The 72089-nt window shown below is 38.4% G+C and overlaps 3 protein-coding genes and 1 pseudogene across 3 annotated transcripts; all 4 read left to right on the forward strand.

The window, feature by feature from the left end:
- The first annotated feature begins 13832 nt into the window (after positions 1 to 13832).
- Positions 13833 to 15672, forward strand: LOC122300242 (annotated as a pseudogene).
- Positions 15673 to 21576: 5904 nt separating this feature from the next.
- Positions 21577 to 25243, forward strand: LOC122301760. The gene is made up of 5 exons (XM_043113142.1): positions 21577 to 22038; positions 22166 to 22304; positions 22419 to 22489; positions 22535 to 23518; positions 23687 to 25243. Exons 1-5 carry the CDS (start codon positions 21577 to 21579, stop codon positions 25241 to 25243), a joined length of 3213 nt encoding a protein of 1070 aa, XP_042969076.1.
- An 8996-nt stretch (positions 25244 to 34239) lies between these two features.
- Positions 34240 to 44153, forward strand: LOC122300238 (selenium-binding protein 2-like). The gene is made up of 7 exons (XM_043110742.1): positions 34240 to 34474; positions 40598 to 40793; positions 41759 to 41986; positions 42293 to 42524; positions 42660 to 42767; positions 42890 to 43162; positions 43668 to 44153. The coding sequence occupies exons 1-7, from the start codon at positions 34318 to 34320 to the stop codon at positions 43947 to 43949; spliced, it is 1476 nt and encodes a 491-aa protein (XP_042966676.1). The 5' UTR covers positions 34240 to 34317; the 3' UTR covers positions 43950 to 44153.
- Positions 44154 to 44524: 371 nt separating this feature from the next.
- Positions 44525 to 45588, forward strand: LOC122301761 (xyloglucan endotransglucosylase/hydrolase 2-like). Its single transcript, XM_043113144.1, has 3 exons — positions 44525 to 44557; positions 44754 to 44944; positions 45069 to 45588. The coding sequence occupies exons 1-3, from the start codon at positions 44525 to 44527 to the stop codon at positions 45442 to 45444; spliced, it is 600 nt and encodes a 199-aa protein (XP_042969078.1). The 3' UTR covers positions 45445 to 45588.
- Positions 45589 to 72089: the final 26501 nt, after the last annotated feature.

The raw sequence follows: 72089 nt of genomic DNA on the forward strand, positions 1-72089 counted from the left end.
TTTGGAGCAGTAGATTTGAAGGACAAGACTGGGAACATTTTCAGAGTTAATGGTCAGAGATTGAAGCACTACTATGGAGAGCAAATGGAGAGGAACTATGCATTTATTCCTCTTGGAGATCCTAATTGATGATCATTGAAAAGTCTGGCTGTAGACTTTAAAACAAGCGCTTATGGGAGGCAACCCATATATCTATCTTTCTTTCTTTCATTTATTTTATTATCTTTATTTATTTAAGTTTTAATAAATTAATTTTTGATGCAGGTATTTAGCAAGAATAAAGAGCTGGAAAATTTTTAAACCTCGGAAGGTTCACCATGAAACCAGGGAAGTTCCTTTATTTCTTCAATCCTTTTTACTTTTGCATCACAATGAGGACATTGCTTAGTTTAAGTTTGGGGGTGTAAACTCCTATAATCATTTGATCCTCTTGTTTTCTAAGTCTTGGGTTGTTGATGGGTTGTTTGAGTCTCTTACCAAGCATGCATTGGAGTAAGATTGAATTCTCTATGACTCTGAAATTTGTGATTGAAGATGGTTTTGAGAAAAATTTTCAAAAATTTCTTTTATGTCAAGTGAAGTTTTGTGGGTACTTTGGTTTAAATCTTTGACCTTGAACACAATTGAGCACATAGTCGTTTTTCTCTTATTCCATTTTGCTTATGAAGAGAAGAAGTTGAATTAATTGAAAGAGGGAGGTTCGATTTTGCTTTACTCTAGAATCCGTTGATGGGTCCTTGAGGCGAAATCCTAGTCGAGACCAAATATTAGAGAAATGATCTAGGCATTTCTTTGGCATAACCAAAAAGCTTTCCCAGCCGTCCTAAATGTCATGCCATCATTACATGGTGTGTTTCCATAGTCAACCCCCTTGAGCCTTCATGAGCCTTTATTGATTCTTTAAACTACATAAACCATGCCCGCTCTAAGCCTGAAAAACAATGAATCTACCGTTGATAGTTTGAGAAAATACTTTGGTGGAGAGTTACATTTAAAAGAGAAAATTGGTTTCATGATGAAACGTATTATGTTTGCTCTATTTGATCAAAGAAAAAGAAGAAGAAGAAAGGAAGTGATTGAAAAAAAAAAAAAAAAAAAAAAAAAAAAAAGAAGAAGAAGAAAAAAGAGAAGAAGAGGAAAAAGAAAAAGAAAAGAAAAGAAAAAGAAGTCGCCAAGCGGAAAGTGAATTACCTCAAATTTTGTTAAGGGAAGTGTTGGTATTACATCAGTGATTACAGCAATTTTAATGCCACAAGTATGAGCATATTGCCAAGAAAGAGCTATGATTTGAATCATGTGAGTTTCTCTTTTAATGTTCTTTTCACTAAGTATTTTCCCAGTTTGATTTAATTTCCCATATCCAGTTCTTTCTTAACCCTCACCCTGTGGCCTATCATTACAACCTTAATAAAGACCTTTTGATCTTTGATTTTGGTGTTGACTACATTAGTGGAGAGGATTTCTGAAAATTGGACTTATGGGGTTAAGTTTTAAGAGAATTCTTCTGATTTTGGTTGTTCTACTTTTATCTGAGTTTGCAGGTGGTTTGAGGTTAAATTGACTATATCACACACACACTCAAGGTCTTAGCTTTAGGTTGAAGTAAACACCTAACTCTTGCTTGACAAATTGCAAAATTTTTGATTGATTTTCTTGCTATCTTTGATGTTAAAAGAGTAAGATACTAGAGATGAAATCTAAATTCATAAAAGCTTGGTGAGTGATGATACTTCTCTTTGAGGTCGAGTTGATATTGCCTAAACTATCATTTGTTTTTCTTTTTGTTTGAGGACAAACAAAGTTGTAAGTTTGGGGGTATTTGATGGCTTGCAAAATTTCATATTGCAGATTTTACAAGTTCGCTCGAGCGGAGGCTTTTGGCCGCTCGAGCGAATTCAGGCAGATTCAAACGCTCGACTGCCGCTCGACAGGGAGCTCGAGCAGGTTGCTGAAAAATGAATATCGCTCGAGCGGAGACATTGGACGCTCGAGCGAAATCAGGCAGAGTCGAACGCTCGACGCGCGCTCGACACCCCGCTCGAGCGAACATCGTATTTTGACAGAATTTAGGTTTTCCGCCGTGGGACCATATAAAAGGCCATTCTTCACTCTAGAGCCGCGGGTTTTGACTGGAGAACACTTCTTGGGAGAGAAAAACACAGCTAGAGGGATTCAATTCATTTGTTTTGGAGACGGAATTCCAATCTATTGCACGTACGTTGGATTCATACACGAGCACGGACGGGAGAAAGGCGTTGAATCGTTCCCTTGAGCTTTTGACGACCAGTTGAGGCTGCAAGGAGGATTTTTCAGTGTTTATTTTCTTCTTCCCATCTTCTCAGAACAATTATGGTGAATTCGTTTATGTTGAATTCCAATTCTAGCATGAGCTAAATTTTCTTCTTTCTAGGAAAACGATGTAACCTAATTCCGAACTATGCTTGTTTGTCCATGCTAATTTAATGCAAATTCTCTCTTTGTTTATCTGATTTATTCTGAGTTTAATGCTTCTAATTAACTGGCCATTGATTAGATGATTATTAATCTTGTGATTTGCTATCGAAAGAGGGAATCATAGGGTAGATCTTGGATATTTCAGCATAGGTAAGTATAGAGCTCGAAAGACTTGTATGAACCTGTGTAGTAATTAAATCATTGGTCTTATTGCGTTCTTGATTATTTAATTTGCATACTCTTGTGTGAATTGATAAACTAGAATCACTTCCAATTGACTATCGAAAGAGGCTTTTGGATGAATTAGAGATTTGCTAATAGACAAAAGAGGTTTAAGTTAAATTAGCTGGATGAGAAAAGCATAGTGAAGAATTATGGTGAAATCGATTTCCTAGAAGTTTTCTTCCCTATTGAATTTGATCTTCAAACATCAGTTTTACTTTCTTTGCTTATTTCTCTTGAGTTGACCTAGTTTTATTTGCTACTACAAAAACCTTAGCGATTCCTCTAGATAAAATTGAGATTAGCATAATTTTGGTATTTGGCAAGAGTAAGGTACCAATCCCTGAGGACGATACTCTTCTTATTACTTTACTATAAAACTACGATACTGTGCACTTGCAGTTTTGCACCGGTCAGGCGTGTATCGTAGTGATGTGTGTCATAGTGTAGATGGAAGAGAGTTCACATGAGTGTACTTTGTACTAGGTCGTGATACACCGAATGGCGTGTCACAAAGGGTTGGATGGCATAGCAGAAAAGTGTGGAGTGTATGGTGCAGCGTCGGGAAACTGTGTAACAGTGTCTCGAAGAAGTGGTGATGTGGCTGTAGTCCAAGGTGACGGATGTCGCCTTGAGGCTGACTTGTGGCTGAAAGTTAGTGTGAAGTGATGAAAAGTATCAGAGAGTGCAGTGGAAGCATGATGGGCATCATGCTGTACAAGAAATGGTCTCGAGCCGCATAATGTGATAGATGCGCATTTCTGGATGCAGTTCTCTTGTTAAGTGGCGGGAACTGTGTAGCAGTATTCCAAAGCAGTGGTGATATGGCCTGTAGTCTGGGGTGACAGGTGTCACCTTGTGGTTGACTTATGGCTAAGGGTATAAGGAAGTGATAGAAAAGTATCAGAGCATGCAGTGGAAGCATGATGGGTATCGTGACGTGACTTGGGATTAGTCTCAAATTGTGTGACGTGATAGAGGTGCATTTGTTGATGCAATCCTCTCCTATCAAGTGTTGGGATGAACTTGTACAAAGCTGAGAAGTAGGAAGAGTCCTATCAACCGGGTCTGAGCAAGTTGGTATTAGAGTATAAAGTTTGTTCATATAAGCAGACGTTCATTGGAATTATAAGTTGTTCATAGGTGATAAAAGGGGATGAGATACATGTGCCTCTGGCGAGACACGTGTACCGGATAGGTTTACCATATGTAATGGGTAATCTGTCCTGATCATGGTTACATGGTGTTTTAGCCCCAGAGTTGGCTTGAATTCATGTAGCCTAACTGGATGGGAATGAAGATTTCATATGGGCTGGGATACTTGAAGGTAGTGACGAGTATATAGTCTAAGATTGGGACGTATGACTCTGTCGGTCGGAATCATGCGTCGGATTGTGGAAATAGAAGAACGAGACGGAGGTTTTAGTGTCTTAACCTTAAGGTGAATCACGAGGGTTCACTTTAAGGAATAAGACCTAGAAGGTTTTAGTATAGTAAATGGCACATAAGAGCCTAGGGATGGACAGAGAGTGTTCCAAGTGAGGCATAGTTATATTTTTAGAATAGTTACTTATGCATTAAATAGATGATGATGTAAGGTTATGTGTATGCATGTAGGTTGCCATCTGACACGCACACGAATGGACTGTATGAAATGAGTATGGCATGAAGTCCAGGTAAGTATTATGTTCATACTCTTCTAGAGTTTTCTTTATAGAAATGAAGAAGAAGAGGACGAAAGTTTTTCTCAAAAAAGGAAAACGAAACCTTTTCTCCACGAATGCACGTTTTACAAAAGAAAAAGAATGAATTGTAAGTTTTTCAATTATAAGTACGTAGCAGCTTTCATTGGCAGCCCCTTTTTATGCACCCAAAGTATGTATGTGTATATATGTGAATGGATGCTGTAAGTAGTACGTATTGTATGTATGTTCACGAAAAGGAAACGAAATGAAACTTTAAAAGACGTAAGAACCATTAAGGAATGTAAGGACTGAAACTGAAATGAAAAAAAAGAAAAGAAAAGAAAGAAAACAAAATTTTAAAATAACTCTCTCCTAAAAATGATCATTTCTAAACAACTTTTCTTAAAATGAAAGAAAGAAAACCATTTTCTCTCTCTCTAAAAGAAGAGAAAACTTCTTTTAAAATGACTTTTACAAAATAAAGGAGAGAAAACCCTTTTTCTTAATTAAAACTTTTATGAACTGAAAGAAATGAAGAACCGTAAGAACTGTAAGAAATGTAAGAATTGTAAGGACTGAAATGAAAGAATGGACTGTAAAGAAAAGGAAAGGACTGTAAAGGAATGAACGGACTGAAATGAATTTATGATGTATGAAAATATGTAAGGGCCACATGGACTGAAATGGAAATGGTACCAAATGAATGGAATGAACGGGGCAGATTGCAATGTCGGGTAAGTAGTACTGGTAGTGCATCCAGTGCTACACCCTGACAGAATAGATTCCCAACCTGTAGCCATGGACGGAATCAGATCCAAAAGATCGCTAACCCCAGCACACGGAGCATAACAGTGTGCTACATGGCCAATGAAAATGAAAGGAAAGAATGGATGCATGTTAAGAAAGAATACATGTATGTATGGATGAACGGAATGCATGAATGTACGTAAGTAAGAAAAGATGAATGCATGAATGTATGTATTGAGAATATTAGGAGTGGTGAGAGTTTTGCATATATATATTCAATTACAGATTGTATATGGTAATTACAATAAAGAGTGATTACAAAATAAATGGAAAGAATGAACTAAACAAGCTCCTATAATTGAGGGTCAATGGTTATAAATGGAAAGCCAGTGATTAGGGTAAAGGATCCTCAACACTCCCCTGCAAGCTAAGCGTCGGATTGGAACAGACGTGTAGCTTGGATCTGAAAAATTGAAAGAGAGGCCGAGAGACACTCTTGGTGAAGATATCAGCAATCTGCAAGTGTGAGGGTACATACTGTGTCTGAAGTTTACCAGCAACAACAAGTTCGCGAAGAAAGTGGTAATCTAATTCAACATGCTTGGCCCGCTTATGAGAAACAGGATTGGAGCTCAAAAAAATGGCACTTTTGTTGTCGCATAGTAGAAGAGGCTGCTGTGGAAGAGAAACTTTGAGATCATGAAGGAGATGCGTGAGCCAAAGAAGTTTGGCGGCAGTGAGAGCAAGGGCACGATACTCAGACTCACAGCTGGAGCGAGAAACTGTAGGTTGCTTCTTGGCACTCCAGGAAACCAAGTTGCCACCAAGAAAAATGGAATAACCAGAGGTAGAGCGACGCGTGTCAGGACAGCCCGCCCAATCAGCATCAAAATAAGCAATCAAAGTACCAGGAGCAACAGATGGACGAAAGGAGAGGCCAAAATGTAGAGTACCCTTGACATAGTGAAGAATGCGCTTGACAGCAAGAAAGTGGTCATCAGTCGGAGAGTGTAGAAACTGACTGACGGAGTTGACAGCATGAGCAATATCAGGACGCGTGATGGTCAAATACTGAAGAGCACCAACAAGAGATCGGTAGAGAGTGGGATCTGAAAATAAAGAACCATCAGAAGACAGATGCTGAGAAACAACCATCGGCGTGTGAACAGGCTTGCTGTCAAGTAATTGAGCACGAGCGAGAATATCACGTGCATATTTCAGCTGACTGAGAAAAAGACCATCAGTGGTTGGTGTAGCTTCAAGACCAAGAAAGTAACTGAGAGAACCCAAATCCTTGGTAGCAAATTCAGAGTGAAGCTTACGAGTGAAGCTGTCAAGAAGAGAGGAGTTGTTGCCTGTAATAATAATGTCATCAACATAAAGAAGCAAATAAATAATGTCAGATTGCCTGTGAAAGATAAAGAGCGAGGTGTCAGCATGACTGCAATAAAAACCAAGGTGAATGAGAAAAGAGCTAAATCGCTGAAACCAGGCATGGGGTGCTTGTTTGAGGCCATAAAGAGCCTTCTTCAACTGACAAACATGATTAGGGAAGCGAGGATTGATGTACCCAGGAGGCTGTTCCATATAGACTTGTTCAGTAAGATGACCATTGAGAAAGGCATTTTTTACATCAAGTTGGCGAAGAGGCCATCGATTAGTCATAGCAAGAGAGAGGACAACACGGATAGTGGTAGCCTTGATGACAGGGCTAAAGGTATCCCTGTAGTCAAGACCAGGTACCTGTGTATATCCCTTAGCAACGAGGCGGGCTTTGAGGCGTTCGATAGATCCATCAGGCAAATATTTGGTTCGAAACACCCATTTGGAGCCCACAATGTTGGTATTGGCAGGGCGAGGGACCAAAATCCAGGTACGATTGTTTTGCAGAGCTTGTACTTCTTCATCCATGGCAGCAAGCCAAGCAGGATTCTTGGCAGCAGATTTGAACCCTTTGGGCTCAGTGAAAGCCAGAATAGCAGAAAGAAGACCAGAGGATCCCAAAAAGGCAAGATTCGCTGGGTGACGAGGTTTGAAAATACCAGCCTTGGCTCGTGTGAGCATAGGATGAGAACCCATCTGAGTGGCAGTAATAGGAGCAGCAGAGGGCAGCTCAGTGGGTGCAATAGAAGATGAGCCAGAATCTAAGAGCTGCAGAGATGGACCTGCAAGAGAATCATCGACCTGCAAAGACTCATCCACGAGATCAGTACAAAGAACACACGGATGGGATCCAGATTGAGCAATGTGCCGGGAATGGGGCGTAGGGGAAGATGGGGTTATGGAGGTGGAAGGAAGACTTGGCTCCAAAAAAATTTCTGGTGATGTATAGCCTAGAGGTAGTGGGATCAAGGCAACGAAACCCTTTATAAGATGAGTGGTATCCCATAAAAATGCAAGGAATACTACGAGGGGAAAATTTATTAGGCATATAATCACGTAAACATGGATAAACACGACAACCAAAAGGATGAAAATTTTCATAATTTGGAGGGGAACCATATAGAAGCTCAAAAGGGGACTTACCTCCGAGAAGTGGTGTGGGCAAGCGATTGATGATGTAAGCCGCAGTGCTAAAGGCGTCAACCCAGAAGTAAGGAGAAGTGTGAGAATGGAAAAGTTGAGCCAAACCAATTTCAGTCACATGACGGTGTTTTCGTTCAGCGCGACCGTTTTGGGCGGGAGTATATGGACAAGATAGTTGATGATGAATGCCAGAAGTACGAAGGTGATCTTTAAAGCAATTGCTAGTAAATTCTACACCACCGTCACTTTGAAAAATTTTGATACGAGCAGAATGTTGGTTTTCCATAAATTTTTGAAATTGAATAAAGATATCATAGAAATCAGATTTCAATTTCAATGGATAAAGCCAAGTGAAACGAGAATAATCATCGATAAACAAAACATAGTAAATAAAACCCAAATTGGATTTTACGGGTGAAGGACCCCATATGTCGCAGTGAATAAGATCTAACACATTAGACGACCTACTTTCATTACGAGAATAAGGCAAACGATGACTTTTCGCAAGTTGGCACGTATCACATAATTTAGGAGATGGCAATAAAGAGGTAAGATAAAGCTGTCCTTTTTTATTTAATAAAGAAATAACAGAATGGTTGACATGTCTCAAACGAGCATGCCATAAATCATACAAAGCATGAAGAGATTTATTTTTAAGGACAGAAATAAAAGCGAAATTGCCACACTCTAGCACATATAAGCCGCCATCACGTTTACCGGTTGCCACCACCTTTCCCGTTTGGCGATTCTGAACAGTGAAAAAATCATTAGTAAACGTAACGGATAAAGGAAAATCATTCGTTAATTTACTAATGGACAAAAGATTTTTGGTGAGATGGGGAACAACCAAAACATCTAGCAATTGAAGGTCGGGGGAAGGGGAAATTTTACTGGTGTGGGTAATAGGTAGGGACACACCATTCCCTACAATTACACAATCCTTACCCGTGTAGGTGGAAGACTGATCCAAAGTGGAGTGGGCTGGAGTCATGTGGGCCGAAGCCCCTATGTCCAAGAACCAATCGGAAGCCTCTTGGTCAGATATGGTGCACGAAGAGGTCAAAGCCTCTGCAAGTTGTGCCGTGGGTTCAGACCGAGCATACCGTTGCCTACACCGATATGCATAATGGCCTTCCTGCCGGCAAATCTGGCAGCGTGGTGGACGGCGTCCATGATTAGTGTTGGCACGGCCCTGTTCGTGACTGGAATCACTGCGGTGGCCATTTCCACGGCCATGTTGTTGGCGAGAAGGAGCACCTCCACGATGAGAAGAGCTCCAGTTAGCAGTAAACGCAGCAGCTGAGGACGCCGGAGGCTCTAGAGATTTTTGAAAAATTTCAAAACTCTCTGCTTTAGACACAAGATTAGAAAAACAGGGGAGGAGGGGTTGTGCCATCTGGGCAGTGGAGAAACTAGAGAAATCGGGATCGAGACCACGAAGGAACCAGTGGACTTTGTCAGTTCCATCAACCGGACGACCGATTGCTTGAAGTTGATCACACAAGGTCTTGAACGCACGGGCATAGGCAGTGACCGAATGAGTGCCTCGTTTCATCAATTGGAGGTCATCTTTGAGCCGAAGTTCACGGGCTTTGGAGCGGTGGCTGAAGGTGTTTTCGAGGGCAATCCAGACTTCACGAGATGTAGAGAGGCCGAGGCGTCAGCCATTGCTTCCTCGGTAAGGGAGGAGAGGAGAAGGCTAAGGAGACGTTGGTCGGTTGCCTTCCACGCCAGGTGTTTGCTGTTTGGTGTCTGAGAGGTGGGGGGATCGAACAGAGGTGGCGGCACAAGTGAGCCATCCACGTGACCCAGCAAACCTTGGCTTTCAAGGAGAGGAAGGAGTTGACTCTTCCATAGGAGATAGTTGGAGGAGGAGAGCTTGATAGTAACCATGTGAATCATGGTGTTGAAGGGGAGGAGGGTGGGAGAAGAATCGGAAGAGGAATCAGCCATTGAGGATCGTGGGATGCTAATCCGGGTAGGCTCTTGATACCATGAGAATATTAGGAAAACTAGCACACTTTGAGTGGTGAGAGTTTTGCATATATATATATTCAATTACAGATTGTATACGGTAATTACAATAAAGAGTGATTACAAAATAAATGGAAAGAATGAACTAAACAAGCTCCTATAATTGAGGGTCAATGGTTATAAATGGAAAGCCAGTGATTAGGGTAAAGGATCCTCAACATGTATATATGCATAAATGTATGTAAAAGGTAAATGCATGAAAAGATTCTTTAAGAAATGAAGGCAGCGATGCGTGTGGAACTTTTTTAAAAAAGAAAGCATGTTTTCAAAAAAAAAAAAAAACTCCACCTCGCAACGTTTTTAAAAAGAAAAGAAAGACGTATGCATGCTATGTAAGATATGTATGTATGGAATGATAAGTTCATGACTGAAAATCTATGTTATTATATTTTAACTGCATGAAGTAATACTTACGAGTCATCAACTCATTTTAGTTTTTATGTGTACCCTCCTAGATACAAGATGAGCATGACAGGTCAGGACATGCGCAACCCAAGGGGAAGAGCACAGAGGCCTAGGCAAGATCTTTTATACGAGAAACTTTAATTATGAAAGTTTAATATTTTTTGCAATAATCTTTAATTAAGAAAATGAATTTTATTTATAGCATGGAGTCTTCCTGGCATGAATGGAAAAGAAATTGAAAAGGAGTCGTAATCCTCGTCGATTTTTTTCAAAATCATTATGAAAAGGATCCACCATAAGGATGGGTGTTACATAAAGGTAGAGTAACAACACACATAAGGGTTGAAAATAAAAACTGATAAACTATTAAACTAGCTCAAACCAAGCCAAACTGGTGTATTCAGTCCAGTGCTAAACCAATTTGGTCTGCTACAGGTTTCTTTTCTTTTTTTCTTTTTTTTTTTTTTTTCTAAATTGGTCTGATTTTGGTTTTAGTTTTTTCAGATCGGATCAGTTCATATATATCATATATAAATAATTTGTTATATGATTTTTTATATTATATATATTATATGCTAAATTTCTTAGTAATATAATATAAAATCTTAAAATTCATGTACAATAATCTAATAACACAAAATAAAAATTAATCTTATAAATCTTATTATAACATTTGATATTATATATAAATTTTAATTTTATAACATAAAATCATTTAATTTTAATTATATGTAACCATCATATTATCACTAACATATATGATAATATGATTCTTATAAATAATGTTCATAGATTATAACAATTTTACTATAATTCTTATTTTTGTTGCATATCATTTTTATATTTAAACAATTGTTTTAATTTATCAGTTGTTATTCTAAACTCAACTTTCCAAGTGCCTGACCTTACTAGTTGATCGAGAAAATGGGTAAAATCGGATCGAACTAGACCAAAATTGGTAAATCAAAAATATCAGCTTTAGAGGTGAATCAGTCATGTATCGTATCTTCAATTATAAAAACCGGTATATATTGATTTGGATTAAATACGTCCAAAATCAGACCAACCCAAAGCAGTTACACCCGTAGCACTCATGACTATATTTATAACTTTTAAGTGACCAAGAAATTAGCAGAGATTCTATGGATAATCATATAAGGGACGTAATATAATAACAAGCGATAGATTTTAAACTTGATATGTTTAACAAGAAAGCATTTGAACACTTGTTTCATTCGAACAAGATTAAATAAATTGATGTCGTTCAAATTAAATTACCAACCCATCCAAACAGTTAACCGATTGTTTGAACCGATTATATTCAATTTGAACAACTTTTTGGGACGAAACAGTTGCATGCCCAAAAAATTTTAGTGCAAACGGCTTCGAATGGGTCGGCCACATTTCATCCATAAAAGTATTTGTTTGGGATGAAAAAGAAAATTCTTCTTCAAAAACTTTTGAGACAACTTTGGGAGATGGAATTTCGTCTCTAATAGTCCTTTAGGACAAAAATTGTGTGTCTTTTTTTTCTTTTTTTTTTCCTTTTTTTTATCTCTCAAAAAATGCAATCTACGAATGTCAAGGATACTTTTCCAAATCCCAGATTCGCAATATTTTTTTTGTCGAGTTTGGATGAGGTATATGTAGTACTTAATGGAGATATTTTTTTGACTAACAGTAGTAGTTATTATTGGTGGTATGACCTACTGAGTTTTGAAATGAAGGCACTTGTGATTGGTCGACTCAAAAAAAAATTCTAGAGGGAGAACCTCCAACTTCTCTCTAAAAACACCAAACCGAAACTAGTTTGAGGGGGAGGGAGCTTTGGCCCCTCTTCCCTCCCCCAAACATCCAACCTCTTTTTTTTTTTTTTGTTTTCTCTTTTTTAAGCCTGTGTTTTGCTCTTTCTTTTGTGTGTTTTTTCTCCAGCCAAATAAAGCACTGAACTAGAAAATTTTGAAGTTCCAAGTCTAACCCACAACCATCCATGGTAGAGATGAGTAGATTGGTGCTCGTAGTGGTGAACCAACTCTCCAAGCCCAACCCGCAACTCTCCAAGACCGACCTGCAACCATCCACTGTGAATGCACGCCATATGGACTGAGTGGACAGTCATGTAGTGGTGCGGCAATAAATGAAAATGGCAGGTGTTGGTGCGTACGGAGGGGGCCAAGAGGCATGGTTGCTTTGGTAGGTAGAGGACGATTTGGACGTCGTAGAGGTTGGCGAGAGGAAGTGGAGAAGTTCATACGCTGGATGAGTGAGCCGCTTGCCAGTGGTGGCGGCGAATGCACCAGGTGATTGGGCTCATGGAGAGGTGGCCTCTATTTTCGGCAGGCTGGTGCTCGTGCGGGTGAGGGACGGTGGTGCTTTGGTTAGCTGGTGTTCGTGCTCGAGGGACATCGGCGTAGGCTCGCTGGCTTGTGCTTGGGCGGCAAAGGTTGGCTAGTTCGTGCTGAAGAGATCACGGGCAGCTAAGGGAGAAGTAGGAGGAAAAAGGAAGAAAGAAAAAGAAAAAAAGAAAAGAAAGAAGAACAAGGTGGGAGGGAGGGAGGCGGCGTGAAGTTTAAAGATGAAACCCTTGGGCTAGGCACATGTGTTCCATTCAGTCCATGTGGCCTTTTTATTTATTGTATTTTTATTGTGCTCTTTTAGTTTTTTTCAATATATTATGTAGTCCATAGTAGTAGTGTCTCATAAAATATACAAAGCATCATTTTTAGGATTTAAAGTCCGTAGAATTTGTACTCCACTCCATAGGAGGGGGAGTTTTGTGGATTGTCTTAGATAGTGGTTTAAGATAGAATTTTGTCTCTCTGACGGTTAGTCTAGAGGCCTATCTCTCAGACAATTAGTCTGAAAGCTTTTGACAAGACCCTGTCAACCGCAAAGAAATTTGTGAATTAGAGAGCAAGAAAAAGTTAGAATTTGGCTTCTATTTTTCAGGTCAGAAGTTGTAAGTATCTATTCTATAAATAAATGAAACAATATTTCACTATAAAAAGAAAAAAGAAAAAAGAAAAAAGAAATTAAGGCACCTGTGGAGCTAGAAACACACATAGGGCCCCTTAATTTTGGTCTAAAGTTTTGCCTATGGTCCTACCAAAGTTTTCTAAAAATTTGATACAGATCTAACCACAAAGAAGCTCTAAATGCATTCGAAAGAATTTCATTTTCCTCCAATAGCATAAAGAGGCAAACTCTAATTTTTTTTTTTTTTTTTTAAAAAAACAGAAAAAAGAGGAAAGGAAAAATTAATCCACCTAAGATATATTAGAAACATCTAGCCTTTTAGCTACTAATTTCCTAATCTTGAGTATGGTTGATGTTTTTCTAAGACATAGTTATAAATCCTCCCATCTTTTACGTATGTAATTAGTCCTACATATGTCACATGCCTATACTGATCATGGGCCATTTTTCCAATATTTTTAAACAAGTTGGTGGGTGACACTGATCAAAGTTATGTTTTTTCAGGAAAAAAAAAAAAAAAAGTTATGTTACCTGTACATGCATATGATCACTTGCTGAGTTGCTGTCAAATTGATGATTAGGGTAGGATATCCCTCACTTCCTTTGCTCCACTGGCACTAAAGATCAACTCAATAATGTTGCTTGTCCTAAAAGTCACGCTACTAACTGTCTAAAACTGAATAGATAAAGATAAGATCAACGAATGTCCATGGCCATGCATGTGTGTACATTAGTCTTCGATCCACTAATAAAGGCAATTAAAGCCATTGTATCAGCAACCAAATGCATGCTAAATTGCTAATCAGGTAAAGAAAAAAAAGGAAGAAATTAGCCACCATGGAAAGCCACCACCACCATTTCCTTCTCATATGCTTCCCCGCCCAACACTCCAGCTTGCCAAGCGTCTGATAGACGCTGGTGCAGCTGTCACTTTTGCCACCACCGTCCATGGCCTCCGGCAGCTCAAAACCTTCCCTTCCCTCGAGGGTTTGTTCTATGGCTCTTTCTTGGATGGTTTCGATAACCGAATCAAGCCCACTAACGGCCCCTCCAACATCATTTCCGAGATCAAGTTCATCAGCTCCCAAACACTAACCGACCTGATTCAACGCCTCTCGGACGAGCCCCGCCGAGTCACCTGCTTGATCTATTCCCTTACCATGCAATGGGCTGCTGAAGTCGCAAGTCAAGTGGGAATACCTTCTGCTTTTTTCTGTGTCCAGTCCACCGCAGCTTTGGCCATAATCCACCATTATTTCAACAGCCAAGACCGTGTGTTTGAGAGCTTTGGTTCTAAGCCTCCCAATTCTGTCCAATTACAAGTTTTACCCCCCTTTGCATCCACATAATTGCCTTCCTTTCTCTTGCCGACCAGTCCATACGCTTCAGTCATCCCTTCCTTTAAAGAACACATCCGGACCCTAGAAAAAGATCTGAATCCATGCGTGATCCTCAACACCTTTGCTGCTCTAGAAGGTGACGCAATCAAAGCAGTCACTAGTATGAATCCGATAGCACTCAAACCACTGATTGCATCTGTGTTGTTCAACGGAATAGGTGGCCAATCCGATGCATCTTCTTTTGGATGTTAGTTGTTCGAGAGGAGCACTAAGGATTATCTTAATTGGCTGAACTCAAAGCCAGATCACTCGGTGGCTTATGTGTCTTTCAGAAGCATGGTTACAATATAGAGAAAGCAAACGGAAGAAATTTTGCATGGACTTATAGATTCAGGCCGACCATTCTTGTGGGTAATACAATCTTCAAAGCCGACAATGAAAGGACAAGAACCAGTTGATCATGATGACGTAATGAAGAGGTTGAAGCAACAAGGGCAAGGGTTGGTCATGCCATGGTGCTCACAAGTGGAGGTGCTATGCCACCATTCGGTGGGGTGTTTCGTGACGCATTGCGGTTGGAACTCTACACTGGAAAGTATAGGAGCAGGGATGCCAATGGTGGCATGTCCACATCTTTTTGACCAAGTTACGAACGCCAAGTTGGTGGAGGAGGTGTAGGGAATAGGTGTTAAAGCAGGGGTGGATGAAGTAGGGGTTGTGAGAAGTGAAGGGATCAAGAGTTGCTTGGAGATAGTGATGGGTGGTGGAGAAAAAAGGGAAGAGATCATGAGGAATGTCAAAAAATGGAAGAGTTTGGCTTCCCAAGCTATGGAGGAGGGTGGTTCTTCACACAATGATTTCAAGCTTTCATTGAAAAGTTAAGGTAAAATGTATCTGGCAAATCACATTAATTCGAATTACCTCAAGTAAAATTCTCATAAGTTCGGATTCTTGTTCATCTTGCAGCTCACGTCAAATTATTGTAATTGAACATCTCCGTCACTTAAGAGGCTACTAGAGTCTCATATAATTTCAAAGATTAGGAAATTGTAAAGAAAGGAAAAGGCTTTTTGTTTGTACATCTATTGCCTATAACAACATGGAGATTAAAGGAGTAGTAATTCGGATGTAGATCAGAAAGTTGGTTGTTTCATCAATGGTTTAGTGATTTATGATCTCACTGTCACAGCCACTTCATTGAATGTTGGATTAAAATAGATTACTAGTTGTTGGCATAGTTCTAGGACCGCTAACTGGCTACAAATGAAAAAGAGAGAGTTCGTTGTGAAGCTACCAAGCCAGGCAAGTCTTTTCAATTTCAAGCAAGCCTTAGATAAATACTCTGAAAGTTGTTTTGAATACCCAACATAAACAGAAAAGAGTAGAACAGTTATAAAATGCGGTAGGACATTTCTCAGGAAGAGGCTTTTTCCATCTCAAATACAAGCTTTTTATTCGGTATTAGATAATCATATGCCATATAGATTCGCTGGGCACCACTTAGTGAGCTCAAATGATGCATGGACATTCAGTATATCAATTTGCCAAGAAAGAGAGAAATGTTTGTTCCCAAAAAAAAAAAATTATAAATTGGTACGGTTTGATGCCGTGCTTTAGATTGTAAAGCACTTCTCAAATGATATTTCGATGCACATTTTGGATGTGGTAATGCTAGCTGTTGGTACATTTTTCGGCTATACCTACAACGTGCTCAGCCAACTTACAACCAGAGAGTGTCTCTGGAACTCAATGGGGGATTCCTCCAAAAATTAATGTTAGTGAGAGAATAGCTTCTCTTAATAAAATAGTCATAAACTATCCAAACAGACTACTTCCACATGTGCGTCAACAGACAAGATTAGTCCATGGCTATCCCGACCTCCCCCACGAGGGAGAGCAAGTCTAGCCCTAAGACTGCTCGAACATGACCCCGTCCCCATTGCGGCGAAGAGCGAACGGCCCCTAGGCCCTTCAATTATTACCTCCCCTATAGGGCACCAAAGGAATGAGTGTAACGCCAAAGGACTGCTTAATCCCTCATGTGGCAGTGAGTGAGTTTGTCCTCAATAGTCGACACACATTACCTTCGTCTTAGGAGTTGACCGATGAGAGCAAGTCCAGTCAGGGACTGCCCAAACAAACGACCTTCCCTCAGGGTACCAAAGGGCGGGATGAGCCTGAGGCTATCTTGACCCTCCCACAGGGGAGAGCCGATCCAACCCTGAGGTTGCCTGAACATATCCCATTTCACCATGACGAAGAGTGGGTGCATCGCTAGCCTGACCCTCACTCCCATTTCCTGTGACATCAACAAATGGGAGCAGGTCCAGTCAAACATATTGTTCGAATAGACTACCTCTACGTAAAGGTTAGCAGGTGGAACTAACCCTGGGTTAGACCGACCTCCCCTGTAGAGAAGAGCGAGACCAGCCTTGATATTGGCTGAAAATGACCCCATCCCGTCATGGCAAAGGGATGACGACTTCCCTGGGGGACTAAAAGGGAAAAGTGTGACTTGAGGTGCTTCTACCCCTCCCTTGGTGGAGTGCGGGATAGTCCCAAGACTACCTGTCTCAGATGAAGACATCTCCTACGACAGATAGCACTCCAACTAGACAAATTAAACAGACAAGCATTTTTATTGCACATCCACCAGACATCTCAGGTTTGCAAACTCCAGTGATTATTTATACTAACTACTTTGACCTTTGTAGCATCAACGAGGCACTTACGATCTCACAGCTTGGCCTCCGTCAAAGTACATGGGTGAGCTAGGTCTTACATACCGCTTGGCCCCCTCTCGCTGAGTGCGAGGGTCAATGAGGCACGTATGATCTAACAGCATGGCCTCCGTCAGAGCATTTGGGCGAGCCTAATCTTATATACGCTCGGCCCCCTCTCACCGAGCGCTAGGGTCAACATCCCGCATATCATCTAACCACGAAGCCTCTGTCAGAGCATTTAGGTGAGCCCAGTCTTACATACCGCTTAGCAGTGTGAGGTGTACGATCTAACCGTCCGTCTCTGTTAGAGTATTTGGGTGAGTCCGGTCTTACATACCACTTGACCACCTTTCACCAAGCGCAAGGGTCAACAAGATGAGCTAGGCTTACGCATCGCTCAGCCTCCGTTAGAGTCTTTCAGGCGAGCCCAGTCTTACATAACGCTCGACCCCCTCTCACCAAGCATGAAGGTCAACGAGGCGAGATAGGCTTACAAGTTGCTCAGCCTCCATTAGAGTCTTTTGGGCTTGTCCAGTTTTACATACCACTTAGTCCTTTCTCGCTGAGTGTGAGGGTCAACAAGGTGAGCTAGGCTTACGCGTCGCTCGACCTCTGTTAGAGCTCGATCTTACATACTGCTCAGTCCCCTCTTGCCGAGCGCGAGGTTTAACGAGGCAAGCTAGGCTTATGCACCGCTTTGTCTCTATTAGATTATTTAGGTGAACCTGATCTTACATACCGTTTGGCCCTCTCTCGCCGAGCACAAGTGTCATCAAGGCGAGCTAGGCTTACGTGCTACTCGGCCTCTGTTAGAGTATTCAAGCGAGCCCAATCTTCCATATTGCTCAACCCTCTCTCTCCAAGTGCAAGGGTCAACGTGGTAAGCATGGCTTATGTGCCGCTCGACCTCCGCCGAAGACTCCATGTGAGCCAGCCTTCACTTGCAGTTTGACCTCCTCTAAAGATTCAAGATAAGTTTAGCCTTAACATGCCGCCCAACCTCCCTGGGGTCCAAATAGGCAGGCAGGTCACTCGACTGCCCAACCTTTCTCCGCGTTTGCACGTTTTGCTGTCAAGCCTATCTCCCGCATGACCGAGCTCCTCGCTCTCATGTTTCCCAGTTGAGCCTATCTATCTCCAAGACAAGCTGCGAGCTCGCACTTCGCACAGCTGACTCCATGTCTTACCTAATCCCATCTTGAAAACCTTTACTGCTTAGTGCAAGAAATGGATAAATGAGGACCAATTCCCAAAATTTATTTCTCCACAAACCTGGACAAATCAATTCAGATACATATTTTACTTTTGAGGATTCTTAAGGTCAGCTTTTAAGCCAAATTGCCCTTAAGAATCACGGGCATCTGTTAGGGGAGATTTTTTTCATAGGCTCACAAGGACTCTTAAGGCCTAGCCCATCAAGGGAGCTTCACTAGAGGACAAAATAGGGAAAAAGGGAGGGAAGATGGGAAGAGGAAAAAAAAGGAAGGGAAGCAAAGCAATGTCAGGAGGTAGGAGGGAAAGAAGGGAAAAGACGTGAGGAAGGGTGACATGACATAAATGAAGGGAATGAAAGAGATAAAGAAGGGGGGCACAAACGACTCATGGGACTTCAGATGGACTCTTCAGACAGATTTCTTAGAAGGCTTATTGTGAAGGCTTTTTCAAACTCTAGACACAGGATTTGGCGATAGTGTACTGATCAGGAAGAGAGATCTATGAAACCTATTGTATAGTGAGAATGAGAGACCTTGAGAGACTGTAAATCAAGCTTATTATAGTAGATTATCTCCTCCCTAAGCCCTTATGGAAGTAGGCCTAGTGCCGAACCACATATTTTTGAATGTTTATCTCTCATTTATTTTCCCTGCATTAATCTACTTTCACCACCATGGCCATGCGCATGGACTCCACACAATCGCACTAGATCAATCGGGGGCCCACATAGCCTCATCCAGGCCCATCATATCAGGGCGCACACATCACCGACAAGGGCCCAAAGCCACCTTAGCGTGCTGGAGAGGGATCCTTCTCCTCTTCTGGTCTATTGACGAAATATGTCGTTAACAATTGCCATGAGTCCTCTCTACTCAAGTGTACCACAATAGTACCTTAGGTCTGCAAAACTCAATTTATTTTAATAAAGAAATGCACATGATCATGACATAGATGTTTTTGTGGTCAAAAGACCAATTTACACATGTAAATACACTGAGCGCATAAATACAAATAGTCACCCTCCATTTGCATGTATTTGCACACTCCACTAATATAATTGACTGTATTATTTTTTAATATAAAATAATTATTTTGATTAATCATATCAGTGGAGTACGTAAAGAATATGTAAAAGTGACTATACGTAGCAGAACTTCAAATATAAATGAGAGGAAAAAAATAACTTATTTATGTGGACTAAATACATGAATGTAATCATGGTAAAAAGCAATAGAAGAACTCTTTTACCCTTTTACCCTTTTTTCTCTCTAGCTTTGACGTTAGGTTTTGGAGTGATAGTTCGCCCATGGCTGCTGCCGTGGCTCCACCGGGGTCATCGGTGATGTCTGGGTGGCAGAGAACTCTCGCTGATCTGGTGGCTCAGACCCCGCAACCTCTGCCGGAGGTGGACATTCCTTTTCGTCCGGCGAAATTAATTGATGGGGAATTTTGTGTGATGTTTTCAAAGGAGGAGATTGATAGATCGGCTGCCCCTTTTCGTTTCTCTATGGTTCTTAAATTCCTAAAGCAGAGACCTTCTCTAGATGTGATTCGGGCTTTCATACGGAGTAGATGGGGGTTGGATGCTCAACCAGTTGTTTCGGCAATGAGAAGGGCTCGTAATGTTTTCGTCCGATTCTCTAACGAAGGGGATTTTGTGAAGGCTTTGTCCAGGGAAGCAACTGATATTGAAGGAGTGCCCTACCGTGGATTTCGTTGGAAACCGGATTTTGAAGAGAATTTGGAACCTGCATCAGTGCCGGTCTGGGTCTTTTTACCTGGTTTGCCCCCTAATTTTTATCATGAATCTTGTTTGAGAACTATTGTTGCCCCAGTTGGTTGGTTCCTACGCCGAGATAATGCTACCCGATGTGCTTCAAAAACTGATGGGGCTAGAGTGTGTTTGGAAATTGATGCTGGAAAACCACAAATTCACGGCATCTGGATAGGCACTCCGCAGCAAGAATGCAGTTGGTACATTGACATTGAGTATGAGACTTTGCCCGCTTATTGTAATAGATGTAAAATGCAGGGACACAACTTGAAGCTATGTAAATGGAAGGATGGGTCAAGTCTGGACCGTAAGATTGGTGAAAAAATGATTAAAGTGTGGAAGCCTTTGAAACCAGCAGGGAAAGGAAAGCAACACGTAGAGATAGGTATGAATGCTTTGTTGACAAATATTGAGGATACAGGGGAGGCTGGGCCAAGTGGTTTGCCGGTGGAGAGTCTTGGTATTAATTTGGAGGAAGATGGCAAAGCAGTGGTTTCGGTTGGTGAGATGCAAATGGCAGGGGATTTAGCTGAAAAACAGAACACCGAAAATGTTACAGGGATACAGGAAATTATGCAGTTGCCTAGTGAGCAGAGGAACACGGAAACTCAGTCTAGTGATTTTGAAAAGGCAGTAGGGGATACTCACGTGTCTGAGAATGTAGGGGCTGTTCCTGGGATGTTAGGGACTGTTGGGAGTAATGTCAAGGGGCAGACTGGTAGTATAGATATGATGCTGTCTAGGCAAGAACAGGTGGAGATTGATAATATTTCAGGAAAAAATCTGAATGGTGGTTCTGTGGAAATTGAAAATGTTGAGATTAATCTGATTGGGTTGGAAAGGTCTACGCTTGAGGTTAGTAACGAACCTAGTGACCAACCTGTGAGGAATTCAAACTTTGATGATGTGGTGATTGAGGATTGGAATGAAGAGGAGAAAGCGGATAATGGGCTAGTAGAGAAGTTTCAGGAGAATCAGAATTTTGGGAATTCGGTAAATGAGGAGTTGGAATCTTTGGAAATTAATGGTAAAGATGTTTGTGGGTCTGAGCCAGAGAAAGAGTATGGGGAGCATCTTGGAAAAAATAAAATCTACCTATCGGATAATGATACAAAAAAAAAAAATGGGAAGATCTTGGCTAAAGGGGGACGTTTACTTAGAAGTTCGACACGGGTTCCTAGCAAACCCATTCGCATGAATTTATGATTTGCAACCCTATGTTCTGGAATATCCGGGGCCTCAAATCGTCTCGGAGGAGGTTGTGTAAATTGGTAAGGAAGTTGAATTTGAATTTTCTTATGTTAGCTGAGCCTTTTGTTGATGATCAAAGAATGGTTGCATTGAAACAATTGTTGAAATTTGATTGATGTTTTTCTAATTTATGCGTTGGTGGTAAACTCTGGTTATTATGGAAAGAAGATTTGCAAATATCAGTTGTTCGTTATAGTGCCCAGCATGTGACTATCTCTATGTGTATGGATAATCGGAATTTTGTTGTTTCTGTGGTGTATGCCAAGTGTAATCTTGTAGAAAGAAGAGAACTCTGGAGAGTGCTACAATTAGACGCGGTCCAAGATGAACCTTGGTTATGCCTAGGTGATTTTAATACTATTCGAGGGGAGGAGGAACACTGTGGTGGTAGACCAAGACTGAGAGCTGCCATTGATGAGTTTAATGAGTTTATTGATAATTATGGTTTCATTGAAATGAAAACTGTTGGAAGTAAATTCTCTTGGTGTAATGGTCAGAGGGGTTTAGCTCGGAGTTGGTTGAAATTAGACAGATGCTTAATGAATGTTGTGGCTGCGGATGTTTTTCCTAATGCTTGCTGTAAATATATGGCTCGCTCAACTTCCGATCATACACCTTTGTCTTTTGTTTTTAAGAATTTGGGTACTCGTTATGGGCCTTCCTCCTTTAAATTTCAGCAAATGTGGGTATCTCATAGCAATTTTTTGAATGTGGTTAAGGAAAATTGGTCCGTAGCGGGTGATACTATAGGGCTTATCGGTCTTTGGGCATACTGATACGAATATCCAAGCTTTGGAAAATAAAATTGAACAGCTAGAAACTCAACTTCAGGTGGGTTTTTCAGAAGATGTAGAGCGGGATCTACTAGTGGCCAAGGAAGATCTTGAGATGTGGCTGCAAAGAGAAGAAACTAGGCTCTCACAACATGTGAAGCTTAGGTGGATGGAAAAAGGTGAGGCTTCAGCTCAGTTTTTTAAAACCTTTGCTTCTTTAAAAAAGCCCATAGTGTAGGAAATGAGGTGTCCTGATGGGACGTGTTTGGACTCCCCGGAAGCTATTCATTCAGGGGCTGTGGATTATTTCAATTTGTTTCTACAGGCTCGGGCTCGTAGAGAGCTTCCTGATTTATCATATTTGGTATAAAATTCCATTCTTGAGGAGGAAAATGATAACCTCCTTCAGCTCCCTTCGATCCAAGAAGTTAAAGTGGCTATGTTTTCCATTCCGGTTGACAGTAGTCCGGGCCCAGATGGCTTTGGTTCTGGTTTCTATAGAGCTTGCTGGGATATTGTTGAAGATGATGTAGTGGCAGTGGTTCGGGATTTCTTCATTGGCAATTCAATGCCGAGATTCTATTCAGCATCTTATATTGCTCTCATTCCGAAAATGCAGAAGCCTACTGGTTTTGATAAGTTCCGCCCTATCAGTTTATGTTCAGTGATGTACAAAGTGTTTTCCAAAATCCTGGTTCGCAGATTATCCCCTAATTTGAATAAAATTATCTCTCCGGAACAAGGTGCTTTTCTTCCTGGGAGAAGTATCTTTGAAAATATTTCTTTGGCTCAAGAAATGATACACATGCTTAATAAGAAGGTTAGAGGAGGTAATACTTTTATTAAAATAGACATGGCCAAGGCTTACAACAGTATAGATTGGGACTTCTTAATTCATGTTATGGCTTCATTTGGGTTTTCTGAGCGGTTCTGTAGCTTGATCAGAACTTGTATTTCAACTCCTTGGTTCTCGGTGGTTATGAATGGTTTGGCTAAAGGTTTTTTCTCTAGTGGGCGTGGATTGTGTCAAGGTGACCCTCTTTTGCCTTATTTGTTTATCCTCGTTGAGGAGGTACTTTCTAGACTTTTAAAGCACAAGTTCACTAATGGGAATATTGTCCCGTTCTCGCATCCCCGAGGTACGCCTCTTGTTTCTCATCTTTTATATGCTGATGATATTGTGTTATTTGTAAATGGTAGAAGATCTTCTCTTCAAGAAGTCAGGGATATTTGTGCGACATACGAAGAATGGTCTGGTCAAATGGTGAGCAAGGAAAAATCTTGTATCTTTTTCTCTAAACATGCGGCTGTGGGTCGGAAAAGGAGTTCTTTAATGTTGACATCTTTCTCTGAAGGGTTTTTCCCGGTAAAGTATTTGGGTGTTCCTCTAATGGTAGGTCGGATGAAACTTTTGTATTTTGATGATTTCTTGTGTTGCATTAGAAAGAAATTGGAAGGATGGTAGAATCGATTTTTATCCTCGGGAACCCGCCTTCTTTTATTAAGACATGTTCTTGCTAGTATGCCAATTCATTGATTATCTATTTTGCATGCTCCTAAGGCTGTCATGACAGCCTTAAATCGTATTATGAGTAATTTCTTCTGGGGTTCCTGGAATGGAAAGCAAAAGCGTAAGTGGGTGGCTTGGGAAAAGATTTGTTCTCCGATTCGAGAAGGGGGTTTGGGTCTTCGGAAATTAAAGGAAGTTCAAGACTCTTTGTTTATGAAGCTTGCTTGGAATTTGTTGACAGGTGACTCGTTATGGGCTAATTTTTTCAAGCAAAAGTATGTAAAGAATCAGCATGTGACGTTGGTAGACCAACAGAAAGGAACTTTATTTTGGAAGCACATTGTGGGTATGGTCCCAAAGGTCTTGGGCAATTCTTGGTGGCGAGTTCGGAATGGTGATGTGTCTTTTTGGAGAGATCCTTGGCTAAAATCGGGAGCTCTTTTTAATTCTTGTGAGATAATTGAATATCCCCTGCTAAGAGTAAGGGAATGTAGGCTTCAACATGGATGGGATGTGGATTTGTTATATCATTTGGTGGGGGAAGTCAAAATGGAAGAAATTCTAAATTGCCTAGGGGAACAAAAAGAGGGTGGGGATTTATTGATTTGGAAGCCAAATCTGAATGGGGTTTTTTCATCAAAATCGGCTTGGGATTGTGTTCGTGTTCGTGCACCGAAATCTGAATGGGCTTCTTGGATTTGGCACTCAGCGCTTCTAAAAAGATATTCAGTTACTATTTGGAAGGCTTTTAATTCTAGCCTTTCTGTTGATAGTAGAATTAGCTCTTTGGGCATCCCTTTGGTTTCTAAGTGTGAATGTTGTACACAGGGGTGTGTGGAAGATCAGGATCATGTTCTCGCAACTGGGAAGATTGCTGGCGCTATATGGAGGTATGCCTCTCTACAGCTGGGGATTCCATATGACCCTCAGAGATCATGGAGAGCAACTGTGGAAGTATGGTTTCGGCGTGCAACTCATTCGACTCAAAAAGGTACTTTGATTGCTCTTATTCCTATTATTGTGACTTGGTCTCTTTGGGTGTGGAGAAGTAAAGCACGTATGGAAGGTAAAAGAGTTGCTGTGAGTTCTCTCTGGAGTTCCATTAAGGCGGCAGTTGCATGGGTGGGAGTCCGCCTACGTGCTAGTAGAAAGATGAATGATGGAGATGAAAAAGTGTTAAATTTTTTTTCTATTCCTTTGAAACCTGTGAAGAGAAAGGAAATTCATTTTGTGCGATGGGTGAAACCGGCCGTGGGTTGGTTCAAATTAAATGTGGATGGGAGTTCGTTAGGAAATCCAGGACGTATGGGTGCAGGGGGAACGATTCGAGATGAGAAGGGGAATCTTACTTGGGCCTTCGCAAAAGATCTGGGTCATGGCTCTAATAATGAAGCTGAGCTTATTGCTCTTTTTTATGGTCTCCAATACTGTAAGGACCTATTCATTCGAAGAGTGGAGATTGAACTAGACTCGTTGCTGGTGGTTCATTGGTTAGAAAAAGGGAGGTGTGGTATATGGTATCTTGAAGATTACTGGGAAAAGATTCAATCGATTCTTGCTACTTTGGAGTTTAAGGTAAAACATACTTATCGAGAAGGCAATGCATGAGCTGATATTTTGGCTCGTATGGCTTCGGATCAAAAGAATGGTACGTGGAATTCATATCATGAAGTGCCTCATTTGCTCAAAGGGATTCTGAAAGTTGATAAACTTGGCATCCCAACGATTCGTTTATAGGTTTTAATAAGGTGTTTGTTCTTGGTTTATAAGTGCACCAGGTTTTTTCTTGTGTTGGTTTTTGCAGGTTTGTTTTGGTTTTGTTTTAGGTTTGTTGGTTTTTTTTGGTTGGTTTGGTTTTTTTAACACTTGGTTTTGGATTTGTTTTAATGCTATCTTGTATGCCCCCAAGTGTCTTATTGTTACTACGGTTTTCCTCCGCCATAAGTGAGGCTATTATTAATAAACTTGGGACAGGGCTGCTATGTGGGTGGCTACTGGCTCTTCGGTTAAAAAAAAAAAAAAAAAAAAGAAAAAATGTAATCATGGCAGTCACGCTTTCCAATTATTTTTTTAAATGAGAGGAAAATAAGACAAGGGATGAGAATTGTGCTTTTGCTTTATATTCATAAATGCAAATATTTTTTATTTATCTTTTAACTATTTTTTAAATATTTTTTAAAAAAATATTGATTTACAAATAGTCACTTTTTTAAATATTAAATAAAATATGAAAAATAAAAATCACAATCGATCAATTTTATAAGTAAATTGTATGAGTCTAAGTAGCATTTTTTGAGGCAAAAATAGCAATACCAACAAGAAATCTTCTAAAACCTTCCTTATATGTCGTTTTGCTCTTTGTACTTGCATAATTTAACGCTCAAATCTAAACTATGAACACAACTTGTCAAAATTAGTAGTTTGAGGTGGAAATAATGAATTTTGATATAATAATGGGTTCGGGGGTGTAGAATTTAAGTTCTTTTTTTCAAAATACTATAAAGAACGCCACAAATTAAAATTTGTAGCGGATTATTTAATATGAGAGAAATGCTAGTCATAAGCTTTTTATTTATCTTCGGATCATTAAATTTATCGCCTAATATGTTACTAAATTATTGAAAAATTATATATTATTTTCCACTTACATATCAATCATTTATTAAAAAAGAACTTAATACACGTAAGTACCATTATCATTTTCAAACCCATTACAGAAAAGTTGTATGACTATAGGAAAATGTTATTAAAAAAAACAAATATATGCATCGACCAGAATTTTGAGCAGTGCATTTGAAAAGGTAGAGTAACAATGTTCATTAAAGTTGAAAATAAAAACCAATAAACTGGTAAACTGGCCCAAACCAGACTGGTATATTTGGTCTAGTATTAAACCAGTCTGGTTCACATTTCATTTTTTCAAAACAATCAAGTTTTAGTTTTGATTTTTTAAAACCAGACTAGTTCATATATATATATATATATTATATAAATAATTTTTTATATGATTTATTTATAGTATATATATTATATGCTAAATTTTTAATTAATATAATATAAACTCTTAAAATTCATGTATAATAATCTAATAACGCAAAATAAAAAATAATCTTATAAATCTTATTATAACATTTGATATAATATATAATTTTTAATTTTATAACATAAAATTAATATAACATAAAATCTTTTAATTTTAATTTTACTGGACCATCATATTATTACTAACATATATGATAATATGATTCTTATAAATAATGTATGTATATTATAATAATTTTATTATAATTCTTATTTTTGTTGCATATTATTTTTATATGGAAAAGTATAGTTGCAAGCACAATTGTGCACTAATCTGTGTACCAATGTGATGTGATTGGTCAAAAAGTAGATTTTATTGAAAACAGTGTTAATTTAAATTTTAAGTATGAATAAATCAGTATTAGTACACAAATTAGTGCGCGACTGTGCTTGTATGTAGCAAAACTCTTTTTATATTTAGACAATTTTTTAATTTATCGGTTTATTATTCTAAGCTCAACTTCCTAAGTGCTTGACCGTGCTAGTTCATCAAGAAAATCGGTAAAATCGAATCAAAATCGGTAAAATTGAAATTATTGGTTTCAAAGGTAAATTGGTCTGGTATTGGTTCTTCAATTATCAAAACTAATGTATACTGGTTCGATTCTAAAATATGTCTAAAACTAGATCGAATCAGACTAATTATACCCCTAGCACTCATGACTTTAATTATAACTTTTGAGTGACCAACAAATTAGCAAAGATTCTGCATATATTTAGATAAGGGACGTAATATAACAAGTGATAGATTTTAAACTTGTGGGGTTATCTTCTTCTTACACCGGCTAGTGAGAAGTTAGACTTTCTCTAACTAGGAGGTAGTATACACTCTTCTGCATTTATTGTTGCTATTTTTTGCACTACGACACAAAGCTAGAACAACGAACATAAACACATATCAATCCTTGAGCTTCCACCAACGTTGCAACAACGATGAATCTAGATTCCCTTATTTCCCAAACTGTAGGTCTGTCATGGCATGACCTCAACCTGCATCCAGCCCCAGCATCAGCTCAAAGCATTTCAAATTAAATTCTGATAGGCAGGTTAGTAGTAGATAGGCCTCTAAACAAGTTTGCAATACACTCATGCATCAAAGCATCATGGAACTTCATTCAAAACTTTCTTATTGAAGACATGGAAACAAATAGTTTCATTTTCACTTTTAGAAATACCCAAGACAAACTTAGAGTCCTTAACCAGGCCCCATGGAATTTCAAAGGGCATCTCCTAGTCCTAAAACCGTGGCCTACTGGGGCCACCCTTCAAGAAATCAACTTAAATCATGCTTCATTCAATGTGCAAATCCATGGCTTGCCTTCAGACTATATTACTCTAGAAAATGCCATTGAAATAGGGAGAGCACTTAGAAACTTGATCAAGGTGGAAGAAGATCCTCTCTATAGGTTAGCCTTCAGAAAATTTATCAGAATTAAAGTTGAAATAGATGTCACCAAGCCATTACAGCAAGGTTTCTGATGCCAAGGTTAGATAACCCCGAAATCTGGATAGCCCTCAAATATGAAAAATTACCGAACTTCTGTTATGCCTGTGGAAGACTCGTCCACTCTCAAGTGTTCTGTGGCTTTCTAAGCACACCAACGACAAGACCAATTTATGGTCCCTAGATCAAGGCTGAGTATAACAGCAACCAAGGCACATCTCAAGCATTTCAGCAAACAAGTCAGGGGCAACAACCAGAAACCGTTTTAATGGATCAAAACATCAGAAAAACAAATCTCTATGGCAATCCAAACAGAGAGAAACAAACAAGCTTTGCAAATTGACAGCAGGATTTGAAGTTTTTTGCATTAAGAGGCCAACAAAATGTTACCGGAAGACCACCCAAAATGGCGAAGAACAAGCCGGACTTGATACACCTTACCCCTTCATCATCGGGCACCAAAAATTCATTCAGAAATTTCATGCACACGACCTTAGCAAGCTCTCAAACACTGTTCTACTACAAAGCTCATTAACTTCCCCAACCAGAAAATAAATATCTTCACTGTAGAACCATTGACTGAATCCCCAAACCTTACCTCACTCTACAGCAAAATATCCCTTTTGTCTTCAAATCCGGTTCAAGACCAGCAGGTAACGGATGGGACATCATCGACTATACAGCGTAATGAAGATTTGTGACGGAAGCAAGACAAACACCATGGAATACTCAGTGGAATAAAAAATATTCTGCTTTCAAAGGCTATAAGGCACAACAGACTAGTCACGGGCTTGGACCCCCAAAAGCCCATCAAACTGAGCCCAACCTCAATCCTTCTAAACCCATTGAGACAAGGCCCCTCCTCATGAGCCCACAGGACTTATCTGCAAATTGGCACAACCCATCTCAATACTAGCAGGAAATCCACCCGGAAGTCATAAAAAATCCTCATCAATTCAACATGGGTCAAGCCATCTTATTCTCTCAAAATAAGTCCGGCCACACAAATGTCCAGATACAAAATCCTCCAGAGCTGTGCAATCCCACGGTAATCTTTGCTCCAACTCCACAACAAAGTGCAGCTCAACATCAATCCCAACTTAAAATTCAATTGATTGAAGATTCAAGCCCCATGCAAGTTGACCAATCGGCTGCACCACTGGAAATACCAAGAGAAATAGATTGCAAGAAGGGAAAAATAGAAGCTACTAAAACGTAGCAAATTCCTGAGGAACATCCTAACCGAATGCAATATCAGACCATTCTCTTCTTCCATCCAAAAGGCAACAGGATACAGAGCCTCCTGAAGAACCAAAAGGAAAATCCCAACACCTTCTCAAATTAGAGAAAATAGAGCCAGTTGTTGAAACAGTTAAAATACTCCATTCAGAGGAATCTACAACAGCTCTCACCCTTCTGGAAATGCAATCAGGAATAAAGGATAAGGAAAAATAATCAAAAGGAAAAGCAAGACTGAACCCGTATAGTAAGCCAGTTCCACACTCTCAAAGCAAATCTAAATCAGCTAGCAAGGCAAGCTTCAAAATGCCTCCACAAGCCAAATGAGAACACTGGCCTGGAATTGCAAGGGACTAGCTCGACCCAATGCAATCAGAAACTTAAGGGCTAATATTAGGAAATATAACCCAGAAGTAGTTTTTTTGTCAGAAACCTTGGTGTATATCTATTGTACATAGTATAGGTTTCCATCATTTTGTAAGCTTTCCAGCAGTATGTAAAAAAGGTGGCCTATTACTTATGTGGAGACTGGGAATGGAGATTGAACCGGTCAATATGAATATGAATGCTATTTCTGTTTTGGTGTATTCAGACCCATCTCATCATCCCTGGTTAATTACTTATGTATATGCTCCTACGCAACATAATTACAAAGCAAACTTTGGGACTCACCTGGACTCAATACACCAAGCTTTTCAAGGCCCTTGTTTATGTATAGGAGATTTCAACGATGTGATCAATCAAAAAGAAAAGCATGGGGGACGACCATTTCTAAATAACAACAACAGAGGACTCAAAGCTATAATGGATAGACACGGCCTTATAGACATTGGCTATTCGGGCCTTTAATACACTTGGTCAAATAATCGAAGCGGAATGGCACTCATCAGAGAAAGATTAGATAGAGCAATAGCAAATCAAGAACGGAGATTACTTTTCCCTGATGCATCATTACAACACTTGGCTTCGTCAACTTCAGATCATCATCCCCTATTGCTACACACAACCAACAACCAGAAGCCTACCTCTTCTTTCAAATTTGAAGAATTCTGGGTTCACGAACATCTCAGTCATAATATTATTAGAGAAGCATGGAACAAAACTTTTCAGGGAAATCCAGCTTATATACTTTGCCAGAAAATCAAGTCAACAAAAGAAGCTCTCAAATTTTGGAGCAGGAATCATTTTCGGCGCATCCAAGATAAAATTCAAAATCTAGAAATAGAGCTAATTAACATACAAAGCCAACCGATTTGTGAATACAAAGCCAACCGATTTGAGAAAGACCTTCCAATACAACCTTCAAAAACAAAGAAAGCATGAGGAAACTTTGTGACGTCAAAAGTCAAAGATAGCATAGCTCACTTCAACTAACCTCAATACCAAATTCTACCATTTATCAACGACGATCAGAAGAAGGAGAAATTCAATCGACGCCATCAAACTGGGCCCAGGTAATTGGTCTATGGATCAAACTCTTATTGAAACTACTTTCATAAGTCATTTTCGATCCAGTTATAATTCTTCAAATCCAACCTTCCCGGAAAGTCTAGACAATCTATTTGAGAAGCAAATTTCAGACCAAGACAATGTGAATCTTCTAGCAGTGCCAAGTGAAGCAGAAATATTTGGGGCCCTAAAACAAATCCCGAACCATAAAGCACCCGGTCCAGATGGTATGACAGTGCTGTTTTATAGACATTACTGGAGTATCATTAAAAAGGAGGTGGTGGAAGCAGTGTAGAATTTCTTTAGAATGGGTAAACTGTTGAAACAAATCAATCATACAAACATACAAACATAGCTCTCATTCCCAAAATTCGAAACCCAAACAACCCGAGCCATTATCGCCCAATCAGTCTCACAAATGTCATATACAAAATCATAACCAAAATAATGGCCAATCGCTTCAAAGTAACATTAGATGCCATTATATCCCCTCTGCAAACAGCTTTTGTCCCAAGGGGCAATATAAAGGAAAATATTATTATTGCACATGAACTGTTTCACCTTCTCAAGAGGAAAAAAGGAAACAAATGATTGATGGCCCTAAAACTAGATATGGAAAAAGCTTTCGACCTGGTAGAATGGGATTTCTTATTTCAGGTTATGAAATTAGTAGGCTATAGCCCAGACTGGATCAATCTGATTAAAGAATGCATCACTACAGCTACATTTTCTATTCTTATAAATGGCTCGCCTCAGGGTTTTTTCAATTCTCAAAGGGGATTAAGACAAGGAGATCCAATCTCCCCCTTTCTCTTTATCCTAGTGACAAAGGTGCTATCAAGGATTTTATTAAAGGAAGAAGTAAGAGGAAAGTTGAAAGGAATCAAATTTAGCAGACAAAGCCCACCAGTCTCACACCTATTCTTTGCAGATGACACGATCATTTTTGCAAAGGCAACCTCAGACAATGCCCAAGTAATCTCTGAAAACTTATAAAAATTTCAACAATGGTCAGGGCAAAAGATCAACATGCAAAAATCCATCATCTTCATTACAAGAAATGTCAACTCTGAAACAAAGTCAGCAATTCATAATTGGCTCCCATACAAAGTCTCCTCAGAAAAAATGAAGTATTTGGGTCTCACAACTACTATTGGAAGAAACAAGAAAGAAAACTTCAAAGATCTTCTAAGCAGAGTGGAGAAAAAATTAGAACAATGGAAAATGAAATTATTATCACAGGCGGGCCCAACAATGCTAATCAGATCAGTAGCCAGTTCTATTCAAACATACAACATGTCAACCTTTCAGCTCCCCAAAACAGTGTGTAAGATCTTAGACACAAGCTTCAAAAACTTCTGGTGGGGATTCCCAAAAGATAAGACCCATAATCTAACCCTTAAATCGTGGGAATCCATTTGCCAACCAAAAATCTCAGGTGGTCTTGGATTAAGACAAATGACAAACATGAATCAAGCACTTCTAGCAAAAATGGGATGGAAAATGTGCGAAAGTTAGAATGGACTATGGTATGAAATTTTAAGAGCAAAATACCTTAGAATCTCATAATTTTGGCAAGTACAACAACGGCCATCAGATTCTTACTTTTGGAAATGAATTATACAAACAAGAGATACAGTCAGAAAATAAAGATGTGTTCAGATAAATAATGGTCTCACAACCAACATATGGGAGGCACTATGGATACCTACTATGGAGAACTTCAAACCTAGCCCATTGTAGGGAATGGATCAAGCCCAACCAGAACTAAAAGTCTCAGACCTCATCATAGAAAATCCAAGACATTGGGATACAAGGAAAATGCAAGACTTATTTGAACAAGAGAGCATCAACGAAATTTCAAAAATCCCTCTACCGATCTTCTCACACAAGCAAGACAGAATAGTTTAGGCCCCATCTCAGAATGGAAAATTCTTAGTTAAATCAGCATACCAAGTGATAATCAATGGGCAAGAAACGTCTTACCCAAGTGCATCCCAAAGTTTATTCAAGTCAATATGGAAGCTGAAAATTCATGAAAGGCACAAACTATTGATATGGAAGCTGTTATGTAACATTTTTCCAACCAAAGCAAGAGTGAATGAAGTCATCTCAAACATAGTTTCAGAAGAATGTCCGATGTGTAATCAAGCTGAAGAAACCACACTTCATCTCTTTATCAAATGCCCAATAGTGAGAATACTCTGGAGTCAAAGCTCTTGGCCTTTAAATCTAGAAAATCTCCCAATCTACTCAATTTCAGACTAGATCAAAATGATTATTTCCTCGAAGGAAGAACTAGGCCTTCAAGAAGCAGAGATTCACTCTTTTCAACTCTTTGCAGTTATAACTTTAGACTATATCTGGAAACAAAGAAATGACATAGTGCACAACCAACTTCAATTCTCCTTTGAAGAAGCAAAAATTCAACTGAAGCACATCTATCGCAACTACCAAGAAGCTTGGAAAACAAAGCATAAGGACAAGCTAGAAATATGGAAACCTCCACCACCAACTTTCCTGAGTTACTCATTTGATGCTACAGTCAGGGACAGCTTCTCTACTATTTCAATTATATGTAGAGACCGTACAGGTAATATTCAGCAAATTCAAACTGAAAAAATCCAATCCCAGAATCCTCTAGTGGCTGAAGCAACGGCAACTCTCATTGCCACAAAAATGGCGGCATCTTCCAATCACACTCGGGTTTTGTTTGAAGGAGACTCTCAAATGGTTCTCTCAGCAATATCATAACCATCCTCAACACCAAACTGGATCATTTCCCATATCATCAAGGATATTCAACATCTGCAAGCAAAATCATAGGTTTTGGAAATTTGTAAAAATTCATCGATCTACAAATCGATGCGCGCACTCTGTAGCTCAATGGGCAGCAACCAACCTAATTTTTGGAAGCATAACCCTAGATAGTTCTTTCAGTTTCTTTCTTTTTGATCCACCTTGAACTAGTTTTGTATTTGTACTTTGTAGTATCAATATATATATATATAACATGCTTGATTAGTAAAAAAAAAAAGAAAGATAGATTTTAAACTTGTGATATGATTAACAAGAGTTTAAGCTTGATTTTTAAACGAAATATATAAGAGATTTGGATAAGTTGCTGGATTGTACTTTTAAAAACTCATTAATTAAAATTAAAAGATTAAGATTTAATTTATTATTTTAGATAAAAATATAGATATACCAACGTCAATGAACCCATCAATGACCTCGAAAGAGACGGATATGGTTTCCAACGTCAAAAATGGCGAAAGTCCAGATACATTCCCTCCTGGACACAAAGCGAAAATAATAATAATAGTTAGAAAAAATATAGTGATGTCACCCTCCTATGCACGTCAAAGTTTGAGTTAAAAGCTTAATGTCCATCGTCATCCGTATAGCCCACATCGATTCTCTTCTTCTTCTTTATAGTTTCCGTAACTCTCTGTGTGTACCATTATCGATGGCGACGGATGTGGTGGTGTTGAAACACGGAGCGGTAGGGGAGAAGGATGCGCACAAGGGCGCGTGCTGCCATACAGGGCCCGGGTACGCCACCCCGCTGGAGGCCATGTCTGGTCCCAGAGAAGCTCTGATCTATGTCACTTGCGTTTACACTGGTACGCTGGTGACTCAGCTTCATCTTCCTCTACTTTTGATCCATTCAGCCTTATCTTCCTCTTACTTTTGATCGGTTTTGCATTAGCTTCGGTAGTTTGACCGAAACGAGACTCTGCAGATATTAGTAGGTAGATTTTTTGTTTTTCTGTATTAAGTAAATTAATGGACGATGAGATATGGATGCTCTTAATTACTGACTGACATGGAGAGAGAGCTTAAGAGTTTATTACATATGAGAAATCAAAATTTCCAAGGTAAAAGCACATATGAAGGCTGCTCACCTCTCCTTAGGGTACTCCTTTTAGTTCAGTAACTGCAATTTTCGGTGACTCAAGACAGCAAAAACGCTGCTTTTGTCCAATTCAAGAACGTTGCTGCCGTTTTCTACATTTTGAAGCCTTGTATGATTTTGACAGCTCAATCACTCGTTGATTTTGTTAGCTTCTGATTTCCTTGCGTCTCACCTCCGTATTATCACTGGTGTAAAAGATATGTTACTCAGTGCTCTCTTGGTTTAATTCTTCTCTCCTTCTTTGAAATGTTACCAACGTTCAGAGATATTAGTTATTCTCTTCTAATCCTTTATCTATATTTTCCTTAACTGCAAGAGAATGATCCATTTAGTCTGATGAAAACAGAGTATAAGCACACTAAGTGTTTGATAAAAAGGCTTTAAAGAAACTGCTTATAAAGAAACGTACTTCATCATTTTATTGAATATTTCCTCACTGCATTACAGAGTATAAGAGGTCCGTATATATAGACCTTGTCATAACAGATTTTGCAGACAAATACCACACATCATTTGACACCTGTCCAGCCCAGTTTATTACAAGAAGATTCTTCAGACTTCTTCTCGATTATTCTAGAAGAGTCTATTGCTTTAACATCCCCCCTCGATTCAAGCGGTACGGATGTAAGAGTAAGGCTTGATCGAAGTTGCAAATAACGATTTGTTGAGAGAGGTTTGGTAAGGATATCAGCGATTTGATCTTTGCTGGACACAAATGACACTTGAAGAGATTTGGCAGCCACTCGTTCATGTACAAAATGAAAGTCCAGCTCAACATGCTTAATCCGAGAGTGCCGAACAGGATTTGTTGACAAGTAGGTGGCTGCAAGATTGTCACACCATAGTGTAGGAGGAGAGGAAAGAAAGACACCAAGTTCCCCTAAAAGAGACTGCAACCAAAGAAGCTCACAAGCAGTATTAGCAACAGATTTGTACTCGGCTTCAGTAGAAGACTGAGCAACTGTAGGCTGTTTTTTTGACTGCCAAGAAATCAAATGATTTCCAAAATACACACAAAAACCACCTGTGGATCGTCGATCATCAAGACATCCAGCCCAATCAGCATCAGAGAAAGCAGCTAGTTGAGGAGCGGAAGTGGAGGAAAAATATAGACCAAGATATCAGGTGTTATTAAGATAATGTAAAATACGTTTGACGGCTGTCCAATGAGGAAGCCGAGGACAGTGCATAAATTGACATACACGATTCACAGCGAATGATATGTCAGGAAGAGTAAATGCAAGATACTGTAAACTTTCAACTACACTACGATACCACTGAGAATCCTCAAAAGTACAACCATAAAAAATAGTCAATTTTTCCGATGAGGACATGGGAGTAAAAACTGACTTAGAATTATGCATGTTGGTTTTGTGTAACAAGTCAATAATATATTTGGACTGTGAGAGAAACATACCAGAGGAATTCCGTGACACTTGAACGCCTAGAAAATAATGCAAGGGACCGAGATCCTTGACTGGAAAAGAGTCTCGTAGAGCAGCAATAAATTCGGATATTATCAGAGCACTGGATCCAGTCACAATAATATCATTGACATAAACAAGGATAAACAAGCAATCTGATTTAATACGCATGATAAATAGAGAAGAGTCAGATGATGAACTTCGAAAACCTAAAGAGAACAATTTATCACTGAGCTTAGCAAACCAGGCTCTAGGAGCCTGTTTTAGACCATAAATAGATTTTTGTAACTTACACACATGATGTGGAAAATCAGGATGCACGAACCCAGGTGGTTGCTTCATGTACACATCCTCTTCATGGTCGCCGTGGAGAAACGCATTCTGGATGTCCAGTTGGTGAAGTGCCTAGTTAGAGGAGACAACTAGAGAAAGAAGAAGTCGGATGGTCGTTGGTTTCACAACAGGACTAAAGGTCTCTGTGTAATCGAGACCTGGTTGCTGATGAAACCCCTGAGCTACAAGCCTAGCCTTGCGGCACTCAAGTGTACCATCAGCACGTCGTTTAGTCTTTAAAATCCACTTGGATCCGAGAAGGTTATAGGTTGGAGAGGGGGAGACAAGTTTCCACGTCTTATTTTGAAGGAGGGCGTTGAACTCTATGGTCATGGTAGTACGCCATTCTAGATGTTTGGAAGCTTCGGAAAATGATGAGGGCTCTTCTGGAACATGTGTGGAATCCGATGGGGAGGAAGAAACAGAGGAAATCGAAGCCATGGGTTTGGACGAAGGCCAGGGAACCGTCCCATCGGTGTGGCGCAGAGGACAATGGGTTTGAGTTTTAGACCGTGTAACCATGGAGTGAGTGAATGGTTCAGACGTACTGGGTAGTGAAGGGGGTAAAATCGGGGAAGAGGATGAAGAGATGATTGCGGCATAGTGAGGGTTTGGTGACTGCGGAAGAGATGAAGTGAAATACTCGGGTCCTGGGTTTGGACTTGGACGAGATATGGGTGAAGAAGGGGTAACGGGGCCTTGGGAGGAAGTTGGGTCAATAGGTGCCGTTATGGGTACGGGCTGGGAAGGAGTGGGCTGAAGTGGAGTTGAGGAGTGAGGAACCGATGTATCTGGAGACAGCAAAGGAGGCCCCGAAGTGAGAGTGTGAGTATTAGGAGCTGGGCCAGTGGATTGGGACAGAGGAGTTTTTTGAGAAAAAGGAAAAATCATTTCATCAAAGAGTACGTCTCGAGAAATATATGTACGCCCAGACTCAATGTGCAAGCAAATGTACCCTTTATGATCAGGACTATATCCCAAGAATACACATTGTTTAGAGCGAAAATCTAATTTATGATGATTATACGGCCGTAAATTAGGCCAACATGCTGAACCAAAAATACGAAAAAATAAGTAATCGGGTGATTTTCCCATTAAAATTTCAAACGGCGAATGATTTTGAAGTACAGGAGTAGGCATGCGATTTATTAAATATGTGGCGGTGTGAAAAGCCTCAGCCCAATAGATGTGGGGAACCGAGGCATGAGAAAGAAGAGATAAGCCTATTTCGACAATATGACGATGACGTCTTTCAACACTACCATTTTGTTGGTGAGAATAAGGGCAAGTGACTCGGTGATTAATTCCAAATTTAAAAAAAATAGGATGAAGAGGCCGAAATTCGCCCCCTCCATCAGTCTGAATGGAAAGAATCTTGGAAGAAAATTGTGTAGTGACATAGTTTAGAAAGGCAAGAATGATAGTTGTAACATTAGATTTTAATTGCATGGGAAAATACCAAATGAACTTAGAGTAGTCATCAACAATGGACAGAAAATAATGAGATCCTTTAGTAGATAAAACTGAGGCCGGACCCCATACATCCATGAACATTAATTGAAAAGGAAAGGTAGAACGTGTGGGAGAGACAGGATGAGGAAGAGCATGAGCTTTTGAGGAGGAGCATGCTGAACATGAAGACACAGTCGTGCTGGTGGTAAGAGGAAGACTAAACCGTTGAAGAGTAAAGGATGCGGTACGAGGAGAAGGATGTCCCAACCTGGAGTGCCAAAGCTGAGCCGATGTTCTAACAGCAGAAAAGGCTTGCGGAGAGACGGAAGAGGGCACTTCAACCGCATGAAACACATATAAACCATTCTCAACGGGCCCCTGAAGAAGAGTTTCCTGGGAACGAACATCCTTCACAAAAAAAATAGAGGAATGAAACTCAAAGAATACATTATTGTCAAGACAAAACTGACGTACTGAAAGAAGGTTGCGAGATATAGAGGGAACATGAAGTAAATTTTTGAGAAGAAATTTGCCATTATTGGAGCTGAAGTTGGCGGATCCAAAATGCTGAATGGGAATACTAGAGCCATCTCCGATGCATACTTGGTCTGATCCCTGATAAACACTGGAATCCACATTAAGATTATTAATATCAGAAGTAAAATGGTGCGTGGCAGCAGTGTCAGGGAACCATGTGTTTGAGGAAGAAAATGATGGAGCAAGAGCAGAATAATTAGCCATAAGCCCAGCAGGTGGAGGAGTGGGATAGGAATGATCATATCGATGATAACAGGCAGCAGCTTCATGACCTGGTTTGCGACAAACTTGACACATGGGGCATGAGTACGGACGGGGAGAAAAGAAATGCGAGGATTGTTGGGACGGGCGTGGAGTAGAAAGAAGCCCTCGGCCATAACCACGGCCGCGACTTCGACCCCCACGGAAATTGTTTCCTTGACCACGAGAGGAAATATTTGAAGAAGTGAACTTGGTGGTGTTATGGGCTGCGATAGAGGTGCCAGAAAGAAGGGACTGGGTTTGATGGGAGAGCCTTGATTCATGATTCAAAAGGTAACTGAAAATCTGGTGAGGTGATAGAGAATCTGGACGTGTGGTTAAGGAGGTTACAAGACTCTCATACTCGGTGCCCAACCCAGCGAGAAGATAAATTGCAAGTTCAGAATCATCTAGGGGACGGCCAGCGGCGCTTAAGGAAGAGGCAAGGGACCTTACTTTATTGTAGTATTCTGTAACCGATTCAGCTCCTTTTTTTAGTGTAGCAAGCTGAAACTTGGTATGTATAAGATGTGCAGAGGACTTGGCAGCAAACAGGTTTTGTAAGGTCGTCCAAACCTTACAAGAGGTAGAACAATCCAAAACTTGTGCCAAGACCGAATCAGACAAGGAGGAATTGATGGTGGAAATAATGAGTTTATCCTGTAAACGCCACTGCATGTGCACTGGATTTTGTTTATCATTAAGCATAGCAGGAGGTTGAGGGAAGGAACCATCAACATATTGAAAGAGTTGTTGCCCTTCAAGGTAAGGAAGAATCTGAGCTTTCCATAAAAGGAAATTTTCGATTGTAAGCTTGATATTGATATAATGAGATGCAGTGGTGAGAAGGGTGGGATTTGTGTGAGTTTTATCTGTTTTGGCCATGAGTAATGAAATAGCCGAGAAGTAAAAAAAATTGGACGTTGGTCTGTTTACGCTCGTGATGCCATGATGAAAACAGAGTATAAGCACACTAAGTGTTTGATAAAAAGGCTTTAAAGAAACTGCTTATAAAGAAACGTACTTCCATCATCTTATTGAATATTTCCTCACTGCATTACAGAGTATAAGAGGTCCATATATATAGACCTTGTCATAACAGATTTTGCAGACAAATACCATACATCATTTGACACCTGTCCAGCCTAGTTTATTACAAGAAGATTCTTCAGACTTCTTCTCGATTATTCTAGAAGAGTCTATTGCTTTAACATAGTCCTACTTTGCCGGGAAAATTTGGAGGATTAAATGCTGCTGATGCACGATCCCATTTTATGCAATGCATCCTGACTTGCTCCTATACTATAGTTTATCTTTTTACAAACAGTATATAACATCATGCTTCCTTGAACATAATATCACGCTTCATTACTAGTGTCTAGAACTTAACAAGTAAGCCTATAAATTCCATGTTGTGTCTCCTCTTTAACTTCTACTTGTAAGTGTGTTTAAAATCCTCTTCTCCTTAGTCCTGCAGTCCAATTGGTGAATTGAAGCATTTTTTGCTAACCTTAGGCTTCCTTGTTATGATTCAAGAAATCTTCTTTTATTATTATTTGGATAATTTTTTCTCTGTTATTTTACTTCTTTTTTTTTTTTTTTTTTTGGCATTCTTTTATACTCTGTTTCTTCTCTCTGTTTTTTTTTTGGCATTCAAGTGAACTTTTTTGCTTTATGGTGATGGAGATTTAGGTAATCTGCAATTGATGCTAGCACCAATTGATGAGGGTCCTTTCGTTTCTATAGATGAATGGCTTCGTTTTTTATGGATTTACAGAATCATTTGGAATTACTTGTCTTAGTTTGACGTAATGTAACAAGTTAATGGTCCTATGTATCTACAGGAACAGGAAGAGAGAAGCCTGATTACCTGGCCACGGTGGACATAGATCCAAGCTCTCCTACTTATTCAAAAGTTATCAACAGGTTGCGCGTGCCATATATAGGTGATGAACTACATCATTTAGGGTGGAATGCATGTAGTTCTTGCCATGGAGATCCATCGGCAGATCGACGCTTTCTCATCCTGCCTTCACTTCTGTAAGAGACTAGACTTTATGTTGCATCAGTGACTCTTTATATACATATAAACATATTGATATGCAGAGAATCATATCAGTAGTATAATTAAACCCATGTTTTATTTTTTATTTGAGAAATGCCAATCTATTGATGAATCATAAAGGGGGAGACAAATTGGCCACATAATATTATACGAAAGGAATTTAAGCAAGAGCGTTATAGCCTAAATCTTGCAAAGAATTCTATGCTATGAAGAACTGGTAAACTGCCAGTTCAGAGACTGGCTTTTCTTCTTACATACGCTCTGAGATTTTGGTTGCGAATGATCATTTGATAAATGTAAATTTGGTTCATGTTAGTAACTCAAAAATTATGTACTGTAATGTTTCGAATTTGCTATCCAAACAGTCTGAAGTTCTCTTTATCTCTGTGTGTACTAGTTATCAGAGTTATCGTTGTGTAGTTTTGTCATACTTCCATTGCTTATTGCGATCATGTGGGTGTAATATACGGCCTGTAGTAATCTTGCGATGATTTCTTTATTTAATAATAACTTATTGGTGCTGTAGTTTTCCTTAATGTAGTTTCACAAGCAGTATCATATTCCTGAACTTCAACATATGTGGACTTGAAAATTGTGTCTCAAGTTTTGTAGTTCTTTACCATCTTTCTTTTCCCTGGGAAAATTTTCACATTTTTTAATTCTAGATATGTAATATCAGTTGCATTTAATGTTTTTGGAAGTCTACACAGAAAGGAACACGTGAGCTGCCGCTTTTCCTGTATTTCCAAATGATCTTTACTATAGGGTTGTTACGTGCCTCAAGATTCCAGGGAAGCATTGTAGAATAACTTCATTTTTATAAGAGGCCTTAAGTATTTATTTCCTCCCAAAATTTCTGATTATGAGTATTGATAATTTGTCAATTGAAATAGATCCATCAACTTTCTATAATATTGCCTTACTAGGTCAGTTTTTTCAGATCTGGTCGCATATATGTGATTGACGCTAAAACCAATCCAAAAGCTCCGGCCTTGCATAAAGTTGTTGAGCCCGAAGATATTGTTCAGAAGACTGGTTTAGCTTATCCACACACAGCCCATTGCCTTACTTCTGGAGACATAATGGTTTCATGTCTTGGAGATAAAGATGGAAACGCTGCAGGGAATGGCTTTCTTCTACTTGATTCTGAATTTAATGTGAAAGGAAGGTAGTCTTTATCTCTTATCTAACTTGAGACATACGCATAGATATAGTCTATATATTTGAGTATGATGTTATTTTATTCTGTCACATCTATGAATACATTTTGGTCCGATTCCTCAGAATATTTTAGGTGAACAATCTGTTAACATGTACGACGACCTTAATGATACACAAGCAGCAATGGAAATCCTTCTATAATGTGATGGTGGAAATTTAAAAACATTTTTTAATTAGTGCATTTTAACTTGAGAATGTTTGTGGCGGATTTGATTATAATATATGACCTTGTACCTCCCTTAACGTCTATCAGGTGGGAGAAACCAGGGAATACTCCACTGTTTGGCTTTGATTTCTGGTACCAACCACGATACAACACCATGATAAGCTCATCATGGGGTGCCCCTGCTGCTTTCACTAAAGGTTTCAACCTTCAAGATGTTTCTGATGGTTTGTATGGGAGGCATCTGCATGTGTACAGCTGGCCTGGGGGCGAACTGAGACAAATATTGGATCTTGGCAATACAGGGCTCTTACCTTTGGAGGTGAGCGTGTAGGCAATCTGCAGCATCATTTCTGGTGTCTAGAGTCTGCCAATGTTAAGATTTGTCAGTTAGTCCTTGTTAGTATTGTTCTTATAATTCCAGATGTATTTTCTGTTAACATATCTCATTTTGCAGATAAGGTTCTTGCATGATCCTTCAAAAGACGCAGGATTTGTTGGGTGCACCTTGGCAAGTAACATGGTGCGATTTTTCCAGACCCAAGATGGCTCATGGAGCCATGAGGTATGCACATAAGATATAAATGTCTATTAAAATAGCGTGCCCATATGAGTGTTCAGCTTAAAATTTAGTCTATTTTTCTTTAAAAGCGTCATGATCCACAGTACTCTGATTTTTATTTGTAGGTTGCAATATCAGTGAAGCCATTGAAGGTGCAAAACTGGATTCTTCCAGAAATGCCTGGGCTTGTTACTGATTTTCTGATCTCTCTTGATGATCGTTTTCTGTACTTCGTGAACTGGCTTCATGGGGATGTGAGGCAGTATAACATTGAGGACCCTAAGAATCCTGTATTGACAGGACAGGTGTGGGTTGGGGGACTCTTACAGAAAGGCAGCCCAATTGTTGCTGAGGGAGAAGATGGTAAAACAAGGCAGTTTGATGTACCGGAGATCAAGGTTTGTACAATCTCCATTCTTACATTAGAACTCTTTCCGAGCTAGCTATTGCTACCTTACTGATAATTGATTGGAAGTTTTTATTGCCAATTTCTTAATGAGAGCCTTGGTTTGTAATAATCCTTATGCAATAGTTGGGTAAGACTTGGAACAGTTTCTGCACTAAAAGCGTTTGACAGAGAGATGCATTAGATAATCTATTTGGTTCTTTCTCTTCTGGTTGGCATCGTAATTCTGTAACAAAAACTTCAGTTAATCGGTTGACTAGCATATTCATTATCTGGTTACTGACAGTGTTTTGCATTTTACTATCAAAGAACCCAGATAAACCTCGAATGAGTCAACAACACCATCTACTGTATATAGTGGCTAGACCATTCAAATGATAGGCTCCAGTTAAATGACTGTAAATATGCATGCGGTTTACGGGCTTGTACTAATCCGATATAGTATTCTTGCTGCATGGAGTGCCTATAATTTTAATTGGTTCATACTTATCTTGCAGGGAAAGAGACTGAGAGGAGGACCTCAAATGATCCAGTTAAGTTTAGATGGGAAGCGGCTCTATGTCACCAACTCACTCTTTAGCACATGGGATCGTCAGTTTTATCCTGAACTAGTGGAGAAGGGATCTCACATGTTACAGCTTGATGTCAACACTGACAAAGGTGGCCTAACAATAAACCCGAAATTTTTGGTGGATTTTGGAGATGAACCTGATGGTCCTTCACTTGCACACGAGATGAGATATCCTGGTGGTGACTGCACTTCAGATATATGGATTTGAGAAACTGATCCTTCTCTAGCAATGAAGGCTAATCTCTTGACAGAATAATAGGATACAGTGATATGTCCTACCCTAAGTTGATTGCAATGGAGCATTTGGGGGCAGGATAGTCTTCAATGGATGAATAATAATGTCTGCACTTTCAGTCAAAACATATTATGTATCTGCTGTGTGAAAGAAATAAACAGATAATTATCATTCGTATTCTCTTGCTCCCCCCCCCCCCCCCCCCCCCCCCCTTTTTTAAGATTTTTCGACCGGAATTCTTCTGTTCATACTGACAAAGTTTTGAGTCGAAGTAGAGGTTATTGAAGGTCGGTCCATATTCCTTTTTGAGAGGAATTGAAGTCAAGTCTCCTAATTGGGCAGGGACTTCCTTGGTAGGAAAGAAACAAAATTAGAGTTGAAGTTATTTACTTGACCCACAGGAATTACATATAGCCAGCCATACAGGGTTAATTGCTGACTCTATTTCTACCATTTGTTAAAAAAATCTCGAACTTTTAGCACAATTCATACTTGAGTTTTGAAAAAATAATTCCTCCATCCAAAATCTATTAATTTTTTAACCATACATGGCAAATATACCATTTGTCAACCAGTCAAGAGTTGATACATATCATTTTGATTACACCAATCAATCTATTAAAAACAAATATGATAAACCCATAAAAATATTTTTTAATTTCTCAAGATTATTAAACAAAACCAAAACATCAACAACAAAAATTTTAAAAATATATTAAAAAAAGACACATATAGGAATTAAAAAGACACAACTTGTCAAGAATAATCTTATGTGAGTTGTCCTCACAGGGGCCAACTCACGATGAAATCGACTTCGAATTCTTGGGAAATGTTAGTGGTGACCCTTATATTGTACACACCAACGTGTTCACTCACGGCAAGGGAAACAGGGAGCAGCAATTCCATCTCTGGTTCGACCCCACAAGAAATTTTCACTTACTCTATCATCTGGAAACCCAACATATAATGTAAGAGAAACAAGAACAAACCACGTGAACTTAGACACAGTTCTATGATCATTGGAATTCCCAACACAATTTTATTTTTTTGTTATTTTTTATTTTTATTTATTTATTTATTTTTGTATCCCAGCTTCTTGGTTGATAACATTCCTATAAGAGTATTCAAGAATGCAGAGTCGATTGGCGTTCCATTCCCAAAGAGCCAACCCATGAAGATTTACTCTAGTCTTTGCAACGCTGACGACTGGGCCACAAGAGGTGTATTGGTGAAAGCTGATTGGTCCAAGTCACCCTTCACAGCATACTACCGGAACTTCAAGGTTACATCCTTCAAGCCCACCACTTCTCTATCTGATGCAGGGTTGCTAGCCAACAAGCTTGATGCCCATGGCCGAAGACGTCTGAGATGGGTTCAGAAATACTTCATGATCTACAACTATTGCACTGATTTAAAACGCTTCCCTCAGGGTCTTCCTCCAGAGTGCAGACGCGGGAGATTTCTCTGAAAGTTTGAATCTATCTTTCTAGTAGATTTAAGAATCAAATAAATTTTATTTTATTTTGTTTTGTGAGTTGTTTGTTAGCCATCCAGTAAATTGAAGACGTATGAAAATTTCTTTGAACATTTATATGTGAAGAAACTTTGTTAATGACTTGGATAGAGTTCTTGCTACGTAGAGTGCAAGAGAGACAGACACATAATTTAAAATATTTAATGAACATTTAAATTCTGTACTAAAAATTAAAAGAGATGACATTGAATGATATCATGTGATCGATTATACATCTCTATCTTTCTCCCATTACATCTTTGAGTCCAAATATAAATTTTAGAAAAATAGAGGGTAAAAGATTCGGCTTGCTTCCTGTTTTTCCATAGAAGAGGATTCCCCAATTATAAAATGCACATGCACCTTTCTAAAAGAAAGGACCACAACTTTAGTTATGAAGAGTATTGGCCCTCAAAGCTTCAGTTGCTCTTACATATTACTAAAGTGATCTCTATCTAAAAGGGAGCATTCGTCCTAAAATTCATTTGTTCTCAATGGATGGAAGCTAGATTCAAATTTTGCCTACTCAATAGTAACTATATTCTAATTTTAGTTGTGACAGCGTGCTCTAGTTCAGAGACTGTTACCCATGTATTCAGCCCTCACATTTACAAATCGCCATTGCAAGTGACGGTTATACAAAAGCCTCGACATATGTGCATCAATAATATGACCTTCATTCATCTTACAATATTTGAAAATATCAACGAATTAAGAAACTAAGAATCAAATGTTAACAACTTGAATCAAGTTGGGGAATCATGTCATGGGTTGAGTCGTAAGCAATCATCTCCAGTCTACTATTGGGAGTGTTTTGTAGTAGTATAAAAGGTGAACGAGGTCAAAGAGTCTAAGAACTACTCCAGTTCCCATTCTTTGCTTTCCTTCGGTCCCTCTAGTACTCTAAATTCGAGCATGTAGGTGTAGCTATCAAAGAGTTTAAAGACTTGGAAAAGGTTATAATTGAGGAGTTGATAAGATTTTTGTGAGTACATGAGTAAAGTATTCAAAAGAATGATAATTCTATGTATTAGAACAAGTAGAAGAGTCAAAACTTACCCTCAATGAGTGGGGCAAAGCTAGCCCCAATAACCATGGTCATGTTAGAGGCAAGGGTTATGGCAAATCCAGCCCCAATCGTGGTCATGGTAGAGACAAGGAGCATGGAAATCACCATTGACCTTGCTAAAGTTAGCATAATATGCTCTAGAGGTTGAAGATAAGGAGGCAACTTAGGAAGAGTATCCACACATGGACATTGAAACATTAATAACACTTAATGCTACAACAAGTTTTGACACTACATGTGGCACCCCATTCCTTGGTAAAGAGCTTGGCAAAGATCTGTGGTGCCAGGGATGCTGACCGGTCGGTAACACTCCAAATTTAGGTCGAGAATAGACGTGCAATTTCTTCTCACTAGGAATGCATGTGTAAATGAAACATATGTGTATATTGCAGTGAAATAAGTAAAGGCGTAGTCAGAGACTAATGCTAATTGTAGTAGAGGTCTAAACCGATAAAAGGTCCATTTATTAATAATAATAATATCCACAAATTATTGTCACTTTCCAAATAGTATTATACAACACCAATTGCTCATCACTCTCATCCAAGTACGACATACTGAACACAATTTATCGCTAGAGTAATTTGTACATTCCCACTAGTACAAATGACTAATAGTAGAGACATGCCTTTGTCTCTAACACTCGAGCGCGTTCGGTCCTTTCTCTTTAGGAATCTCCTCTCGGACTGTCTACATCAAAATCTACAGTTTTGATGAGCCAAACCATAGGTAAGTTAAACAACTATGGCAATACTACTTGAGAGACAATGCATGTGAATATGTATGCACTATTTCATGTGAATTATTTGTGAACACATATTCATGCATGATGAATAATCACCCTAACATATGTCTTCATAATTATGGATAGGAATTATCCTCTGAATGAAACACAAGTATATAAATATGACGAGGCATCACCTTCTGAGCAAATCTCAAGTATATGTAGTTACCACAGAGGTGAGAAACCACTCTTTCATTAAAACCAGTAAAAGCTCGTCATATCTCATCATATAATTACCAAGTAAGGAATCATTCCACCGTTTGATGAGGAGACTAGGGCCGAAAAAAAAACTGAAAAATCAGTGAATCGGATAGAACCGGTGTGTTCAGTCCAATGTAAAACCAGTTTGGTCTGGTACCCGTTCCAATTTTGCAAAACTGGCCCAATTTCGGTTTTATATTTTTTATATTATATATAAAATATTTTTATATGGTTTTTGATATTATATATAATTTTTTATATTACATTATATATATTATATGCTAAATTGCTAATTAATATAACTTCGAATTTTAAAATCTTATTATTCATGTCTAATAATCTAATAATTAACATAAAGCTAATATAATATTTGATATAATAATTTTATAAATCTTAGCATAAGTTATAACATTTGATATGGTATATAAATTTTAATTTTAGAACATAAAATTTCAAAATTAATATAACATAAAATTAATCTTAAACATGAACATTAATATTAAGTTATTAATATAAACATACTTTTGATACACACACACACACACACACACACACACACACATATCAAGAATAAATACATTTTATGGCATATTGAATTACAATATATATTGTTTCTGATATATACATTTCTACTTAATTGATCATATGTACTCATATAAAAGGTGTATAGTCTAACTTATATAGACTATAGTTAAATTCAATATTATACTAGTATCTTTCTCTGTTTTAGAAAACTTTGTGAGATTATCGTCATTAAAATTACACCGAAAAAATTGGCAAAACTAGATCGAACCGAACCAAAACCAAGAAAGTCAAAAGTTACAGTTTAGTAATAATCGGTTTGGTATCGGTTCTTCAATTATCAAAAATTGATGTATACCGATTTGGTTTTAAAATATGTCTAAAACTGGACTGAACCGGATCGGTTACACCCCTAGCGGGGACTCTCTCTCTATCCAATCAACATGCATGTTGATTCACTAGTTTCAAATAATCTAACACGAGGAATCACTCAACTTGTTCCATGCACCCAAAGACAACACATATGATCAACCCATGGAATCACTCTACCCGGTCAACTGACTCGAAGATAACACACATGATACGCCTGAAGAATCTCTTTACCCGTCTATCAAGTGAGGCCAATCCCAAAACATTCCACTCTGATCATCACGGGGACTCCCTCTACCAATATGAAACTCGTGGCGATGTGTCGTAGGAATGGCGGGGGGAATCACTTTATCTATCCATGATGATCAACACACGGTAAGACACATGCACCTAGAACTCACACTTATCATCAATCCACATCATTCAAACTCATCATCTCAAAATTGCAATGTAAAATAATCCATAAATATGATGAAGAAGATTTATATTTCTTTTCATGTAGAAAAGGGGAAAAGAGATACATAATATGAAAATTCTATTCTTTCAATCATACCCACCAACATTCACCCCATATTCCCAGTGGTCTTGGAAACTAACCTAAGTTAACAATATTTAAAATATTATGGTGGCACCGGTGTTGCTCCTTCTATCGCTTCCTTGGCAATTATTGGTTTTCTTTGAAGTCTCCGACTCCAAAGAAAATAATCACTTTATGATGTCAAAAGTGAGATTTTTTTCCTTGTCTAGTGTCTTTTATAAGAGGGATCGTTAGGTGTCCTAACGTTATGTTGACTCCAGCTATGTTTGAATAGGAGCCATTTTTATCTCAAACATCTATCTGCAGGATGACAAAGACAGACTAATGGGACAAGGCATGCACGTTCCTACTGCTTGCCTTTAGTCCAATCCATAGTCTTTCTCCAAATAAGGGTCTCTCACATGGCATTGAATCATACCTTTGAGTTCAGAAGATATGGTCTGTAGAGTTGTAATATTTTTTCTGCAAACTCACTCCAGATGTGACCTTTCAGGTGGAGTATGGGCCTTGATATTTCCACATTATCCCCAAGAGTCCTTTCATCCATATCATTCTTGTCCTTGACCGTTCCTCGCCCTTGTACTACGAGCCATCCTTTTCCATAACTACTAACTTCTCTTCATTCTCTCATTCGTACGATTAGTATAGTGATTTCTTGTCTAGCATAGGGTGAAAAGTCCTTCATCACTCGCGCTTAAATGTCTCGGCCAGACTTTCTACGTGTTACTCACCTTGCTCATTGTTTGGCCACACGTTGTTAGCCCAGTTGCCCTTTTTTCGCCTATTGTTGAATGAACCTTCCTTGGTTTTCTGGTGCTAAACAGTCTCTGCCAGACTTTCTACATAGTGTAGCTCTATCCTTTGGACTAGCTGCACTTTGCTTGATTGCTACCTCATCTTCCATAGCACTTTGCTTGCGAGAAGGGCTCAATCTCTTCACTTACTTCGGTGTAGTCCTCACACTATGTCCTAGATTGTTGGCACAAAGGTAGTGAAAAATAATTTTCATTATTTCCTCTTATCCTCATGACTGGTACACACTATTAACCCTTGTATATTAGGGTTAGAACCTTATGGACGTGGTTCAACTTGTTGTTAGCAAAAAAGAACGTAGCCTCCTAGTGATAGTTATTATTAGGTGCTGCAAGTGAGTCAAACCAACGTTGCAATCCACCCTTCTATGGCACCATATCCTCATGGCCTTGTTATCATTTTAAACATGTTTGCATTCATTCATTCATAAATATTCATTTCCTTTCCTTTCATTTTCTTTAATACAATGATATATTACGTAAATGCATACATATATAACATATATAGAAAACCCAAAACATTCATGCATTCATAATAATAATAATAGGCCTCATAAAAGCAGCTATGCTTACACGCGCGCGCGCACACACACACACACACACATATATATATATATATATATATTTATATTCCTTAAAATACATATGTATAGTATACTTTTGAAAAATTACATTCTTTTCACAACAAAATAATAAGAAGGGAATGATTATAGTTACTTACCTTAAACATGTCGTCTCATTAAAATTTACTTAAGTGCGTAATCAATTTAAATCTAGAACTTTGCTTTATAATGCTAGCGTGGCCTTCTAATTATGGACTTAAACTAATCATATCCTCACCTAGAACAATTTAACTGAAATCTAACTTACATCTACCCTAGATCCTCAAGCATTTGACTAGCTAAAAGTGCAATACCCGATAGTTTAATTAATAAATTAAGATCTAGGTCTTCTTCTTAAATATTATTTTTAAAACTTATAATATATATAGGTATGTAATAATATATTCATTTATTCTATAATTGTTAATTCCTACAAAATTTGGTGTCTTTTATTTTTATTTTTATAAAAGGCCACGTTGGAAGTTGGAGCTTAGACTCGTAATGAGCTCGTGACTTTTCGAGCATAGTGTCTCAAAAAAGGCCAAAGCATGCTTGCTAGGACGATGACAAGAGACCCAGCATTAAGGTGCAGGACGAGTCTGAGCATACTTGCTTGAGACGACTAAGCATATTGCTTGGAGGCATTGAGCATACTCACCAGGAAACCAAATCAACTTGATCAAGAATATTGAGGAACTTGCTCGAAAATTGAAGATAGTTATCAACACAAGGAATGCAATTGTGGATAAAGAAGCACATGAAGTTTGGAGGAAATAACATATATTGCGCCAAGATTCCACCTAGACATATAGGGGGTGACTAGTAGTAACTTGCAATGAAGAGAGAACATGTGCACGTGAAAGAGTGAAGGCCAAAGTGGAAGTAAAATGAGAGAACAGGTGAAGAAAGAAAGAGAGCACGAGTGAAAAGTAAGAAACCAGTGAGCAAAAGTGAAAGTGAAAGGCGAGGAAAGAAAGAGAGTGCCAAGTGAGGAAATCTGAGAGTGATTTGTCGAGGTAGAAGTTGAATGGAGACTATGAGCGAGGAAGAAAAATAAGAAAAAAAAAGGAGAGAAACTTACCCCATAAAATTTTACTGATTGTGCTAAGTGAACCACGAATTTATATTAATGGCACAGTTGATGATTTTACCAGTTTTGTACTGATTGCTTGGGGTCTTTGGTTAATAAGAAATAAGATGTTACACAAGAAATAGTGCATGGATCTTGTCCTTGTGTTTGAATTTGTGTTTTCACTGAAGAAGATACTAGTTTAGCTGACAACATCAGAATCTTGGACAACAGAAACATCTTCAATGGCTTCCACCTCCAGTTGGTGCATACAAACTGAATGTGGATGGTGCTTTGTTCTATGACCAGAAGAAGGTTGGAGCAGGGATCATTCTCAGAGACTTAAGCGGGAATGTAGTGTTGGCAACTAGTAAAAAGGAAGATGAAGTCCTTGATCTTTTGACCATCGAAATCCTATCCATGTTTAGAGGATTACAAATCTGTGCAAATATGGGAATTCAAAATCTTATCCTTGAAAATGATTGTCTGAAGATGATATCTGAGATCAAACAAAGTAGTGACTCTTTTGTGGCTAAACGAGTGTTAGTGTAGGAGACTAGAAGATTAATGCAGATGTTTCAGAATTGTACTGCTCAACACATAAATCGCCTTAGTAATGAGACTACTCATAGACTAGCTAGATATGTTTGGAATGTGGAACATTTAAAGATGTGGTGAGATGGTGTTCCTTCTCATGTTTTCCAAGCTATATGGGTTGATACACATTCTTTGTAATCTTCCTTTTATTAATATGAAGTTTGTTTCCCAAAAAAAAAAAAGAATGTGTTTGCTGATTTCTTTCAACTAATTTCTGACCTTGGTGTGAATATTTATATCTCTATGTGAGTAATGATTACCGTGAGTCTATAATCATGGGATGAGACGGAGTTTCCAGGACCATTCCTACAAGATGTCAGTATGACCTTCAAACAAGTAGAGGGATTCCTTGTGATTGATTAGGGTGGGATGGTATCGTGTTGGCCTGACTTGATAGTTGGGATGTAGAATGCCCCGGAGTATCACGAGTTGGTGTTTTCGAGTTGGTAGGCCAGGTAGACGTTCCCTAGTGCAATATATTATCTCTGTGTGAGAGTTGGCCTGTGTTGGGTGTACAAGCAACTTAGCTTGCACTATGTCAATTGGGTATAAGCGATTTCCTTGATGTCGAGCAGTGGAGTGACGTATGTCTATTTGAAAAATATCTATTGATAAACCTCTTTGCATCGGTAGTTGTACCAGTGAAACTGTTATGATTTCTATGGATTTGACCTACTTGAGGGATTGGTGATTCCTCGCCTAAATATTACTCAATGCTTTAAAGTACAATGAGTAAGAGGGTAATTTCTCAAAGGGTGATTCAATGCCATGTTTTATAGAACCACGTATTTGTGCCCTTGAGGGTGATTCCTTTACAAGGTATACATGCATGTGTTCCTTCAATATTTACAGGAACTGTTCATGGCATTTTCATGAGTATTATCTCTCATCAACAATTTTTGTCATGGTTTCCTAACCTACTTATGGTTTCACACTCAAAACCATGGACTATGATGCAGAGTTAGACGTATGAGTGGTGCCTAAGGAGGAAGATTTGACCATGCCCAAAACCTAAAGATGGAGGCTTGTCTCTATTGTAGGAGCCATGCATTATTCTGAGTTGTACTTAGTCTTTCCAGAAAAGGGGCGACTAACTATATCTGGTCTGCCGACTATTAGGCGATGAACATGCCATTTTGGTTGTATGTAACTCTATTGATTTTATGAAGAATGACAGTACTGATTTTTGAAATGTGTCTTAGAATTATGGTACTACAAGGTCTAGTTTACGACTAAACCTCTATCGTTTTTTATGCGAACTATACTTGTAACCCATATGTGCACTTTGATCTAGGCAAGACATGCCTAACCTGATTATATCATGGGTGTTGACTGCTTGGTCGGCACCATTGGTACCATGGAACCTCACCACGACCTTTACAAAAGGGACAGGGTGCCACACCCACCGCCAAGTGGAAGGCCCCACTATCGACCAATTTTGCCGCTTACAACCACCGATTTTTAATGAGAATTAAGGACTGATGTTTAATGAAAATTGGATCCTTAACATTGAATAAAAATATTCACAGTCCTAAACTACATAGACGCACAAAAGACTAAATTTGTCACGTTCAAACTCTTGGGAGATGCAAAGAGGTGGTGGATCTCTAGGTGGGAGCGGTTGGTATGTATTGTGGCAAAGGGATACATTTCATTGTCATCATTCAAACAAGAATTCATTGATAGATACTATCCACGTACTTAGGAAATAGAAGGCTCAATTACCCCAAATGTAATAAGCCCACACCGAAGATTGTTGGAATGCCGAACCTATTTGCTACGTGTGTTACAAGCCAGAGCACTTCTTCAAGGAATGCCCTAAAAACATGGCACAACACCTTATTATTGGAACTACTCAACAAGGAAGGCTTTCGACTTTGAGACAACCTATATGCGAAGGCAAATCAGGAAACATGACACCGACACGAGTATTTACCCTCAATTTTGGTGAGAGGGTGGAAAATGTAGATGTAATCACAAATAACATACAACTACTCTCTAAATACGGTGTACTATTTGAAAGTTAATAGGGATCATGCTCACAACAAAAACATTGAGATTGACTATTATTAATTACCTTAACAAGTGTTGATCTTGGACATCTTTAGACTCGCCACTTTTGGCCTCTCCAACTACTTGTCTTTTTTCACCAAACTACTCAACAACCTGTAATTTTACTCACTTCAATCAAATTTCTTCCTTGGCTAGCTAGTTTGAAGGGGGCATATGAACACAATTCAAACACCAACGGCTATGCTATATCATGGAAACACATCAATGAGAGATTCGTTTGAATTGCTTAATATCATATATTGAAACCCACCAATTAAGCAATGGCTACCGCTTTAATTAGTTAATAGCATCTTGATGTTATTAGCCTTACCTTGTGTAGTTCAAATTGATGGACGCTTTGATTTACATATCGGGCCTCTCCTCAAATCATTAAAGGATAAGTATACTCACTTGGCCAAAGTTCCTAAATGATAAGGTTAATATGTTGGCAGATGAGTTTCATGACTTTACTAGCAACAACTACTAACTCGTGCATCCTAATTTTGGGCTTTTGTATATATACTTTTATGCCTTAAAATGTTTTGCTCTTTATTGTAATGGACAATATTATCAGTTATATATTTATGTTTATATATTTGGTTCTTCTATATATTCTAAATATTTATTTTTCTTCCAATAACATGTTCCTTGTTTTGGTTTTACAACATGTTTGGATGTTTAAATTTAAAATCTCAAATCATGATCACACATTCAAATGTTAAGCACATACACTCCCACATTAGTGCATATTTGGTGCAAGAAGAAATATGTGGACACAATAGAGCAGATACTTTAGCATGACGATTGTTATGTTCAAACATAATTCAACAAAACAATAAACATATAATTATAAAAACATACATTCACACGTACATCCATTAATAGTCGAATATATTCCAACACTATTTAAATGTGTATACATATATATATACACGTTCTAACCTATGTTCTATGTTCGAATGTTTAATGAGATACGTTTGGACGTATTGAAATCTAAAACAACGACGTAGTTATGAGTAGTTCGAATGTAATTTGTATATGTGCAAATGTTTTTCCAATAATATTCTAACTTTAGTGATGGTTAAACGAAACTGTCATGAAATAATATCTTTGTTGACTGTTTTGTGGCTGTTACAGATTCTAAATTGACATAAAATGTCAAATATGTTGTAGTGTGAGGACAACCTTATGAGTGAAGGGGAGTAAATTAAGCACACAAACCACTTGGGCAGTAAACCATGTGTGCAGGTTATAGGATACAATGAACAGTGAACAATCATTAGTGTGTAAACTTGAGATAAGACAAGATAAAGATAAAAGAATAAGTTTGTTGATAAATGTTGGATTATTTGATTTACTCTTCATCTGATATGGCTCAATTATTTTCAATCATGCATTAATAATTGCTACAATCTTTGGTAAAACTTCATTTGGATTAAATTAAATACCTATTTGTCCATTGTTGCTTAATGATTGCTCATTATAAACTATTTAGGATAATCTGCTCATTTGTTCACATGACCGACATTGATTTCACTTATCCAGTAGTTGAACTCACCCATTCCTTTCATTATTTTCTTTAAATGAAATTATATAGCCAGACGACCACTGAAAATTTTATACGAACAACAGTTACCATCATCGTAGATAACCATATACAGTTACTAGATAGAGGAATGAGAATTTACTCTTAGGTAGCCACCTGTCCCAGAATATTAAATGGCCAATGGTAAGATGTGTGGGTAAACCCTTAGTTTCCTTCCAATCTTCTAATAATGGAGTTATACCTGCCCTTAGCCGCCTTTTCTATAGTAAGCTTTGCCCCTTCACTAGATCAGAATGATTACCCATGTTTTTCCATGGAAGACCTATCCCATGAAGAATGGGATCTGAGTGGGGTTTATCCCTAGGAAATGTAGTAATACTCTCACAGCTACTTGGGATACAAAATTTTGTTATGTAATCATTTTATGCACAAGAAAACTCTGTACCTTTTCTTAGTCACTCAAAGACAATCCACTTTTTGATATATGGTTCATGCTCGTAGTTTATTATGATGTATTCACTTCCATTAGTGACTAGTGTAAAATGCTCGCTGCCTGCCAAGTGAGTATTATGTAATGAAATCGTTTACCACTTGGCAAACAATGCAAGAAGGATATTGCTTGCCAGGTTAGAGAAGTAGTGAATCATGGTGCTCACCATCTTGGTGAGAGATAGGGAGAGTACAATAGGTGAGCATTACCACAAGTTATGTGCTCGCCTCAATACAAGCAATACGAGGTTCAGTTGAAATGCAAAGAATAATAGTACTTGCCGTCTCGGTGAGCAATGAAAGAAGTAACAAAATTTGCAGCTCGACAAGCTATATAAGGTGTCATAGTTCTTGCCATCTCAGTGAGTAATGAAATGGATAATGGTGCTCGCCATCGGTGAGAATACTATTAGAAAAAGCTCGTACGATATGCGAATAGTATCACAACATAGTGCTTGATACTAGATGAGCATCATGGGTACAAGTACTCGCCTCACTAAAGTGAAGTGCTCATATATTGGGTGAGCACCTCGAGGGAAAAAGGGAAAGGGATTCAGATGAGACAAAAATGATAAGTCATATTATTAGTTTTAAGAAAACATTATTGAAATATTATTCGTCTAATTATTTATTAAAATTCTCAGTAAACTAAAAATATGTGCCGTGATGGTTTATATGTTATCAAATCATAATTCCTGGATAGGGTTTACATTAATATGTCTTTATTTATTTTACCAAATGGTCGTTTGGAGGCATAGTTACCATGTAAATCCTATACTTAACTCTCATGAGTTTTATAACAAATTAGTTATTATTTTAGAATGGAAGGACAAGGAGAAGGCACAACAGGAGGACGAGGCCACACTCAATGAGCATCAATATTCAATCATAGAATGTTCTTTCAATGAATGATAGAATTTATGACTCAATTTGCTTTTAGGATCCCACCTTTGCAACCCCCACTGTGAGGGCCCCGCCAGTGTAAGGAGACAAACTACTGATGCGATTGAGTGGAAAGAAAGATGAGGAACAATCCATTGTCTTTTTTCACCAAACCGCTCGACCACCTGTAATTTTACTATCTTCAACCAAATTTTTTCCTTTGCTAGCTAGTTTGAAGAGGGCATATGAACACAATTCAAACACCAACAGCTATGCTATATCATGGACACACACCAATGGGAGATTCGTTTGAAGATTGCTTAATATCATATATTGGAACTGACCAAATATGCAACGACTACCTCTTTAATTAGTTAATTGCATCTTGATATTATTAGCCTTGCCTTGTGTAGTTCTCATTATAACGGTCAATACAATTTGTATTACTTTGTACCTTGTAACATTCATATATATAGGAGGCTCAAGCATGCACCCTCACAGTGACCAAGTACTTTTGTCAACACCATGCATACACTATCTTCAGCATGTTTCTCTTTCTCTTCACATTTTACCTTATAAATTGAGGCTGATATTGGTATTGAGATGGAGCAAAATGGGGAGGGGTTGTCAGGAACCTAGTTTAATAAAATGGCGTGTACAGGGAAGGGAAAGGTTATTGAAGAGCTGGTAATGGTTCCTTTTGTGTGCGGTGATGAGGTGGGGGAGGAAAAAGATAGTGATGAAAATGATATGCCACAAGATGATAAGTGTGCAATGGATTCTAAATCTGACTCTAGGAGAGAGGCATATGTACCAAAACTGAGTAAAAAAAAAAAAGATTATGCCTTGGATGTGGATGGTTTGAAGAAGAAATCTGAAAGTATTTCTACTAAAACTACCAGGGTGAAAAGCAAGCCCCCTCGAATGAATTTATGATGCATCCAATAATTTATTGGAATATTAGGGGGCTAGGTACTTCCAAAAAAAGATTGAAAAAATTATGTAGAAAGAACAAAAATAGTACTTTGGTTTTAGTGGAACTGTTTTTACGTATTGAAAAATTAGAAAGTTCGGAATGATTTTCAGTTTGAGGGTTGCTTGTCTAATGCAAAGTAGGAAAGCTATGGCTTTTGTGGCTGCTTCTAACCATTTTATTACAGTTCTTGTGCAAGAGAATGATATGAGTATTTGTTATTCATTTGTGTATGACAAGTGTTCTCAGTATGACTGAAGGGACTTGTGGGTGGATTTGTGTGTTAGTAGTCCTAGTGGGGTACCGTGGTTTGTCATGGGGGATTTCAATATTATTAGAAGAGATTTGGAAAGAAAAGGAGGTAGACCCAGATCTATGTTGGCAATGGAAGAATTTAATGATTTCATTGATGGGACTGGGTTATTAAAGATGAATTTCTTTGGTAATCAATTTTCTTAGTGTAATGGACATGAAGGAAGATTTAGGAGCTGGTCGAGACTTGATTAGGTGTTGATGAATTCGGTTTCTTTGGCAAAGTTTCCTTCTGCTCATATGAGGTACTTGGATAGACTAACGTCGAATCATTTTCCAATGGTTGTTTCGTTTGAAGAGGATGATCGGCGTAATGGTGTTCCTTTGTTAAATTCCAGCAAATGTGGGCAACACATGAGTCTTTCCATGATTGTGTGGCAAGGGCTTGGATGGTTAAGGCTGAGGATTTCGGTATGTGGAGGCTGGTCCGAAAATTTAAAAAAAAAAAAACTAAATTGGCTTTAAGAGGGTGGAATAAAGAGGTTTTCTGTAGGACGGAAGTGAATATTAAACTTTTGAAAGATAAACTTTCAGTATTAGAAGAGAAATTGTAGAAAGGTTATTTGGAAGATGAATAGGATTTCTTGTGTACAAAACTGGACCTTCAGACTCGGATGGAACGTGAAATTATGAGGCTGCGACAAAAGGCGAAACCAAGCTGGTTGGATTAGGGGGAGGCATTAGCTTATTTCTTTCGAGCCCATGTTTCTAAGTCTTTCGTGGTGGTGCATGAGCTGTGACTTCATGATGGATGATTGAGCTGAAATATTGCACATTTTTACTATTTAAAACCAATGTATTTTAAATTCATCATGATATTATTATTGGTTTTAAATGGAAAAATGGTTAAAATGAATAAATCAAAGTTGTGATTTTAATTGATTAAAAGCATGAATTTCTGCTTGAATTCTACCAACTATTGATTACTTGCATTCTAGTTCATAATTTTTCTTGCTTTCCATTATCATTTGCATTTGTACCATTGTTTTTCTTGTTCTTCATGTTCATAAATTTTCTTGAGCTATCTTTTCATCTTTTGGGTTCAATTCATGAACCTCAAAAGATAGAAGCACTTCTTGCCATCTTTGAATGGAAGTTGCTCAAGCTAATTTTTCATTTGTGTTATTTTGTTGTTGAGTTTTTTTTAATCTCCATCTCCATTTTTCATGCATACCATGGTTCATTATGTTCATGCCTTGTTCATATTTTGTCTTGAGCCTCCCCACCATTTAAACAATCCCAACTCCATCTAACCTCATACACGGCTACACCAATCACCCCACATCATGCTCAGTTAAACCATGACCCACCATAGCCCTCCAACAAGCCACCAAACTTGCCGTCCAACCCGACCACCATTTCCCTCAAACCTAGCCACCACCTAAAAAGTGGTCATTTGCTTTTCTATTAGCTAATTTGCCCTTAGTCATTTCGGCTAGCTACCATCTCACCAATGGATCCCTTTTCACACTCAAATAAATCCACCAACTCATTTCCAACCCACCTAAATTATACATTAAGAAGAAGGCTGCTGGTTTGGCTTAACTTACATTGGTTGTTGCAGCTAAATTAAGGTGAGGAACATGTGATGGATTGGAAGAAGAGGGCTGCTGCTGTCCACCGAAATGAAGGAAGAAGTTATTGAAATCAAAGGGCTGCTATCCACCGAAACTATATGAAGAACAAGGTTGCTGCTCTCCACCAAATTTAACATTGAAAAAGTCATAAAAGGCTGCTTCCTTTCCATTGAATTAGACAACCGAAATGAAGGAAGAAAGAAAAGAAAACATGTGACAAATTGAAGAGAAGCCGGCTTTGTTGAAGGGTGAAGAACATGTGATGAATTGAAGATGGATTTCGGCTGAAATTGATTGGAGGAATGAGTTTGCAACTTGGGGCAGCTATTTATATATATAGATTGCTGGATGAAGAAAAGAAAGGAGAGATGCCGTGCTTGACTCTTGAAGAGAAGTCGACTGGAGTGAATTGCATTTGGGGGAGTTTGGCGCCTACATGACATATATATATTGCTGGACGGAATGGAGAAGCACTGAATTCAGCCATCTATATATATATATATGTGTGTGTGTGTGTGTGTGTTGTGCTGGACGAAAATAAGGTGCAGGAGAGAGATGATTGAAGGGGGAATAAATTGAATTAGTTTGGACCGGTCAAAGCAGTAGGTGAATGAATTGTTGTGTGCTGAAATTGAAATAACAAATTGAAGAAACAAATTGAGGAAGTCGGCTGGAGAGGCAATGAAGAAACCGAGTATGAGTTAGGCAAGGAGTTAGGCATCAAGTTAGTCAACAAGTTAGGCAACAAGTTAGGCAAGATGTTAGGCAAGAAGTTAGGCATGTTGGACTTGGTTGTTTGGTTTGAATTAATAAACCAATTGAATAAAATAATTGAAGAGGAATGCAATGCAAGACACAGCAATTGAAGAGGAATGCAATGCAAGACACAAAATAATGCAAGTGGCCGAAAATGAGGTGTGAAATGCAAGAATGAAGTGTGAAACAAATTGAGGTGTGAATGCAAATTGAGTGTAAATGCAAGATTAAAGTGTGAAACCAATTGAATGAGAGATGAAGTAGCCAAGATGTTTGGCTATAAAATGGGTGCACTCCGAAGCTTAAAAGAGAACAATTAGGGACAACTCAATCTTAGAAAAACACAACTCAACACACAATTTTCTGCTATGTATTTGAAAGAATTAGCTCCTTTTTGTTTTAAGAAATTTTGTTTCTCCTTTTAGTTTCAAAGCTTTGTTGTTTTAGAGATTAATTTTCAAGAGTGATACGTGAGAAATTGTTCCTTTTCGTTTCGAATTTCAATTGAATCGTGAAAGGACGTTTTCATTTAGACTTTTTGTTCCCTATTTTATTCAGTTTAAAGTTTATAGAATACTTTTGAGTTTCTGTTTACTTATTTAGTGTTATTTATTTTTCTTACTTCTTTAAGTTTTCATTTAATAGTAATTACAATTGTTATGTGTTATTTTGATAATTCGTGATTTAATTACAAAGATGAATTCTAGAATCTTGGTTTTGGACATTTTAAATTTTCCGTTCATGTTTTGTCAATTACTTTCTAATTTAATTTAATGCTTAATTTAGGTTTATTAATTTCTGAGTTTAATTTATTAGTCCTTTACATTCCAATCCAACAAACAAAAAATTCAAAAGACATGAATCTAGTCCATGACTAGTACCCTTTTCCATCCATTGCATATACCATCATTTTATTTTCTCTTTGTGAAGTTTTTCACATTTTTTCAATGAGTTTAATTTTAAGCAACTTTCCCTGAGGAGACGATCTAGGAATTTATTCCTAATTATTACACGACATCCTCCTGCACTTGGGATAGCATTAGTGCTACTCATTTTTGAGTGAGTCAAGTTTTTGGCGCCGTTGCTGAGGATAAGTTGTTTAACTTAAATTTAAACTTGTTATTTTATTTTATTTTTCTCTACCATATTATCTCTGGTTACTCATCTCATCTGCATCAACCACTCATCTCTACCATATTAGATTGATGTTTCATGTCATGGGTAAGAGACACTTCAAATAGGTTGCTTAGAGTCACATTGAGTGTTGAGAGTAGTATACACAACTTGGAGATAGATAGCTCGTCTGTCTTTTCTTTGAGTGAGCCAGGTGACGAAATTGAAATTGAATCAGAAAACATGGCTGCACCTGCACCACGCACTCTTAAGGACTATTTGCAACCCACTCGTACCACTACACCTTCATGCATAATTTTACCTGAAAATGCACCTAATTTCTCTATCAAGCATGGCATGATGTCGGTGATACCTCAGTTCCACGGGATGGATTCTGAGAGTCCTTACCAGCACTTGACAGATTTTGAGCTGGCTTGTGCTACTTTTATCACTAGGGCTGTTACTGATGAATTCATTAGACTTCGTTTATTTCCTTTTTCTTTAAAGGATAAAGCGAAGATATGGTTTAACTCTTTGAGACCTAATTCCATTTCTAGTTGGTCTGACATGCAACGTGAATTCTTACAGAAATTTTTTCCTTTTCAGATAACTCAATTTTTGCAGGAGCAGATCAGCCAGTTCAATCAGAGACCTGATGAGACCTTTCAAGCCAGTTGGGAAAAATTTAAGGATTTGGTGAATATTTGTCCACATCATGGTTTTGAATCCTGGAGGCTGGTGAGCTATTTTTACACTGGTCTCACTCTGGAATGCAAGCAATTTGTCCAAACAATGTGCAACGGGGAGTTCTTCAGCAAAGAACCTGATGAAGCATTATCATTTTTCGACTACCTTGCTGAGAGCGCACAACAATGGAACACTCGTACTGATCGAGTTCCATTAACAGCACAGCCACTGAGGGCTATTTCTGGAGGGGGCAGATATGAGCTCAAAGGAGACACGGATGTTCAAGCTCGAATAACTGCATTGACTAGAAGAATGGAGGTCATGGAAATGGAAAAGGTAAAGGCTGCGAAAGTAGCAGAGGCATGTTCTATATGTGCTGATTCAAACCATAAGACCCAAGACTGCCCAATTATGCCAGTATTTCAAGAAGGTGGGTCTGAGCCAATACAATCAGGTAACTGGGTCAATCGAGCACAGAATCAGCCTTTCTCCAACACATATAATCCGGGATGGAGAAATCACCCAAATTTCTCATGGAGAAATGATCAGCCTGGTCGGTCCCCACCACCTCAGCAGCAACCATTTAATCAAGGTGCTCCTCAGCACTAGTATCCGCCATATCAAAATCCTCAGAGCTATCCTTATGTAGCTCCTCCTGGATTTCAGCCTCATGTAGCTGCACAAAGTCCTCAGCCTTCATCATCTGCCAAGAAGACTCTAGATGACAGTATGACACAGATGGCCAATACACTTCAGCAATTCATGCAGATTCAGGCCACCACAAATAATCAAAATACTCAGGCCATAAATGAGTTGCGAGGCACTGTTAATAAGATGAGCACAACCTTGAGCACCCTAGAGAAAGGGAAATTTCCTGCACAACCTTAGCCTAATCCTCAAGTATACAGACAACAACAACATCAAGTGCATAATGTCTCAAGAGACGTTATTGAGACAACAAAAGCTGTTCTTACTTTGAGAAGTGGGAAGGAAGTTTCCCGATCTGAGATGACCATAGACACAGAGGTAATTGCTCCTATGCCTAAAGATGCAGTAGAGACGGATGAAGCTGAAAAAGAACCAGAGGTAGCGAGACCAGAACAGAAGAAACCTGTGAGTGTAGATGCTGAAACTAGTAAGGGATATCAACCTGTGGTACCCTATCCTCAGAGATTGGCAACTGGCAAAAAGAACAAGTATCACACAGAGATCCAAGAGATTTTCAAGCAAGTGAAAATCAATATTCCACTCTTGGATGCCATACAACAAGTGCCTTCATATGCAAAATTTTTGAAGGACTTGTGCACGGTGAAGAGGAAGCTGAATGTAAAGAAGAAAGCCTTCCTAACGGAGCAAGTTAGTGCATTGATATTGAGCGAGACTCCTCAAAAGTTTGGAGATCCCGGCTCTCCCAACATCTCCATTATGATTGGTGAATCACGAATTGGGAGAGCTTTACTTGATCTGGGGAGTAGTGTGAACTTGCTACCGTTCTCAGTATATGAGCAGTTGGGATTGGGTGAGCTGAAAAAGACCTCCATCATGCTACAGTTAGCTGACAGATCAGTTAAGGTACCGAAGGGTATTGTAGAGGACGTGCTAGTCCAGGTGGACAAATTCTACTACCCAGTAGATTTTGTGGTTCTTGACATGCAACAGCCGGTCTCCACTATTTACCAAGCTCCTGTCATCCTAGGAAGACCATTTCTAGCTACATCAAATGCTTTGATCAATTGCAGAAGCGGAGTTTTAAAGCTTACCTTTGGGAACATGGCACTTGAGTTGAACGTTTTCAACGCTTGCAAGATGCCAGCACATTTGGATGACACAAGTGATTTAAATGCTGTGGAGAGTTTGACACCAACAGATTTTATTTGCTCAACTTCTACTTTTTCTGATGATGATTATATTTTTCAGACACCTGAATTTTTACTTGATGAGAAAATTGATCATATTGATGAAGATGACTTTGATTTTTTTGATTGTTTTGCAGATTCATCTTTACCACTTGAAGTACAATTTGTGGGAGCAAAATGGAAACCCCAGTTCGAAGCTCTACCACCACCAGACATACTTAGATCTTCAGAGGAAGAAGTTCCTCAGTTGGAACTAAAACCACTTCCTCAAGATTTAAAGTATGCGTTTCTTGGACCTGAAGAAGGAACTTTTCCGGTGGTGATTTCCTCAAAGCTAAATCAGAAGGATGAAACCCAGTTGATTGAAGTATTAAGAAAGCATCAAGGCGCAATTGGTTGGACAATAGCCGACGTCAAAGGCATTGATGCCACTGTATGTACCCACAGAATCCATCTTGAAGACGATGCTAAACCAGTTCGTGATGCTCAACGAAGGCTCAATCCTACCATGAAGGAAGTCGTGAAAAAGGAAGTGTTTAAGCTACTCGCAGTGGGAATCATTTATCCCATCTCAGACAGTAAGTGGGTAAGTCCAACTCAAGTGGTACCAAAGAAATCTGGTTTGACTGTCATAAAAAATGAAAAAAATGAGTTGATTCCAACTAGAATGGTTACTGGCTGGAGAATGTGCATTGATTATAGAAAACTTAATTCAGCCAGTAGGAAGGATCATTTTCCTTTACCATTCTTGGATCAAATTTTGGAAAGAGTAGCTGGTAATGCATATTATTGTTTACTGGATGGCTATTTTGGTTATTATCAAATTGCTGTAGCACCTGAGGATCAGGAGAAAACCACTTTCACCTGTCCTTTTGGCACTTTTGCTTTTACTAGAATGTCTTTTGGTTTGTGTAATGCTCCAGCTACTTTTCAAAGATGCATGATGAGTATTTTTTCTGACATGATTGATGATATTTGTGAAATATTCATGGATGATTTCTCTGTTTTTGAAAAATCCTTTGAGAGTTGTTTGCATAATTTGGCACGTGTTCTCCAGAGATGTGAGGAAAAAAATCTTTTACTTAATTGGGAGAAATGCCAATTTATGGTTACTCAGGGCATTGTATTAGGGCATATTGTTTCTTCTGAGGCTATAAAGGTTGACAAGGTAAAGATTGAATTAATATCTAAACTTCCTATCCCTAGGACAGTTAGGGATATTCGTTCTTTTCTTGGTCATGCTGGCTTTTATAGGCGGTTTATTCAAGGGTTTAGTTCCATTGCAAAACCTTTGTGCACTCTTTTACAAAATGATATTGAATTTGTTTGGAGTGATGAGTGCCAAAAAGCTTTTGATACCTTGAAAAAGTCGCTTACCACTGCTCCTATTGTGCAACCCCCACAGTGGGACCTTCCATTTGAGATTATGACAGATGCTAGTGACTATGCCTTAGGAGCTGTTTTGGGACAGCGAGTGGATAACAAACCATTTGTGATTTATTATGCCAGTAGAACCTTGAATGATGCCCAGAAAAATTATACCACTACTGAAAAAGAATTGCTTGCAGTGGTTTTTGCACTTGATAAATTCCGGGCTTATATTCTTGGTTCTCCTGTTACTATTTTCACTGACCACTCTGCTCTTAAGTATTTGTTGGCTAAGAAAGATGCAAAACCACGCTTAATTCGCTGGATTCTATTACTTCAAGAGTTCAACATCAACATTAAGGATAAAAAAGGAGTTGAAAATGTGGTAGCTGACCACCTCTCTAGATTGTCATCATCTCCTTCTTCAAATGTCAGCCTTCCTCTTGATGATAGTTTCCCGGATGAGCGGCTATTTGTGGTTGATGGAGCTCCCTGGTTTGCTGATATAGTCAATTACCTAGTGACTGAGCGAATGCCTTCTGAATGGTCAACTCAAGATAAGCATCGGTTTCTATCTGAGGTAAAACATTTCTACTTTGATGACCCTTATCTTTTCAAGTATTGTTCGGATCAATTGATTCGAAGATGCATTCCTAATGATGAGTTTTCTTCAGTATTGAGATTTTGTCATACGGGTGCATGTGGTGGTCATTTTTCAGCAAACAAAACAGTGGCAAAAATTTTGCAAAGCAATTTTTATTGGCCCTCCATGTTTAAGGATGCTTACAATTTTTGTAAAGCATGTGAGTCTTATCAAAAGTTGGGAGCCATTAGCAAAAGAAACATGATGCCCCTTTCCCTCATTCTTACTTTAGAAATCTTTGATTGTTGGGGAATAGACTTCATGGGACCTTTTCCGGTTTCCTTCGGAAACACATATATTTTATTGGCTGTGGACTATGTTTCAAAGTGGGTTGAGGCCATCGCTTGCAAAACCAATGACCATCATGTTGTACTAAAATTTTTACAATCTTTGTTTGCTCGATTTGGCATGCCCAAGGTTATCATTAGTGACGGGGGTTCTCATTTTTGCAATAAACCATTTTCTACACTTGTGAAGAAATATGGTATCACACACAGAGTTTCTACCCCTTATCACCCTCAAACAAATGGGCAAGCTGAATTGGCAAACAGAGAAATAAAAATCATTCTGGAGAAAACAGTAAATCCTAATAGGAAAGATTGGTCGATTAAGCTTCTTGATGCTCTGTGGACTTATAGGACAGCTTTTAAAACAAATCTAGGGATGTCTCCCTATCGATTAGTTTATGGTAAAGCTTGTCATTTACTTGTTGATATTCAGCATCGAGCTCTTTGGGCCATAAAACATGTTAACATGTCACTTGATAAAGCTTTAGGGCTGAGAAAATTGCAGATCAATGAATTGGATGAAGCTCGTCGGAATGCTTATGACAACACACAAATGGCAAAGGAGCGCATGAAAATTCTGCATGATCAGAAAATTCATCCAAAGCATTTCACACTTGGCTAGGAAGTTCTTCTTTACAACTCTCGCTTGCATATTTTTCCTGGAAAGTTGAAATCCCGATGGAGTGGGCCGTACATTGTAAAGACCATTCATCCTCATGACGCGGTAGACATTGTCAATCCGAAGAATGTTAATAGCTTCACTGTCAACGGACAACATCTAAAGTCATTTCTGAAGGTCTTTGATCCACATGATGAGATCTTGCTTGTGCAAGACCCTAGGGAAGTATTTTAAGTTGTTTTTCCTTTTTTACAGTTTTCTTTACTTGCTTTGTTTTTATTTGATCGTTTGCTTTGATTTTATATTTCATGTTGATTGTTTGTTTTGCTTGCTTAGTTCTATGCACTTTGTTTTCTTTCGTTCGAATCATTAAGGACTATGTCTCTCACTAGTTGGGGGGTGTGGACTGAAGAAAACGGTGCGTTAGTAGACACTGTAGATAGTTGAAAAAATAATTGGATCCGTCCGTGACCTGACAAGTGTGGCTGGAGATTTGAAAAAAATCGCCTGATGTTGTTGACAAACGAGATTGAAGGCTCCGAGTTTTTAAGAAATGTCATTTTCACCGATGATAGCTCGTCTGGTTCTTGGATGATAGCTCGTCTGGTTCTTTGTGCTATCTCTATAAAATCAGTCCTGAAGTTCATCCAATCCGCATCAAGTTTTCTTCTCATCTCTATAAACTCATCTGCATTCTTTCAACATTCTCGTTTTAAGCCTTCTATTCTTTTGTCAATGGCTCATTCCTCTAGCATTTCTCTAGATCCATCCATGAGACATTCTGCATCTCAACCTCCTGTCCTTTCTGCAGCTACCATTGGTGCCATGTTGCAACAAGAGAATAATAGTATGGCTAATAAGTCATACTCCGATGCTATCTACGACTTGGTGAGTCTTGGGACTCGCTACTCATCCTCTATTGTTGCTTTTTCCCAGCGGGTACAAGCCAAAAACCATGAGGTTGAAAGGCTTAAAGAACAAATTGTTGTTCTTCAACGAATTGTTCAAGAGTCTCACATAAGGGAAGGAATCGTTCGGCAAAAGAATAAACAGTTGAAATCTCTGTTAGATTCTTCATTCCGCTTGCCAGTTCCCATGGATAGGAATGACATGATATTGTATGAAGAGAATGAGCGTCTCAAACATGAGGCTAAAAACCTCAAGTTTATGTAAAAGTAAAAAAAAAAAAAAAAAATTTCTTTTACTTTCTTGCTTGTTTTGCATTGTTTGTTTTGTTTTTCTTTCTTTTGCTTTTTGTGTTTTTAACTTTGATAGAAATCTACTCCTTGTGTACGCTCGAATATCTCAGGTGAATTTTTTCCTCTCTGTTTAATCATCTTCGTCTCAATATATGTTCTACAGTGTTTATCTTGCTCCAATTCATGTCTGTATAACATACATCATCGAATATTCAATTGCTGAACATTGAGGACAATGTCACATTTAGTTGGGAGGAGGGTTTTCTGTTAAAAATGTGTTAAAATTCTGTTAAAAAAAAAAATTTGTGGTGCATTAAAACATAAACGATTAACACACACTTCTGGCATGTTTGTTAGATTTGTGTATCTTGGTGGAATAGTTGAGCGGAATTATTTTGTGAAGATTTATTTTCAACCTTAAGCATAGAACATGACTTATGATGCCTCATATTTTGTTGAGGAGTGACTTGAAACACCGGGATGCGATATTTACAAAAATGAGAATTAGTATGATTTATATAGAATGAAGGGCAAGTTTTGAAAGAACATTTTGCACATGCTTACACTTGTAGTGTTCCTCATTAATGTTCATTAATTTAAAACAGGAGAAGTAAACTGCAGGACTACCGAGCCTTATATATATATATATATATATAAAAGAAAAGAAAAGAAAAGAAAAGAAAAAGATCGTGTAAGTTTTCCTAAATAAAGGACTAGAAACAGTTACCCAAAACTTTGGGGGTTGAATGATCAACCTTTAAACAGAATTGGCGTGAAAACTGCTAGTCCCTTAGGTTTTGAGGTAGTTAGAATCAATAATGATTAATCTTAAGGTTGAAAAATCCTATGATAAATCATGTTTATTAGTGGAGAACATACAGAGGTTTAGCCACACACACATATCTGAGTTCTAAGACATTTGCCCCAATTCTATGTGAACAATTACTGAGACTTTCCTTGTGGATACAACTCATGGTGTTGAGTAGTCACGAATCAATTTTTTTGTGAGAATTCAGAATTATGTTTGATTGTTTTTGTTTGAATTTCGAGCTTTATACAATATTCATCTCAATTAATTTTCACTATTTTGCTCAAAGATTAGCAAAATGCTAGTTGGGGGGTGTGATTGAGCTGAAATATTGCACATTTTAACTATTTAAAACCAATGTATTTTAAATTCATCATGATATTATTATTGGTTTTAAATGGAAAAATGGTTAAAATGAATAAATCAAAGTTGTGATTTTAATTGATTAAAAGCATGAATTTCTGCTTGAATTCTACCAACTATTGATTACTTGCATTCTAGTTCATAATTTTTCTTGCTTTCCATTATCATTTGCATTTGTACCATTGTTTTTCTTGTTCTTCATGTTCATAAATTTTCTTGAGCTATCTTTTCAGCTTTTAGGTTCAATTCATGAACCTCAAAAGATAGAAGCACTTCTTGCCATCTTTGAATGGAAGTTGCTCAAGCTAATTTTTCATTTGTGTTATTTTGTTGTTGAGTTTTTTTTAATCTCCATCTCCATTTTTCATGCATACCATGGTTCATTATGTTCATGCCTTGTTCATACTTTGTCTTGAGCCTTCCCACCATTTAAACAATCCCAACTCCATCTAACCTCATACACGGCTACACCAATCACCCCACATCATGCTCACTTAAACCATGACCCACCATAGCCCTCCAACAAGCCACCAAACTTGCCGTCCAACCCGCCCACCATTTCCCTCAAACCTAGCCACCACCTAAAAAGTGGTCACTTGCTTTTCCATTAGCTAATTTGCCCTTAGTCATTTCGGCTAGCTACCATCTCACCAATGGATCCCTTTTCACACTCAAATAAATCCACCAACTTATTTCCAACCCACCTAAATTATACATTAAGAAGAAGGCTACTGGTTTGGCTTAACTTACATTGGTTGTTGCAGCTAAATTAAGGTGAGGAACATGTGATGGATTGGAAGAAGAGGGCTGCTGCTGTCCACCGAAATGAAGGAAGAAGGTATTGAAATCAAAGGGCTGCTGTCCACCAAAACTATATGAAGAAGAAGGCTGCTGCTCTCCACCAAATTTAACATTGAAAAAGTCATAAAAGGCTGCTTCCTTTCCATTGAATTAGACAACCGAAATGAAGGAAGAAAGAAAAGAAAACATGTGACAAATTGAAGAGAAGCCGGCTTTGTTGAAGGGTGAAGAACATGTGATGAATTTAAGATGGATTTCGGCTGAAATTGATTGGAGGAATGAGTTTGCAACTTGGGGCAGCTATTTATATATATATATATATATTGCTGGATGAAGAAAAGAAAGGAGAGATGCCGTGCTTGACTCTTGAAGAGAAGTCGGCTGGAGTGAATTGCATTTGGGGGAGTTTGGCGCCTACATGACATATATATATTGCTGGACGGAATGGAGAAGCACCGAATTCAGCCATCTATATATATATATGTGTGTGTGTGTGTGTGTGTGTGTGTGTTGTGCTGGACGAAAATAAGGTGCAGGAGAGAGATGATTGAAGGGGGAATAAATTGAATTAGTTTGGACTGGTCAAAGCAGTAGGTGAATGAATTGTTGTGTGCTGAAATTGAAATAACAAATTGAAGAAACAAATTGAGGAAGTCGGCTGGAGAGGCAATGAAGAAACCGAGTATGAGTTAGGCAAGGAGTTAGGCATCAAGTTAGTCAACAAGTTAGGCAACAAGTTAGGCAAGATGTTAGGCAAGAAGTTAGGCATGTTGGACTTGGTTGTTTGGTTTGAATTAATAAACCAATTGAATAAAATAATTGAAGAGGAATGCAATGCAAGACACGGCAATTGAAGAGGAATGCAATGCAAGACACAAAATAATGCAAGTGGCCGAAAATGAGGTGTGAAATGCAAGAATGAAGTGTGAAACAAATTGAGGTGTGAATGCAAATTGAGTGTAAATGCAAGATTGAAGTGTGAAACCAATTGAATGAGAGATGAAGTAGCCAAGATGTTTGGCTATAAAATGGGTGCACTCCGAAGCTTAAAAGAGAACAATTAGGGACAACTCAATCTTAGAAAAACACAACTCAACACACAATTTTCTGCTATGTATTTGAAAGAATTAGCTCCTTTTTGTTTTAAGAAATTTTGTTTCTCCTTTTAGTTTCAAAGCTTTGTTGTTTTAGCATTTTTTTTTTAGTGTATTAATATTTGTTCTAGAATTGTATTTCATTAAGTGTAATACCTTAATTTCCATTAAGTTACTAGTTTGTTTCATTACTAGTTTGTTTCATACAATAAAAGAAATTGTTTTAGAAGTTTTTAATCAAGTGTGCTATTTTGTTTCATAAAGAATTGTTTTAGAAGTTCTAATTAATTGTGTTACCTTAATTTATTGCAAGAAATGTTTGGTTTTAAGCTTTTGTTTTTGTTTTTGATTTTTCTGAATATCATACGTGAAGAGCAGAGGAATTGTTATAGAGTTTTTATTAAAGGTTTAGAGATTAATTTTCAAGAGTGATACGTGAGAAATTGTTCCTTTTCGTTTCGAATTTCAATTGAATCGTGAAAGGACGTTTTCATTTAGACTTTTCATTCCCTATTTTATTCAGTTTAAAGTTTATAGAATACTTTTGAGTTTCTGTTTACTTATTTCGTGTTATTTATTTTTCTTACTTCTTTAAGTTTTCATTTAATAGTA

The sequence above is a fragment of the Carya illinoinensis genome, chromosome 2 (genome assembly GCF_018687715.1).
Source record: "Carya illinoinensis cultivar Pawnee chromosome 2, C.illinoinensisPawnee_v1, whole genome shotgun sequence".
Classification (NCBI taxonomy): domain Eukaryota; kingdom Viridiplantae; phylum Streptophyta; class Magnoliopsida; order Fagales; family Juglandaceae; genus Carya; species Carya illinoinensis.

Bases quoted from the DNA above. Each gene is read 5' to 3' on its own strand.
- LOC122300238 (XM_043110742.1), top strand. From the start codon at position 34,318: ATGGCGACGGATGTGGTGGTGTTGAAACACGGAGCGGTAGGGGAGAAG. The intron at 40,794-41,758 runs GTAAGAGACTAG...CAGTTTTTTCAG, and splicing joins CTCATCCTGCCTTCACTTCT to ATCTGGTCGCATATATGTGA. The intron at 42,525-42,659 runs GTGAGCGTGTAG...CTCATTTTGCAG, and splicing joins CAGGGCTCTTACCTTTGGAG to ATAAGGTTCTTGCATGATCC.
- LOC122301761 (XM_043113144.1), top strand. From the start codon at position 44,525: ATGGCAAATATACCATTTGTCAACCAGTCAAGA. The intron at 44,558-44,753 runs GTTGATACATAT...ATCTTATGTGAG, and splicing joins CATTTGTCAACCAGTCAAGA to TTGTCCTCACAGGGGCCAAC. The intron at 44,945-45,068 runs GTAAGAGAAACA...TTTGTATCCCAG, and splicing joins CTGGAAACCCAACATATAAT to CTTCTTGGTTGATAACATTC.
- LOC122301760 (XM_043113142.1), top strand. From the start codon at position 21,577: ATGGATAATCGGAATTTTGTTGTTTCTGTGGTGTATGCCAAGTGTAAT. The intron at 22,305-22,418 runs GTGAGGCTTCAG...CTATTCATTCAG, and splicing joins GCTTAGGTGGATGGAAAAAG to GGGCTGTGGATTATTTCAAT. The intron at 23,519-23,686 runs GTAGGTCGGATG...CATGCTCCTAAG, and splicing joins ATTTGGGTGTTCCTCTAATG to GCTGTCATGACAGCCTTAAA.